Raw genomic sequence first — 58,060 nt, 5'->3', positions numbered from 1 at the left:
GCAGTAAATGGGGGAAACGGGGGCTGTAATACATGAGACGACGGGTCGGGTCGTCACATCCTCCCCAACTTAAACCAACGCTCGTCCTCGAGCGTACCCAGAGTTGTCCTAGAAGCTAACCAACAACTGAATAACTTTACCAAGCATATACCCGGGGTGATCTCACGTCACCCTATCTCATATAGGTCCGACAACTTAATATAGCCGAAATCTCACAGTCCATTTAAACCATAAACCATAGAACCACATTGCACTTTCCGAAATCATACACAATATCAGAACCTCACATCTGTACCCAGAATAAACCCGAACCAGCTGTAATAACCCATACTTGCAACCTCAGGTGAAATCATATGATATACCACATAATCCAAACACTCGAAACGATAGCCTCTATTTACAGCAGTTGCCCATAATAACCAAATACCGGTAGAAACCTTTTATTAGCTAAAGTCTTATTCCAACACTTTCATATATTGCCATCAACAAATGAAACACGCGATAAACCGTAACCATTCCTCAGATCAACCATTCATGAAGCCACTTCCCTTTGACTAATATCACAACAGATTTCCGGGCCATACCTTGATATTATCTCTCTAACAAGCTGCAATCAATTCTGTTCGTATTCATTAATGACTCTAAGGATCACCTCGAATCCAACACACCACTCTGGTGATATGATACCTCAATACAGGCCTAAGCCACAACTTGCATAATTCGCGTACCAACAAGAAACGACCTGGATATACTCAAATCATGAAAATAGCTCAAACAAAAGAGCTGTACTTCGAGCTCATCAGTATCATCACAACACAAGGCTGAGACCCCGTCTCGCATCATAGAAATAGAACACCTGAATCTACCCTGAAAGGTCATAACTCAACGCAGCCTCGCTACAATGCGCGATCCTATCCAAACACTATTACACATGGAGCACCTCAAGACACTGTGATCAAAATTCGACAGCCACACGCAATTTGGATGTTTAAAACCAAGGCAATTCATTACACCCACAGTGAAATAAACAACATACGACACGCCACCTGATAGGTCATAACCCACACTCCATTTGCCGAGCAACATCCGATTACTCTTCCCGCTCGACTTCCACTATGAATCCCCAATAGATATGCACCACGTGTGCCCATAACCAACAAATCATAACGCCTCACAGCACAGAAAAAGCAACTCATAGATCTCCCCAGATCACTAACAAGTTCAATAACGATTGAATCCACCTGTCCCTCAACAATACAACTCGAGACTAACCAAGCTAACTCAAGCTAAATACGTAGCCACATTGGCCTGCCAACGAACTCAATGCCAAGAAGCCTGAAGCTGCTCCTTCCACTACTATAACTCCTGCCAGAGCCGTACGATATGGTGCCCGGCACCAAATAAATACCGAAATCCGCCATCTCACGCGGCGACATGCCCGGCCACAAAAAAAACGCATCCGAAAAGTCACTCAATACCGGAACTGAATCAATGGTAGAAACCTCGACACTGACATCCATCACAAATGCCCCATTAAGAAAAGCAATCCTTCTCAGCCGTCTGCTGCATCTTTTGGAATATATACCACTCTGCAAGAACATAATCCAATGCACCTTGCCGCTTAACCCGTGGCATTTCCGGCCTAGTCCGTAGCACAATAGTCTAGAATAACCCAACACTGAGACAACCAGCCTACAATCCAATATCATATCCACAATTTGGCATACCAAGCAAAGAAAGATCCACTCGGACCTCTAATTCCCAATAACCGCTAGACGGTGCCGATACACACGATTTACAACAACTGCATAGCCTGAACACGAGAACTCCTAGTCTCCAACTCCATATAGCACACAAATCACTATACCTGATCCCAAATTGCGCCGTACGAATACATATCACACCTCAAGTACCCAATCACCCCACGAAAGGTATTCTAAAGTTTCCCTGTGCCATCAAACAAACTCAGATATCAACAGTCGATCCCAAATGCCGCAACACTACCGAAGTATTATCAGTTTACATCACATTTCCTTTTTACTGGAACATATACCCCCGTCGAATTACTATGGTTGGCAATACCATTTTCCTTAACCATTTGAAGATCGATTCTTAAATCACCTGCAGCTGCCCGTGCTGCTTAAGAATTTAATGACTTTCCATTATGAACAGAACCGTAACCTTACACACACAAATCCCAATCCTCCACCACATATCGCATATACCATACCACACTAGTATAACATGAGAACTCTATCTCCCTTCCTAAGCACAAACATCTACGTACTCCACTAGTCAAGAACTCTCCATCAATCCCATCAAGAAGAGAAATCATTACACATCCCATGCTTCGCATGCCCATAGGCAATTTATACGTCTCTAAACCACGGTAAAACTTATCAAGAACTCTTCCCCAATTCCATTGCACAAGCTAAACTGCCAGGACTGAATCCTTCTACCCGAACCAAACTAAGCAAGCTATAAGAACTCAAGAGCCTTGCTGCATAACACCGGTAAAAGCTCATTACCTCGAACACATACGAAGAATTAATCATATCTTTACCATACCGATTCGGTCTACTATCAAGCTATACCATCTATCTAATTCCCCTTTTTATTCATCATCCACTTGATATTTCTTCCTCGTTGTAGCATCACAATGCCTCAATCTAGGCTTACCACACGAGACTCGCACATAAGACCACACTGTCTAAGACCCATAGGCCACTGAATACTCTCTCAATTGTTTCCCAGAAATACCACACTCTCGAATGCTTTACTCTGAAGAACTTTCTGCGAGTCTAAATTCGCTTCCTTTACTTTCCAGGTACCGACACATAGGATCCCATGATCAGCATCAAAATACCACAAGTCTTGACATTTTCTATTGAAACACTGTCTTTAGTCACATGCACCACCTTAAAACACCTGAGTGTTACATGTAGATTCTTGAACACATTAAAACCATTCCCGAGAGTCATTCACTCTTATTCATCTGCAATTTACCTGATTTAACGAACAGAACCACTCGTGCTTTATTGGCCCTCCGATACCGTAATATGAGACCCTCATCCCAATACAACCAAGCAACTTCCTGCTCTATGCACCGAGCATTCTTTACCAACAACAACTCTAGACATTCCGAAATTCTCATACCCTATGGAACATAATATAACCTTTGTCGAAATATTGCTTCACTCGCCCATCCTCGACTCAATTTCTGCAACTAGAACCGATTTGCCAGCATACCTCGAGACGTAACCAACATAGCATATAACCGTGCAATCAGCTAATCAACAGCAACCTTCCCAACTTGGCTCGAAGCCATATATCAAGACACACTAACAACTCATAACACTTTTACTCTAATGATGCCACAATGTCATAGTGAGATTAAACTCAAATCATCTACAAGTTTGTGAAAACACAGATCATCTAGTACTGAAATCCTCTACAACCCTCGCATTTATCCCCACATCAACCGAGTCTACTCTCTTAAGCGATCCGAATTTTTAAATTTCAACACATACCCTTCAATTACACATGAGATCTTCTAACATACACGTAAGGACCATACCACTCAAGAACACTCCGCAGGAGATGACCCTGCTTCGCCTCAATTTAGTACTTCAGCATACCTTTCACCATCATATACGTTACTCAGTCATTAGTCTTCCTGAGTCCGAACTCATACCGCCACATGCAATGCACTTCACTTCCCAACTAGGAGGTACGATAATGTTCTTCACACGCCCATAATTCGAGCTACACATCAATCCACAATAGGAGTCGAATCACTTAACAGTTCATCTATTATCCTGCAGACTTCTTCATCACTACCAAGTCATATAATTACATCTCGCAGTACTAACATACTCATCACATGAATACCAAACTGCCATTCCGGCTAATAGGGGCAATACTGAACATATAAGTTCAAAACACTTGCTCACACAATCAGCACCTCGGTGCTCAAGCCATAGGCAAGGATCCGGCCTCAAGTCCTCCAGACTGGCCCAACATGCTCACGAAGATTACATCTCGCCCCTCGATCGAGGAAATCACAAACCATCAAGGCACATATAATACTGAGCGCTCACGTGCGCATACAGACGTGTGGAAGGAATTTCAAGAGTTATATCTCAAGCTGAATCAAGTACGCATGATAAGAATTCCAAGAATGGGAAGTTTTCCTAAAGGTTCTGCAGCCTCTCGAGGATAAATACAGACGTCTCCGTACCGACCCGCGAGACTCTACTAAACCTGCTCATGACTCGTGAGACCTAGTAACCTAGGCTCTGATACCAACTTGTCACGACCCAATTCCCATACCCGGTCGTGATGGCGCCTCTCGTGAAGACAAGGCCAGCCAACTTACCCAAATCATTTCTTTAACAGTTACTAAACATAAGTGAATAGAATAATACAACTTAACGGCCATAATAATCAGTATTTTCAACCCCACATAACCCGACCGGGGTGTCACAAGTCACGAGCATCTAAGAAGTAGGAACACAACTACAGGGCCATATATATATAAAATGAAATCTGGAATCCAAAAGATAAAGTCCGGTGCCGCGAACGCTGGCGGTCACCTTGCTCAGCTACATTAGTATTACCTTCAGTCCGCTAATCACCCGCTACCGGGTGAACAATACCTGCAACTGCACGCGAGGTGCAGGGAGTAAAGTGAGTACTTCCAACTCAGTGGTAATAAGAGTAAATAATAACTGAGAGGCAAGAAATCACGTAAGAGCACTCCATCCTGCTATATAGGACAGTACAACCCTTTTTAGAAAACAGTAAAACCGTGAAAAATCCTTTAGAAAATATCTGGCTCAGTTTAAAAACCTCTTTTGAAAATATCCTTTTCCAACAGTCAAGCATATGAATGCGTTATCAAATAGTGCAAGTCCGCACATAAGTTAGCCCCTCGGGCACAGCACTCTATTAACAAATAACACCAGGGTATCTGGTACGCAGTGCAAGAACATCATGGATGCCAATGATATGAGGGTGCTGAATGTCATGCCATGTAGTACAAACAGGGAACAATGCATGAATGCAATGACAATGCACATGACCGCTGCGGCGCGCAGCCCGATCCATTTGGGTACCCGCGCTCACTATGGGGGTTCAGACTCCGGAGGGGCTCCTACAGCCCAAGCGCAATATCATCAAGCCATCTCGTGGCGTCAATCACATTCCTGGTCAGTCATTGTTACCTGACCAATTTACATCATACAGTGTCATTGTTACCACTGTTTCAAGTCACATCATACAGTGTCATTGTTACCACTGTTCCAAGTCACTGCTGCGGCGCGCAGCCCGATCCCTGCTCAGTCCAGAAATGCACATAAGCCACTTGGGCAATATTNTCCTGCTCTATGCACCGAGCATTCTTTACCAACAACAACTCTAGACATTCCGAAATTCTCATACCCTATGGAACATAATATAACCTTTGTCGAAATTTTGCTTCACTCGCCCATCCTCGGCTCAATTTCTGCAACTAGAACCGATTCGCCAGCATACCTCGAGACGTAACCAACATAGCACATAACCGTGCAATCAGCTAATCAACAGCAACCTCCCCAACTTGGCTCGAAGCCATATATCAAGACACACTTAACAACTCATAACACTTTTACTCTAATGATGCCGCAATGTCATAGTGAGATTAAACTCAAATCATCTACAAGTTTGTGAAAACACAGATCATCTAGTACTGAAATCCTCTACAACCCTCGCATTTATCCCCACATCAACTGAGTCCACTCTCATAAGCGACCCGAATTTTTAAATTTCAACACATACCCTTCAATTACACATGAGATCTTCTAACATACACGTAAGGACCATACCACTCAAGAACACTCCGCAGGAGATGACCCCTGCTTCGCCTCAATTTAGTACTTCAGCATACCTTTCACCATCATATATGTTACTCAGTCATTAATCTTCCTGAGTCCGAACTCATACCGCCGCATGCAATGCACTTCACTTCCCAACTAGGAGGTACGACAATGTTCTTCACGCGCCCATAATTCGAGCTACACATCAATCCACAATAGGAGTCGAATCACTTAACAGTTCATCTATTATCCTGCAGACTTCTTCGCCACTACCAAGTCATATAATTACATCTCGCCCCTCGATCGGGGAATCACAAACCATCAAGGCACATATAATACTGAGCGCTCACGTGCGCATACAGACGTGTGGAAGGAATATCAAGAGTTATATCTCAAGCTGAATCAAGTACACACGATAAGAATTCCAAGAATGGGAAGTTTTCCTAAAGGTTCTGCAGCCTCTCGAGGATAAACACAGACGTCTCCGTACCGATCCGCGAGACTCTACTAAACCTGCTCATGACTCGTGAGACCTAGTAACCTAGGCTCTGATACCAACTTGTCACGACCCAATTCCCATACCCGGTCGTGATGGCGCCTCTCGTGAAGACAAGGCCAGCCAACTAACCCAAATCCTTTCACTAACAATTATTAAACATAAATGAATAGAAGATACAACTTAATGGCATTAGAAATTGTTAATTACTACCCGACCGGGGTGTCACAAGTCACGAGCATCTAAGGAAAACCATAACACAACTACAGGCCAATAAATATATACAAGTAAAATTTCTAGAAAACAAAAGACAACATCCGGTGCCGCGAACGCTGGCGGTCACCTTGCTCAGCTACAATAACAATACCTTCAATCCGCTAATAACCCGCTACCGGGTGAACGATACCTGCAACTGCACGCGAGGTGCAGGGAGTAAAGTGAGTACTTCCAAGTCACAAATCATCCCCCAAAGCTAACCGAATCACCGGAAATCACATCCGAGCCTTCTAACTCATAAGTCAACGTCAGATTGGCCTTTCCAACTTAAGCCTTCCTTAAAGAGACTAAGTGTCTCATTTTCTATCCAAACCAATTCAATTCAACTATAACTCACTCGTTGCTGATAATGAAACATGAAGAAGCAGTAAATGGGGGAAACGGGCTGTAATACATGAGACGACGGGTCGGGTCGTCACATAGAGAATATGAATTTGGTGCAGTTGCAAAATCGTTAAAACTAAAAGGTTCCTGTGCAAGTAATACAAATTAAGTCAATTAAAAATTACCAACTTGTTAAAGGAATTATAATAAAAGGTATTTTAATATTACATTCAAGTTCAACACCTGAGTAAAGCTAGAAGATGTTCTTGACCAAAAAAAATTATGTTGGGATAAGCTCGTACAAGTCATATTTTAAGAAGCATTTAATTCAAAATTATTAAAAATATTTCCTTTACTGTTGAATCTGGCAAATAAATAAAAGAAATGATGTAATTGTTAACATTATAACAACATGTGAAATATTTTAATCATGAATAGAAAAAGAAGATATTTTATACCTGATTGATATAATCCGTATTACCAAGTCGAGCTGTAGCAATAGGTGTTAATTCATAGAGTAAAATTATTCCAGCAATTTTTTTATTGTTATGTTGCTCAATTGGTGGGCCCCATATGCTGCATTGTGCAGCTTTAAAGACGAGACTTTCAACGGGCATGCCGTTGCATTAAACGATTCTGTCAGTGACCTTTAAATTTTTTATTATATTTTATTTAACACTGTTTTACCATATTTAGAATAGTAGATCTCACCCATAGAATAGTAGGATTGCCATATATAATTAATCTGCACTACCATTGAGCAAAACTGAACAAAAAGTCACTGGAGGGTATCTCATCCCAAAACAGAGGTACATGGAATCTATGTTCTAGGGTTTATGAGAACCAATATTTTCAAATATACATGTGAAAAATCACTAGTAATATTAAAAAAATATTGAGTTCTAAACTCATAATTTCGTAATTATAACCTTAAATGGAAGATACAACGAAAAAGTAATTAAGAAAGAAATAGAGAGGAGACATGCTGTATTTAAGCTTAATTCTAGGTTAATTAATTAATCCGTAGTAGCAGCTTAAAAAATTCAAAACACTGCACAAATCCAATCCGTAAGCCATTGCTGCTGCTTCTTGTATTTCTCCGAAACCCTTCCATGTCTTCTCTGCAAAGCACAAGGTCTTCCTTACACTGACACTCATAATTATAGTATGAATTAATCCACTCTACACATGGACTTGCTGGAAAAGAGACGTCCAATATCTCCGAATCTACACTACTCATGTTGTACGTGTTTCTACAAAAAAATAAAAATAAACACTTCTATTGTTTGCGCTATTAATTAACTCCGACAGAAAGGCAAAGACACCTGCGTGTATTTATAGTAGATGAATTATTAATCAGTTCAATTCCCAAGTCTACTTGATTTAGAAACAACATGTTTATTATTATGACGGTTTATCACCTACTCCTAATACAAGTTGGATTTACAAACTTTCCCCCACGCTTTTTACAAGTACATCAGAGTTCTAGGGAGAAAAAGGAGAGTCACCAATACATTACACATGATTAATATTGTTCCAAAACTCTATGTGAATGGTAATTAAACTAGCTAAAAAGTCCTAAACTACTTATTTGACATTTTCAATAGACAATTAGCTAAATCATATCCACTCATTATATAAACAAAACAATTTTTTCAAGAAGTTAATTACCAATGCGCGCAGTGCATAAAATAATATAGAATACTAGTTAGATTGAGAAGTTATTATTACAATGATCATACTGTGAATGATCTATGTCTTAACGAATTTTTGTCCATGTAGATGATATAAATTCACATTCAAATTTGGTTCTCCAATAAGATGCTCTAGAAGTTATATGTACTCTTTTTATTTGAAAGAGTAGATTTTGGATTGGTACTTTTTATTTTTAGAAGGATGTATCGTTTGAAGAAATATATTATAACAATCCAATCGGTGGTTTTAAGCATTTGCATTTTTTTTCAGTGGTTTGAGGTCGTGATTGGCTTCATATGATGTATTATGACTTGCATGCATGGTCGGCTTTAGTTTTCCAGTGGTTTGGGATTGATTTGGAAGAATAATTCTCATGAGAAGCTTTAAGTTGGGAGAGTTGACCAAGTTTGACTCGTGCGTATTTGACCTCGGATCAGAGTTTTGATGGTTTTGTTAGGTTCAGATGGTGATTTTGGACTTGGGCGTATGCCCGAACTTGCATTTGGATGTCTCTAAAGGTTTTGGACCTATTTGGCAAAAATCGACAATTTGAAGGTTTGGAAAGTTCATAGGTTTGATCGGGAGTTGACTTCGATGTTATCATGTTCGGATTATTGTTCCTGGAGTTGGAATAGGTTCGTTATACTATTTGGGACTTGTGTGCAAAGTTTTTATCTCATTCCGAGTTGATTTGATGGGAATCAGATGCTTGGTTACGTTTTTGGAAGTTCCTTAGTTTCATAGTGATTTTGATGCGTTTTGGTGTTCAAATCATGATTTTTCATATTATTTTGATGACTGAGTGCCGAGTGAGTTCGTATGAGGCTTATGTACTTGCTTTCATGATTGGACGGGGTCTCGAGGGCCTCGGGTGTGATTAAGGATGGTATTAGATTATTTCGGATGGTTTATGTGTAGCTGGTTTCATGTGCATCTATTGTATTCACAATCGTGCGCGGGATGAGATTCACGATTGCGTAGAAGGTTGTAGAGCAGCTAGCTGATCTGTTCATCGTGTTCGCAGAGAGTCTCATGTTTGCGTAAGGTGGTGGAGCTGGCTTTCGCGTTCATGCTTGGAAGTTCACGTTGGCGGAGGGTTGCTGGAGGCAGTGGCTCGTTGGCCTCCGCATTCGCAGTTTAAGCTCGCATTTTTGCTTCTTTGGTTCAGTGGTTATCACAATCGCGGGCACATACATGATCACGTAGGGCATTTTTCTGGGCAGCGCTAGTTTGTTCTTCGGTATTGCGATGGATATTCTTCGATTGCGATGGGTATCACTGGGCATATATTTAAGGACTTTATTTCGAGGGTTTGAGTCTGAGATTGGGAGTTCAGATTTGGGTGATTTTTGAAGGGATTTTTACCATTTGGATTAGGGTAAGTATTTTCGACCCGGATTTGATTATTATACATGATTCCATCTTTGATTTTGACATTTGATTGATGAATTTAAAAGAGAAATTGGGGTTTTTGGCTAAACTTTTCCAAAGTGAATAATTGGGGTTTGAACATTGATTTAGAGTCGGATTTTAATGAAACTAATATGGCTGGACTCGTATTCGAAAGGTTGATTTTGTCAGGTTCCGAGATTGGGGGTGACTTTTTGGTCGGCTTTGAGTATTTGGTTAAAGATTCGACATTTATTGTTTATGTTTATTTCTTATGGCATTATTTGATATTTTTGAGCTGCTTTTGGCTAGATTCGAGCCGTTCGAATGTCGATTCACGTAGGATGACATTTTAGAGTATTATTTTCGCTTATTTGAGGTAAGTGTCTTGCCTAACTTTATTGAGAGAATATTTCCTAATAAAATAATATTGCTTGCTACATGAGGAGGTGATGTACATGCGAGGTGACGAGCGTATATGCATGTGCTGGAGTTATCCATGCTTGGGAGTAGATTATATGATGCTTTTTACCTTGTTGGACTTTGTGGTTTCCTTGCTTAATGTTTTACTTGACTTCTATAATAGTATGATCACAATTTCAATACTAGAGACCATACTTCAGCCTACTACAATTTGATAAAATATGATGGGCCCTTTGTAAAACTATTGATGTGCTAAATTCGATCATAACTATACCTAAATCACGAATACATTGCTATGTCCATTAATCTTGGGATACTTGGGTTTCATACTTGTGTTGAAGATCATGATTTAGCTTTGTTGAGATACTTAATTAATATGGTTCTTGAAGTTTATTTAATTGTTTATTGGTGTAAGAGATTTGATTGTCATTCACGTGGTGTATTTTTCTTAACCACTCTTCTTGATATTATCCATGCTTCATACCCTGCTTGTTGTTAATGTATATATGCTTGGTGAGGAAGAGTGTAAAGCACAAAAGGTGATGTCGTGCATTGTATTTACATTATCATGTAAGGATGAGAGTAAAAGCACGAAGGTAATCTCGTGCCATTGTTTAAAAGCACGAAGGGTGATGTCGTACCATTGTTTTATATTATCAGATGAGGAAGAGAGTAAAAGCAATAACGATGATGACGTGCAATAATTTTTATATTATAATGTGAGGATGGGAGTTCATGGAACGAAAGATATTTCCGTGCATGTGAGGGCGAGAGTAATGCATTATATTATGTTATCTTTCCATTGCATATACATTTATGCCTTTATCCTGAGTTATTATAGCTGCACCTATGCTTTATATGTCGCTTGATTGTTGTTGTTACATCTCGCATTTTTCGTACGTTAAAATTTCATCTTCAATTAATTGACGTAGATTCTGGGATGAGATTATCTTGAGATTAGCATATTTATGCTATTTATAACAAGCAATAATTAAGGTCCATGAAGGATAATGGGTACACGAATTAAAAAAAAACGAGTTTCATTGAAGGTTGTCGATTTGGGATAAAATACGGGCCCGGCGATAATACCCGATATTTATGGACTAGTACCATACAAGGTACCATATGACTGTGATAATATGATGTATAAAGTATATTTAAAATAAGTAAAATTCTAAATAATTTGAGATAATTCTTAATTATGTGGGTAATTGGTTAATTATCGGGTAGGGGGATAATACCTAAATTGATTATTAATTATAGGATAAGGTTTAATAAAAACCCTCCCCCACCCTATGTGGCATCAAGCTACCACCCAGCCCAAATGACTCGTTAGTCATGTTGGGTAGGTGTCAATTTAAGGTGCTAACTAAATTACGCCTCATTCTAACATTTTCCCAGGCAAAATGACTATACCCTCGTATTGGCTCAAAGAGGAGATTTCTTAAAGAGATATTTAACTAAGTCCTTACAGCCAGAAACTAACGAATTGTTACAAATTCAGAAATTCCCTCAAGAATTTGTACACATTAAGTAGCGTGTTTAAGGCATATAGCAACGTAAAAATTCCGCAATCCAACGTAAAATTTTGTGATTCTAAAGGAGTACGGTGCAACCTTTTTCGGGAACATCATATGGATTTTTCCCACTCTAGGTATGTTAAGGCTAAGATCTTCCTTCATTTTGGCAAGATCTCGTAATTACACGAGTTTGATAACGAGGCATAAAGAAAAATTCATATCCCGATTTACGTATATTTTTCTAGTCTCGCAAGTTACGTATATTTTTCTAGTTTCGTAAGTTACAATATTTTCTTTATCGGGACTTCACATTCATTTGAGTATTTCCATCTTCCACTAAAGAGAGCGGAGAGTCTATATACATAGTATTATTAGTATTTTCATTACCATCAAGCTATAATCGATGGGCAGGCCCCTATTGCGCAACCTCTGATCAGATGGTAAGTTATACACCGAGCCTACTGTGGCGGAGCGCCTATGAGCGAGCCTAGTTGGCCGAGATACAGAGCCTAGTATGGCTGAGCGCCTATGAGCGAGCCTACTACGGCAGAGCAGTTATAAATTTATACGGAGCCTTATAGGGTCGGACAACTATTTTACTTATTATATTGAGAGAATTGAGTCTGTATCAGCAGGTAAACATATGTTCAAATTATCAGTTTAGTTTCAGCTTTCAGTATATTTCATTCGGTACATTATTTCGTACTGACGTCCCTTTCTGGGGGCGCTGCATTTCATGCGTGCAGGTTCGAACAGACAGACGGGTAGACCTTCTCAGTAGGTGTTTGCCCGAGTCCAGCCTTATTGGTAAGCTCCCCGTCTTTCGGAGTTGCCGGGTATAGCAATTTGGTATACATCTTGTGCATATATGTAGATAGGTTACGGGTAGGTCGGGGCCCTGTTCCGATTACAGTACATCTGTCAGTAGAGGCTTGTAGATATATCCTGTTAGTTAGTGCAATATGTTGGGCTTGTAGGTCCTATACGTATATTTTGTTGGCTTGTCAGTTGTAGTAATTATGACGGCCTTACCGGCCCAGCTTTATGTTGACATTTAGTCAGTGTTAGTCTCTATTCAGTTTTATATTTTGCATTGCACATTATCTTGCAATGTGGCCCATGGCCAAAGTATGACATTACATATTTTGCATTTCTCTGAACGTTTTGCTAAAAAATGCTCCACCTGTTGAAGTATCAACATTGGTTTTCAAACTATCTGCCAAACCCATGTAAAATATATGCCCCAACATCTGCCCCGGAAATACCATAATATGGACATGTAACCAGTATACCCTTGAATCTCTCCCACGTTTCTTGTAACGTCTCTGTTGGTTTCTATCTGAAGCTCAATATCTCATCAATTTGCTGAGCAGTATTGTTGGGTGGGTGAAATTTGTTCACAAATTGCTTGACTAATTCCTCCCAAATTGTGATGGAGTTTGTGGGGAGTGAATTAAGCCAAGTCTGAGCTGCTCTCGTCACTGAGAATGGAAACAACAACAGTCGTATTGCTTATGGTGTCATGTTATGTTGCCTCTATGTGGCACAGATTGACAGGAATTCTTTAGATGCTGCTGAGGATCTTCAACGTATGACCCAGAGAACAGTCCCTTGTTTTGCAACAAATGTAGCATGTTATTTGTGATTTGGAATGAATCCGCTTATATCTGAGGGACTACAATGGCAGTTGCTAAGTTGTCAGCGGTGGGTTGCGCCCAATCATACAGTGTTGCTTCTGGCACAAGAGGTACCACACCCTGATTGTTTGGGTCATTCTTGTTGTTTCTGTTGTTTAGATGATCGTCTTCCATGTCTGGTTCGATTTGCTCTGATACGTTTTGTTGTGGTTTACCTTTCTTGTTTGCACGATTCAATGCCTTGAAAACTTTCTCAGGATCCGATAATGCTTCTAACAACTCATCAGTTCTTGAGGCGTTTCTAGGCATGCACCTGTAACACCCAAGACTACAAACGTTAGAATTTCAATGATCAGTTTGAATTGAAGAAAATTGACTATATTAAGAATTTTTGCACTTTTTTTAAACTGCAATTAATAACACCGTTAATACCCCGGCAACGGCGCCAAAATTTGATAACGTCCAACTATGTCTTATAAAAAGGACAAAGCGGTCGCTACAAATATATTACGGTTAACAAGTCCGGAGTCGAATCCACAGGAAATTAACCTATCAATCACAACTATTGGACTCACAGAAATTCATAATGATTGGATGTTTATTAATAATGTTTTAAAATGCGGGGGCGTGAGGCGAGTCGTTTTACCACTAACGAGGCGAGGCGTAAGCCCTGAGACATGGGGCGTAAGTCTCACGAATCTTTAAATTTTATTAATTTCAAGTATTTTAAGATAGTATAAAATAAAAAATAATTATAAAAATTATATTAAAATCACAAAATTATAACAAATAATCTATTTTAAAATATTTATAAATTATAATTCAATTATGAATAATACGAAAAGTATGACATATATCATAATATGCAAATTAGTTACAACGTCGTTACAGCTCAAACATCAAAAGTAATGTATTCGATACGAAATCTTATATGTATCTTTTAAGGAGTAATGAATCTTGAAAGAATTTTGATATTATAATTTAATATTTTTCTTAAAATACTCCTTTTATTTAATATGCTTTGTATTTGAAAGAGAATTTATATAAAAATATAATTCACAATTTAAATATGATTCTCAAGCATCTTTCATTTTTAAGTTTTAACAAGTTCATAAAGTGACACATAATTCACCATACAACACAATGATAACTAATTATTTATAAATAGTTACTAGCTAATACCGAGCTATTACATTAATAAGTATTGTATCTCATAAACATGATAAAAATAATATTTAGAAAAATAATTATAAAAAAATTATGGACTATTATATAGTAAAGACATAACAAAAGTTAATAAATAAATACTTTTTAAATGAAAGATTTATTTAAATTAACAATCATAGCAGTTTTAGTGGATAACGTACAATATTTTTTACTTTAATTATGACATAAAATACTCCCAACTTAATGATCTATAATTAGGAAAAGAGAAATTTTGAATACTCAACGATTTATTAAGAAAATTTGAGAATTTACAAGGTTAGTTACATACAATTGCATAAGGTTCTATTAGGCGAGCCCCAATACGCTGGGCATTGGGCGTGTCCGGGGCGTAAGCCCCAATGGCCGAGGCTTAAGTATCACGGAACTAAGCCCCACACATAAGCTCAGGGGCGTTTTACGAGTGCTCCCGCCCCGGGGCGAGTCCCAATTCTGCCTTTTAAACAAAGTTATTAACTAAATATTATGTAATAAAAATGTAGTAATTAAGAACTAACTATAAACAGTTTGTGAGCAAGAACGAGAATGATCTAAGGTTCTGATTTTCCCTATTGTCGGAATCCTTTCCGCTATGTTTGCTATAAATTTGCTTAAGTCTTCTCCATCAATCATGAGCACTCTGATTGTTGTAACTCTCTCCCGAGTAATTACAACAATATACTAGACATATTCTCCCGAATTACGTTGGCTAGCTTTAAGTACATCTCACTTAGATTGCACCCAAGGTTTCATTATCTCTAATCCCACCTTTAAACCCTTCGTATTGATCCCTCATATACGTTAGGAGTGATGATGTTCAACAATTACCTAAATATGTACTATCTCCCAAGTATGCACGCTAAATAGGAATAGCTAATTGAGGGCCCTTCAATCAACATCAATAAGCATATAGTTGAACAAATAGAGATAATACTATGGCAAATCTATATTAACATAACGAGAAAATCATCCTTCAGCAGGTTCCATCAAAACCCAAGATTATGAGTTTAGTACTCATACTCATAGTACAAATATCCAAAGTAATTTGCATAATTAAATTATAGAGTAAGGATAAAGAGATGTAGAAATCAATGTTTTTGACTCCCAAGTAGTGTTTCACGAGCTATTCTTGCCTCAAGTTGCAAAATTCATTCAAAGTAGCATTTTTGGGTCTATTAATATGTTTGGTACAAGCCCTAAACGTGTAGATCAACTCCTAGTCAAACCGGGAAACAATAAAAACCTTCAAAACTCCGACTGGGCCTGGCCTTAGGCTTGACGTCGCTTGGATAACGCCAGCCTAGGCCTGGCTTTAAGCTGGCCTCACCAGGATAAAGCCAACATAGGCCTGGCTTTAAGTTGGCCTCGCCTGGATAAAGCCTGGTTTAGCTGGCTTTTGCCGGCTTCTCCTTTTCACCGTTCTCGAGCGCACTTTCGACGTTTAAGCATCCCTTTATCTCTACTTTCATTTCCAATGCACCTACACATAAAATAGCCTCCATTATGCTCAAACAAAGTGTATTTTAACATTAAAGCATGTAAAACGCAAAGAATATAATGTGCAAAAACCATGAATTTATAACGACTCGGTCGGTCGTTTTAAGAATTTACGCCCCAATCCCCTATTAACCAATTTCCCCATGTTTGTTTCTGCTATTGTCAGTTGGAGGGAGGATTTATTTGGAGTTTCAGAGAGTTTTGGGACAACTAGTCCCTAAATGAGAGCTTAAGTTTTAGAATTCGGATCGTAGTCGGAGCAGTGTGAAGACAGCCTCAGAATGGATTTCTATTGGTTCCGTTAGTTCTGTTGGGTGATTTCGGGCTTAGGGGCATATTCGGATTATATTGGAGGTCCGTAGCTAATTTAGGCTTGAAATGCCGAAAGTTGAATTTTTGAAGTTTTCGGTTCGATAATGAGATTATGATATCGGGGTCATAATGGAATTCAGCAAGTTGGAGTAGCTCCGTAGTGTTGAATGTGATGTGTGTGCAAAATTTCGGGTCATTCGGACGAGGTTTGATAGAATTTTTGATCGAAAGCGTATTTTGAAAGTTTTGAAGTTCTTAGGCTTGAATACGAAGCTAATTGGTTGATTTGATACTGTTTGAGGTGTATTGAAGATTTTTATAAGTTTGAACAATGGTATTAGACTTGTTAGTGATTTTGGTTGAGGTCATGGGGGCCTTGGGGTGATTTCGGATTGTTGACGGAAAGATTTAGAATTTGGAGTTGCAGCAGAAGTTTATGACTGCTGTTGTAAGCACGTGATTTTTGCCCTATATGAAATACTCCTACAAAATCCAAGAAAATAGATTTTTCCTTAGTTATTTACCATTTTTAAATTTTTTTATAGATTTTATTANTTAGCCAATTAGTTTAATTTCACACTTTTAGGATAATTTAGGATTTTATTTTGTAGGATTTTAATTTAAAAGAAAGAAAAATTAGAAAATAAAAGAAGGAATTGGAAAAAGGTTTGTCTTGTGAAATTGGGCCAAAATTAATGCTGAGCCCAAAGCTTATACCCAAATCTGCCCAAATCCAATAACCCACTCAAAGCCCAATCTCCCTACCCAAATACCCATTACCCTTTGCCCTAATCCCTCACATAAAAGGGGAGCTAAGGCACAAAAATAGATCAGACATTATCAGATCCTTTACCCTTGAAAAACGGCGCAAGAAAACTCTCTTCCGCCTCTCGAATTTTTCTCTCAAAAAACCAAAAAAAAATCGAGCACCCAAACCCCTGAAGCCATCGTCATTCCTTTCTCCTCCCTTGCACACTCTCGTCTTACGCTCCATGATCAAAGCGCACACACACATGAGAATATAAATTGGAAATTGAGAAGCACTTGGGAAGGAGTTGAGAACTCAAACAAGCAGCTAAAAAAATAATAAAAATTTTCAATTCTCAACAGCTGAAAACATGAGCAGCAGTCATACATCTATGAAATCTGAAAAATCACTGAATTTTCGAAATGAGAGACGAGTTTCAAATCTGGAAGAATTTCCGGTTTAGCTTCAAGCTGTCAGATTTCCAAAGCCGATTTTTCTACCATCTTTATCAACTTTGTGGTTTCCGTTGCTATCGAGATTGCTGGTTGAGCTTCAAATTGGCCGATTGCAGCTTTATTCGTCTTCTTTCTTCTGATTTTAACTCCTTGAGAAGCTGGGTATGTCCTCTGTAAATAACCTTCAGATCTGTTTTGATATGGAATTTGACATGTTTTCTAGCCATTGTGATTGTTAGTCTCTTTCAATAGCTGGTTCATATTTTGGGAATGGATCGATTTTCAATTTGTTCGGGTCTTGTACGGCCGCAGTGTCATATGAGGAGTTTTGTGCTTGACTGTTGAATATTGTTCCTAACTAAGTGTCGTTCCTGCCTATTCTGGGCCTAACTTCAACGTGAGGAACATTTAAAATGGGTCTGTTTAGTCTTATTAAAGTTTTAGGTAAGATAGGTTCATTATTCTTGCTTTGATAATTGTTTGAAATCAAAGAGCCTAAACTAAAGGTGTCATAAAGCTTGTTCACTCAATTTTTTATTATTTAAAAAAAAATTCAATCTAGTCTTATGTTTCAATCTTAAGTGTTGGAGCGTTCCTTCTTATAAAATTAGTGAAAACCTTCAGAATTGATGTATTGTTCCATATTTTTGTGAGTTTACACCTAAGAATGATGATTATCTATTAATTGTAAGCAAGTCTGTAATTTACTTTGCTAATTAGCACTGTTTGGAATGTGAATCTGTTTGAATTATGGATATTGGGTCAGTGTCACAAAGATCTAGCAGATTGTTTGAATTAGTTTTATTTGCGTTGATCCAAAAAGAATTTCCATAACCTTTGGCCTTTGCAATAATCTCAAAGTAGAAAGGAAAAATTATGAACATCCGTAGCTCGCTTTAAGTTGAGTGCAATCCTTTGAAATAATTCGAGGTGTGCCGCGCCGAACAAAACCTCAAAATGCATGGCCCTCGCTTAATTAATATTTTAATCCTTAGAAATCGAGGCATGCCATTTAGTTGAATTTCCATGGCCCTCGCGAAGTAAAAATGCGTAGTTGCTTTAGGCGCGTCTTTTAATAATATTATCTTCCTAAACTCGGGTGTGCATTTCATGTGACCCAAATAGAAATCCTAAAACGTTGAATAAAATGTGTTTCGGATTGCGGGTGCATTTCATATGACGCGATCCAAAGACATGTTTTGGATGACGTTCAATTTTTCTTAAAATTAATTAAAAGCGGTAAATAATTTAAAATTGCACTATAGGTTGAACATGTATTAAAATCAGATAATAGGCCATTGTAATAGTTTAAGCGACCGTGCTAGAACCACGGAATTCGGGGGTTCCTAACACCTTCCCCCAGGTTAACAGAATTCCTTATTCAGAATTTCTGGTTCGCAGACTTCACAAGGAAAGTCGAAATTTTCCTCGATTTGGGATTCAAAATAAACCGGTGACTTGGGACACCAAATAAACCATCCCAAGTGGCGACTCTGATAAATAAACAATCCCATTTCGAATAATATCACTTAAATTGAAAAAACTCCCTTATACACTATCCTTCGGGGTAGGTGTGTAAAAAGGAGGTGTGACAGCTCTGGCGACTCTGCTGGGGATTAGAACCCAGAATTTCGGTTCAGGGTTCAAGAATTCGAGCTTAAAATAACTGTTATATTTGGCTTTATCTGATTTTCCTAACATGTTTCATGCTAACTGTGCTAAATGCTTTATCGCTTTGGTATTTGCTGAATTGTATATATAAATTGCTGCAAAACCCTTCCTCTCTCTGAGTCTTCTACATCATGGAGAAGGGTGCACTTCGTGTGACTTCTCTTCTGTTTAGAGTCTTTGCCCATTTAGAACGAGGTTCGAATAAGTTGCTAAGCCGGTGGAGCTTCTGTATCCCCGGTACGCTGCCTCCCCCTCGGCTCGAGTTGTCCGCTCGGGTAAGCCAGGTCTAGAACAATAAACCTAGGGCTAAACCTAGTATAACAAAGCCTTATGCCGGATCCCTAGTAGGAACGTTTGTTTGCATCATGTGCATTTGACTTAGGGGACTCAACACAGAGGTTGGGTCCGTCTAGGACAGGTGACCTGAATTGAAAAGACCATCCTGATGCATCTTACTTGCTACTTGTGCATTTATTTGCTCGGATTTGCATGTTGACCGGCTTGTAAATAATGGGAGAGAGTTAAAAAGAGAATAGTAGTGTTAGGGTTAAGTGAGGGTAACCACCTTTTTTGAAAAAACCAATGTCCAAATAGTACTGAAACTCTGCCGGATTTTTGAGAAAAAGAAAAGAAAGATTTTTGTTTTCAAAAATAGTTGGTTTTGTCAAATCTGCCCGAACTACGCCAGTTTGATTCTCACTGGATGTGGGATACGTAGGCAACCCCCATCGGGTCCAACTTTCCTTTTTCAAAAATAGCCCAAGAAACAACAAAAATTTTAATTTTGGCCACAAATAAGTCAGGTGATGCCATTCTTGCTTAAAATAAGCCAAATGTCCCCAAAAGGGCGCCGGAAGGCTGTTTTTGCAAGAACAACCACCTGGGGTCATTTTCAACGGTTAGCGGGCACAGCCTTAAAATCTTCTTTCCTGAAGGCTGAAAGACCGTATCCGCAAAGCCGGAGTTTTGTTCTTGAAATAAAAATTAATGAAAAATCAAAAATTCCCAAAAATGGTTTCTTTACTTTTCGCTATTTTTCAAGAACTACGCTTGGTCTGATTCATGCGGGGTCATGATACGTAGGCAATCTCCATAAGATTCGATCGTAACCCTAAGAGAAAAGAAAAAGGGAGGGAAGAAAATAAAAGAAAAACAAGAGAGGAAAAGAAACAAAAAAGAGAGAAAATAAGAACACCGAGAGAAAGAAGCCATGGCAAAAGCAAAGGCAAGAAAGAAAGAAAAGAGGGAGAGAAAAGAAAAATGAGAGAAAGGGGAAAAAGGAAAGAAAAGCAAGGAAAGGAGAGTGGAAATCAAAGGAAGAAAATAGGAAAAGAATAAGGAAAAGCCGGGATGACGCATGCAACCGTTGCAAAACATGTAGAAACCCATTTAACTGTATAGGTGCATCACACCCCAACATGCGATTACCTATCTGTTATTTGTCTCAAACTAACCGTTTGCTGCTGTCACATTCAGTTCAGGTTTTATAGAAACGGTGGTTGGTTTTTTGGTAAACTGGCATCACATCAGTATTTTACCAGATCAAAGGGGAGTGTAGAAATATCTTCGGAAATGACCTTGCCAGCGGTTCCCATCCCAGAGGATAGCCCAATCTTGGGCATCCCGGCCTCAGAGTCTGCAGCAGCTGAGGAAAACAGGATCCTACGTCTCCGGGTCATGGAGATGTGGGATGCATGGACTAATGGAAGGGAGCCTCCAAGTGCTATTCCCGGCTTTCCCGAACTGTTCCCTAGATCAGGTGGTACTTCTAATATTCCCATCAGTCACCCGAATACCCCATTGGGACAGCCCACCATATCGGCTCATTTTGTGGGAACACCTTCTGAGGTTCGCCCCCAGGTGTTCACACCCGAAGTAGCCTCCAATATCTTTACCGCTCCACCATGCTCCACCACAACATAGCCTTCACTCCCAAGACCCACTTTTGATCCGTCAGCCTTCACATTCCAAAATCCTATTTTTCAAGTGGAGCCTCCTCAGTACCCCACCTACACTTATTACCAACCACCTCAATATGAGTTCACAACGGGACAGGAAAAGACTCCCAAAGCTCCCGAACAGGATGAAATGGCAAAAAAGATGAGAAGCCTGGAGCAGAGCCTCAAAAACATGCAGGGCCTGAGTGGGCAGAAGAGTGTGTCATATACTGATCTATGCATGTTCCCTCACGTGCATTTGCCAATGGGATTGAAGACGTCGAAGTTTGAGAAATACGACGGGCATGGGGATCCCATTGCTCACCTTAAGAAATACTGCAATCAATTGCGCGGGGCTGGAGGAAAAGAAGAATTGCTCATGGCTTACTTTGGGGAAAGTTTGGTGGGTATCGCCTCTGAGTGGTATATGGATCAGGACATCTCTCGATGGCACATCTGGGATGACCTCGCAGAGACTTTGTTCGACAGTTCCAGTATAATATAGACATTGCTCCAGACCGGAACTCGTTGGCAAATCTGAAAAAGAAGTCCTTGGAGAGTTTTCGAGAATATGCAATCAAATGGCGTGAGCAAGCATCGAGAGTAAAACCTCCAATGGACGAGGTTGAAATGGTCACGGTGTTTCTTTAAGCCCAGGAAGCTGATTATTTCCAGAATATGATGTCAGCTATGGGCAAACCGTTCACAGAAGCTATTAAGATTGGTGAAATGGTGGAGAATGGACTAAAAACAGGCAGAATTTTGAGCCAATCAGCCATTAGAGCAACCTCCCAAGCCATTCAAGGCGGGTCTGGAGGAATGGCCAAGGGTAAGAAGAAAGAAGAAAAATCCATGGCGGCATCAGGTGCAAGAAGACATCGCGCTCCTAGACCCATGTTTTCAGAAAGAACCCCTCAATATTACTACCCTCATCAAGACATGGCCTATGCTACTCAACCGTATCCGGTCATGAATGCTCAACCTTTTGTACGACCGCAGCAACATGCCAATAGAAACCAAGCTCTATTTCCCAGAAATCAACCTCCTCACCAAAACCACTACAATCCCCGTCCTCCACAGAATAACTTTCCTCCCCGTGAGCCACCCAGGAGGAAAACTTTTACTCTAATTGGTGAATCTTAATCTAATCTATTTCCAAAACTTGTCCAATTGGGTCTACTGCAGCCAGTTCCTCAAACGAGGCAAAACCCAGCATCGCCCGCTTACAAAGCCGGTGTCAGATGTGCCTATCATTCAGGAGTAGAAGGGCACGATACAGATGATTGTTGGACCTTGAAAAGAGCGGTGGAGAACTTAATAGAGCAAGGAAAGATAGTGCCGAGGGATGAGGATGTCCCAAACGTGACCAACAATCCACTGCCAGCCCACAATAACGAGCCAGTAATTGGGATGATTTGCGAAGATAAAGAATTTGATCCGGCACTAAAGGCCATAATTGCCATTGCTGATGCGGAAAGAAAGCCAAAGGTTGCCCCGAAGCAAGATAAAGGGGAAAAGAAGAGCAAAGTCACCAAGTCAGAACCAGAAAAGAAAGTTGAAACAAAAACAGAGGCAATGCCTCCCAAAGATGGGGTTCTTTATGTTCCACGAGGCCGCAAAGAAACACAGCTGACTTTGAGCCCTCCAAAGAGATTTGAATTAAAAAAGGGAGCCCAGATGTACGTACCCAAGGGAGCCTATGTGGTGCGGGGGACAATCAAACCATCAAGGCTGAGTGAGCCTGTGGTAATTGGACGCGCACCACAGAAGCTTATGACGAATCCTGCTGCAGTGCCATGGAATTACCATCAGACGGTGGTTACGTATAAGGGCAAAGAGATCTTGGGGGAGCTTCAAGAAAATCACCCCGTTGAGAAATACTCCAACGTAGAAGAAGTGAACAACGCCACCAGAAGGCGTTTCCCATCTAAGAAACCTGTAAGTGCCGAGGAAGCGGAAGCTTTCTTTCAGAAAATGAAGATGGCAGACTATGAAGTGGTTGATCAATTGCGAAAGTATCCTGAACAGGTGTCTTTGCTGTCATTATTGATGAAATCCCCTGAAAACCAAAAGGTTTTAATGAAGACCCTGAATGAAGCATACGTGCCAGCTTAAACTTCGATGGAATAGTTGGAAAGAATGGCAGAAAGAGTTTTCGCTCTCAATCAGATTTCGTTCAGCAAAAACGATTTGCCTCTAGAAGTGGCCGCTCACAACAAAGCCTTGCACTTAACTGTCAATTGTGAGGGATACTATGTGAAGAGGGTCATGGTAGACGGAGGTTCTGGGGTAGACATTTGCCCACTCTCCACACTACAGCGTATGGAAATCGGGACTGAAAGGATTCGTCCCAATAATGTCTGTGTGCGAGCCTTTGACGGTATCAAAAGAGACACCATTGGAGAAATTGACTTGATCTTGACTATTGTCCCGGTGGACTTCGAGGTGACTTTTCAAGTGCTAGACATGGACACCTCCTATAATTTTCTTCTGGGAAGGCCTTGGATCCATGCTGCATGAGCTGTACCCTCTACCCTCCATCAAATGGTGAAATTTGAACATGAGGACCAGGAGATTGTGGTCCATGGAGAGGATGAACAGTCAATCTATTGGGACCCATCGGTCCTATGCCTAGAAGCGAGGGAAGGCAGTGAACACATAGTCTACCAAGCATTCGAAGTTGTGGTGCGGATCAGCATGAAGAAGGAAACCCTTGCCCTCAACCCTTCCTATCTAATGCCTCGATTATGGTGGCCAAGGAAATGATCAGACATGGCTTCAAGCCAGGAAAGGGACTAGGAAAAGCTTTGCAAGGAATATCTGAGCTAGTGACTCTGCCTACAACTGAAAAGTTCTTTGGGATAGGTTTCCTGCCTACCCCAGACGATATAAAGTGGGCAGATGAGAGAAAGAATGAGGGATGGGTCTTGCCACAGCCACTGCCACATTTATATGAAACCTTTGTCAAGCCTAAGTACAGTGAAGAGGAAGATGATGAGGCCTTTACGGCCGAAGAAATTGAGGAAATATGTGGGGCAATGAGGAAAATACTTTACGAAACCCACATGGTTCAGCCGGGAGAGGGCACTAGCACCGTTGAGGTGTTATACATGGGACCAAGCGCCAAGCTTCAAAACTGGAAGGCTACGCCATTTCCAATCAGGCGGGAGTCCCGGTAGACCTGCCCTGCTACTCTTTCCGCATCCCGAGTTATTCTAGGGTGTAACTCGGATGTTTCCTTTAGTTTCCTGTCTTTAAATTTCCAAATGTAAACCCTGTTATCTTCCAATTCCAAGAAATGAAATCACTATTTCATCGTTCATTTTTCTTTATTCTTTCTAATTTTCGCTATTTTTCTCTTTTATGTCTTCTTTTCAGTTCTAATAATGCAGCTTTAAATAACATGACATGCTTGCGGACTTCATGTCCAGATCCCAAAATGCTATCAGACTTCGAAATAATGAATTAAGAGTCGAAATGCAAAGAAGGTAACTTTGAGGAAATAAAACAAAGAATTGGAACAACTGAAGGAAAATTGGTTCACGGGTTGGAAAGGTCCATACATTACAACAAGAGTACTGCCAAAAGAGTGCGTTATACTCGAGGCACATCGGTAGTAGCAACCCCATACCTTTTGGTCTACGGAACTGAGGCTGTAATACCCGCAGAGGTAGAAATCCCTTCTCTCCGGATCATCGTTGAGGCAGAGATTGAGGACAGTGAGTGGGTCAAGACTCGTCTGGAACAGTTGGCCTTAATTGATCAAAAGCGGATGGCTGCGGTCTGTCACGGGCAGTTGTACCAACAAAGAATGGCCCGTGCTTATAACAAGAAGGTGCGGCCCAGGAATTTTGAAGTGGGACAACTTGTGTTAAGGCACATTCTTCCTCATCACCAGGAAGCCAAAGGAAAATTTGCTCCTAATTGGAAGGGTCCCTACATCATCAGAAAGATATTGCCGAGAGGAGCATTGTATTTGGGTGATACCGAAGGAAATGATTCCGAAGCAGCTGTGAATGCAGATGCAGTAAAAAGTACTATGTCTAGGCTTTCTGCGGTGATGACTTTGTTCAATTGAGATGACGAAGGCTTTCATTCCCGCTATCCAAACACAATCAATCTTTCGCAAACCCTTTGAGCCGGTTACCCTTCCTTGATTACCCTCTTTGGAACCCGAAAGTACTATTGAAACCAAAAAGAAAAAAAAAGAAAAGGAAAAAAAAGAAAAAAAAGAGAAAAAAAGGAGGAAAAAATGAAAAAATGAAAAAAAATGAAAAATGATGAATAAAAAGAAGAAAGAAGAAAAACAAAACAAAAACAACCAAAACAAATGTTTCCCTGAACTACGTCTGACTTGATTCCGAAAGGATACGTAGGCAGCCTCTCTCTGGGGTTCAGTCACACCAAAACAAAAATCCCAAATCCCCCAAAAAGTGAAACTGGGGCAGATGATATAATGGTTCGGCCATGAGCCTACCAAAACGGTTCCAAAGTTGTAATTCCGTCCAAAATTCTTTTTACCCAAAAACCTTGTCCAAGTCCTTCCGATCAATTGGCAAAGGCGTGGGAGTTGAAAAACATCAGTGTTGGAATCTGATGCAATCAAACTGAGAGAAATAAAATGAGAGTCTTATCGGTGAAAACCTACGGGCACCATAAGGCGACGGTAAGTTAGAGAAATTAAAAATGAGAGAGTCCGCTTAGTGAAAACTCGTAAAGAGCACTATCGGGCGATAGTGAGAAGAGAAATGAGAGAGGTCGATTGGCGAAAACCCGCCAAGGGCGTTGTCGGCCGAACAGAAGACATCTCCCACCACTGAAAGAGTCTTGGCAAGGTTCCCTGATTTTGAAATATGGATCAATGAGTTTACGAGAAGTTGGGAAAGTTTGTGCGGGTCAGGCATCAAGACCAAGAAGCATGTCATGTCTATTTGAAGCCTGCAGGCACCCCAGATAAGTCCTTCTTTTCTCCTCGAAAGGGACGCTTCTCTTTAAATTCATCTTCTTGCCTTTTGTTCACTCTTCCTTGAATCCCTTTCGGTCTAACTCTAATTCCGAAACTAGTACAAAGAAAGGGTAGCAGGACTGGTTTTACAGGGCTCTGCCTAGTAAAGGCTAAGGAAAGTACCCAGCCTCAGCGGGTGTATCAAGCCAATCTCGACCGACCATGATTGTTGATGCTTTCAAAGCAAAGATATTAAAAAGGAAAGGAAGTCAAAGACAAAGGTCAAAAGAGCAGAATAAGGTGAAAAGGTCACAGCCCCACGCGGGCGAGTTGTCATGAAATCTTGAAAGTTGAGCCCTTCGGTTTGAGAGATTAATCTTCAAAACCAGCAAGCAGCAGAGGTTCTCGACAGAATCTAGGTCGGGATCAAGCAATCAAGCCCATAAAACCAACCACCATTTCAAACTAACAATTGTTCTTAGTTTGAAAATTGAAACGAGTGCAATCCAGGTAACCGCGCAAAAGCAGGTGCAACCAAAAGAAAAGAAACGCGCAAGTGCTGAAACAGCTTTGCAGCAAATAATCAATGCAAAAGGGAAGTTCCCCCAAGTTCTTTCCTGCATCTTATCGAAAAATGAAAAAAAAAGAGAGAAAAGAGATGACAAAAGAAGAAAATCCCAAAAGATGATAGCTTAGAATTCCCAATATCAACCTGGTATCCTGTTAGCCAACATTAGGGCTCAAATTCCTAAGTTGAGCTTTATACCCCTTAGCCAACATTAGGGCTCCAATCCTCAGGTTGCGCCTTTTAGACATAGGGCCTCCATTCCCTAGTCGCCTTTTGCCAACATTAGGGCTCCAATCCCTGAGTTGAGCTTTTTACCCCTTAGCCAACATTAGGGATCCAATCCCTGAGTTGCGCCTTTTAGACATAGGGCCTCCATTCCCTAGTCGCCTTTTGCTCACCATTAGGGCTCCAATCCCTTAGTTGAGTTTTTTTTACCTTTTAGCCAACATTAGGGCTTCAATCCCTGAGTTGCGCCTTTTTAGACATAGGGCCTCCATTCCCTAGTCGCTTTTTCACCAACATTAGGGCTCCAATCCCTGAGTTGACATAGATATAGGGCTCCATCCCCTGATTTTTTCCCATTCTAGATAGACGCAATCCTTATTTTATTGCTTTAAAAAAAAAGAAATTGTTCAAACTTTTATTACAAATAACTCACGAAATTTTCCTAGCGAAAACTGGGGCAAAGAAATTTCACTCATTTGTTTGTTTTGGTGTCTGAGCAGGTTTGACCTCGAGGCATAGGATTCGAGATGACCAAAAGAATGAGTTTCGGTCCAGACTAAAGAAAAGAAGAAAAGAACAAAAAGAAGTGAACTTAGAGTGCTGAAGCGGAGAAAGACGCAGACTGCCCTAGATATGATTGAAGTCACAAGCTTCGCATGTCCCGCCTTGATCCCAAGCTAAAGAAAGAACCAGCACCTACAGTTGACGAGCATCAAGATTCAGATCGGAGTCCACAGCAAGAACCAGCTAAGACTCAAGATCAAGTTTCAAGAGATTTATAGATAGGAATCTTGTAACTCGTAGCTGATAGGATTAGCTAGCTTAGCTTTTTATTTTCCATTTTGGTGTAATAAGGAGCTCAGCAAGCAGAAACAGCAGCAACAGCAGTGAAATCACGGCTTCCCGGTAGTCCCAACTACCGAAACTTCCAGAACTACACTGACCTGATTCCTTTATAGCCAAGGATATGTAGGCAACCTTTGAAGCAAGGTTCGGTCAGGCTCTTTTTAAAAATGCTTCTCATGGAGTTTCAAACGGGCAAAAATCCCTCATATTGCTCACTTTATCTTTGCCCGAAAACTCTTCATGTTTCCGAGCAAAGAGGGGCAGCTGTAAGCACGTGATTTTTGCCCTATATGAAATACTCCTACAAAATCCAAGAAAATAGATTTTTCCTTAGTTATTTTCCATTTTTAAATTTTTTTATAGATTTTATTAATTGTTTGCATTTTTCTTGCATGTTTAAGTTTTATTTAAATCATGAAAATACCAAAAATATTACGCATGGCATTTAAGCTTTATTTTTACATTTTTAGAATTAACCAATAGTTACTTGTTTTATAAAAATGAAAATCACAAAAAAATGCTTTATTTTTACACTCTTTCCTTTATTGATTTTTTCTCTTTTAGTTTAGGATTAAGTAGCTTTTATAATTTTTATAATTTGCCAATTAGTTTAATTTCACACTTTTGGATAATTTAGGATTTTTATTTTTGTAGGATTTTTAATTAAAAGAAAAGAAAAATTAGAAAATAAAAGAAGGAATTGGAAAAGGTTTGTCTTGTGAAATTGGGCCAAAATTAATGCTGAGCCCAAAGCTTATACCCAAATCTGCCCAAACCCAATAACCCACTCAAAGCCCAATCTCCCTACCCAAATACCCATTACCCTTTGCCCTAATCCCTCACATAAAAGGGGAGCTAAGGCACAAAAATAGATCAGACATTATCAGATCCTTTACCCCTTGAAAAACGGCGCAAGAAAACTCTCTTCTGCCTCTCGAATTTTTCTCTCAAAAAACCAAAAAAAATCGAGCACCCAAACCCCTGAAGCCATCATCATTCCTTTCTCCTCCCTTGCACACTCTCGTCTTACGCTCCATGATCAAAGCGCGCACACACATGAGAATATAAATTGGAAATTGAGAAGCACTTGGGAAGGAGTTGAGAACTCAAACAAGCAGCTAAAAAAATAATAAAAATTTTCAATTCTCAACAGCTGAAAACATGAGCAGCAGTCATACATCCATGAAATCTGAAAAATCACTGAATTTTCGAAATGAGAGACGAGTTCCAAATCTGGAAGAATTTCCGGTTTAGCTTCAAGCTGTCAGATTTCCAAAGCCGATTTTTCTACCATCTTTATCAACTTTGTGGTTTCCGTTGCAGTCGAGATTGCTGGTTGAGCTTCAAATTGGCCGATTGCAGCTTTATTCGTCTTCTTTCTTCTGATTTTAACTCCTTGAGAAGCTTGGTATGTCCTCTGTAAACAACCTTCAGATCTGTTTTGATATGGAATTTGACATGTTTTCTAGCCATTGTGATTGTTAGTCTCTTTCAATAGCTGGTTCATATTTTGGGAATGGATCGATTTTCAATTTGTTCGGGTCTTGTACGGCCGCAGTGTCATATGAGGAGTTTTGTGCTTGACTATTGAATATTGTTCCTAACTAAGTGTCTTTCCTGCCTATTCTGGGCCTAACTTTAACGTGAGGAACATTTAAAATGGGTCTGTTTAGTCTTATTAAAGTTTTAGGTAAGATAGGTTCATTATTCTTGCTTTGATAATTGTTTGAAATCAAAGAGCCTAAACTAAAGGTGTCATAAAGCTTGTTCACTCAATTTTTTATTATTTTAAAATAAATTCAATCTAGTCTTATGTTTCAATCTTAAGTGTTGGAGCGTTCCTTCTTATAAAATTAGTGAAAACCTTCAAAATTGATGTACTGTTCCATATTTTTGTGAGTTTACACCTAAGAATGATGATTATCTATTAATTGTAAGCAAGTCTGTAATTTACTTTGCTAATTAGCACTGTTTGGAATGTGAATCTGTTTGAATTATGGATATTGGGTCGGTGTCACAAAGATCTAGCAGATTGTTTGAATTAGTTTTATCTGCGTTGATCCAAAAAGAATTTCCATAACCTTTGGCCTTTGCAATAATCTCAAAGTAGAAAGGAAAAATTATGAACATCTGTAGCTCGCTTTAAGTTGAGTGCAATCATTTGAAATAATTCGAGGTGTGCCGCGCCGAACAAAACCTCAAAATGCATGGCCCTCGCTTAATTAATATTTTAATCCTTAAAAATCGAGGCGTGTCATTTAGTTGAATTTCCATGGCCCTCGCGAAGTTAAAAATGCGTAGTTGCTTTAGGCGCGTCTTTTAATAATATTATCTTCCTAAACTCGGGTGTGAATTTCATGTGACCCAAATCCAAATCCTAAAACGTTGAATAAAATGTGTTTCGGATTGCGGGTGTATTTCATGTGACGCGATCCAAAGACATGTTTTAGACGACGTTCAATTTTCCTTAAAATTAATTAAAAGCGGTAAATAATTTAAAATTGCACTATAGGTTGAACATGTATTAAAATCAGATAATAGGCCAATTGTAATAGTTTAAGCGACCGTGCTAGAACCACGGAATCCGGGGGTGCCTAACACCTTCCCCCGGGTTAACAGAATTCCTTATTCAGAATTTCTGGTTCGCAGACTTCACAAGGTAAGTCGAAATTTTCCTCTATTTGGGATTCAAAATAAACCGGTGACTTGGGACACCAAATAAACCATCCCAAGTGGCGACTCTGATAAATAAACAATCTCATTTCGAATAATGTCACTTAAATTGGAAAAACTCCCTTATACACTATCCTTCGGGTAGGTGTGTAAAAAGGAGGTGTGACAGCTGTCGTAACCGCATCTGCGGTTTAGAGGCCGCAGGTGCAACTCCCGTAGATGCGGAATCAAGCCGCAGAAGCGGCCAAGAGGAAGAAGTGCTGAAACCGCAGAAGCGTAAGTTGTATCGCACCTGCGTGACCGCAAATGCGGATTGTGGGTCGCATGTGCGACGAAGAGGATTTAAGTGGAAACCATAGAAGCAGTTCCCTTGACAGCAGAAGCGGCATCGCAGATGCGGAGGTTGGACCGCATATGCAGATTTGCTGGGAATAAAAATTAGAATTTCGAGGGTTTAGTTTCATAAGTTAGAAAATTGATTTGGGGCTCGGGAGAGGGTAATTTTTGGAGGAATTTGTAGAGGAAATCAATGGGTAATGATTCCTAATCCCTTCTAGTTGTATTCCTATAATCTAATCTTAGTTTTGTCATTTAATTTCGGATTGGCGATGAAAATTAGGGAAACATTTGAAGAAAGTTCTTAGACCTAGATTTCGAGTTTTGATTGGGAATTTGACATTGGATTTGGATAATTTTGGTATGCATGAACTCGTAAGAGTATGAGGATTCTGAAAATATAAATGTTACTTGATTCGGAGAAGTGGGCCCGAGGGGCGTTTTGGTTATTTTACCTAATTTTGCGTATTAGCTTAGAATTAATTAGTGGAATCCCTTACTTGAAGTGTTATTTACATTATGAAATTGATTTGATTAGATTTGGGACATTTGGACTCGAGTATTCGTGGCAAGAGCGTGGTTTCAGATTGATTTTGAGCCGGTTTGAGGTAAGTGGCTTGCCTAACCTTGTGTGGGGGAACTCCCATTAGGATTTTGTATTGTTAAAATTTGAAATTCCTTGTATGTGAGGTGATGAGTGCGTACTTGTGCTAATTGTTTAAAATCCTTTTTCATTAAATAACTTTAATTGCGTTTCCTTTCATGTTTATACTACTTGAAATTTAAGCCTCCTGTTAGCCTAGGAAAGCATGTCTTATTGACTTAATTGCTTTATTTGCTCAAACTACCTTAATTGTATTATGTGTAGCATGCTAGGTTAGAATTACCTGTTTTATCTCGGTATGAAGTTGAATTTAATTGAGTATTTTTCGTGTTGTTGCTGTGTGTTTACTTTGGGACTACGGGACGGTATCCCGGGAGATCCCCCGCACGTATATTGATTTGGACTGAAGTGTGGGATACAGAGAGATCCCCAGCATGACATTGAGAATACTAAGAGATCCTTGGGATACCGAGAGATCCCCATCATATATATTGAGGATACCAAGAGATCCTCGGGATACCAAGAGATCCCTAGCACATATTGAGGATACTAGGAGATCCTCGGGATACCAAGAGATCCCTAGCGTATATTGAGGATACCAAGAGATCCTCGGGATACTAAGAGATCCCCGGTTATTACCTCTGTGATGAGCGGTATTCCATTGCGATTATTTTGTCTCTATTTTAGTGGTTGTTATCCTTATTATCCTGAGTTATTTCTTACTGTTAGCATTTAATTATATTGTTGTATCCTATACTGTTTTACCTTGTTCTTCATCTAAACTCAGTAAGTCCCTGACTTTCCTCGTCACTACCCCACCGAAGTTAGGCTTGGCACATATGAGTACTGCTGTGGTGTACTCATGCCTTATCTGCGCATATTTTTTATGTTCGGATCCAGGTACTTCCACTCAGTCTTATCACACTTGAGGCGAGACGCTTCGTAGAGACTTCGAGGTATATCTGCGGCGTCCGCAGACCGAAGAGTCCCTTTCTATTCTCAGTACTAGTATAGCACTTCTGTATTTTTCCTTGTTGATAGACATTTTTGGAGTTAGAGATTTATATGTGATCTCTTAGCTTGTGATTCATGGGGTTCCAGATTTTGGGAGTGTTAGGTTGAGATTCTTGTACTGTTATATTCCAGGCGGCATCTTAAACACCGTTTCATTTTATTATCTCAATTTTTAATTATGTTCATTCCGCAATTGTTTCTTTTTTCGTATTTGTTAGGCTTACCTAGTCGTAGAGACTAGGTCCCGTCACGATAGTTCACGGAGGGAGAACTGGGGTCGTGACAAGTTGGTATCAGAGCTCTAGGTTCATAGGAGTCATGAATCACAAGTCGGTTTATTAGAGTCTCGCGGATCGGTATAGAGACGTCTGTACTTATCAGCGAGAGGCTATGTAACTATTAGGAAAATTCCACTTTATTTGATTTCCTTGTCGTGCGAGATTTTGATATCACAATTCTAAATTTATGTCTTCTATTCTCTCACAGATGGTGAGGACACGTGCTACCCGAGATGATCAGACAATCGCGCCCCCTACTGCAGCCGCCAGAGGCCGGGGCCGGGGTAGAGGTCGAGTATGAGCATGCGGTGCAGCCAGAGCACCCGCGCGAGCTGCCACCGAGGAGCCACCAGCAGTTCCAATCAGAGCCCAGGCACCTGATATGCCTACTTCTACTACTACTCCAGCACTTCAGAAGACTTTGGCACAGTTCATGAGCATGTACACCACTTTGGCTCAGGTAGGGTTGCTTCCCCTTGCTGCAGCTACATCCCAGGCCGGGGGAGGAGTACAGACTCCCGCCGCCCGCACTCATGAGCATAGAGTGCATGTGGATCAATTCCTAGAGATTATTCATGTACAACCTGCAGTCCAAGATCAGCCGGAGGACAGGGCAGTGCCATCCGAGGATGAGCAGCGGAGGCTTGAGAGGTTCAAGAAGTGCAAGCCTCCTGTATTCAGTGGTCTAGCATCAGATGATGCTTTGGGATTTCTAGATGAGTGCTACCGTATTCTCCATACCATAGGTATATCAAGATCGAGCGGGGTTTCCTTCACTACTTTCCAGCTTCGAGGATCCGCCTATGAGTGGTGGCGTACTTATGAGTTAACAGTCCGAATGAGGCAGCATCCCTGACTTGGACTGAGTTTTCAGATATGTTCCTGAGAGAGTATGTTCCTCAGAGCCTCAGGGATGCATGGCGCGCAGAGTTTGAGCATTTGCGTCAGGGTGCTATGACTGTCTCGGAGTATGCTGTTTGTTACACTAGCTTGGCTAGACATGCCCCAGCCTTGGTTTCTACTGTTCGCGAGAGGGTTCGCCGGTTTATTGAGGGGCTTGTTCCTCACATCAGGTCTAGAATGGCTCGTGAGTTGGAGATGGATATTTCTTATCAGCAGGTGGTGAGCATTGCTAGGAGGATTGGGGGTATACATGCTAGGGAGAGAGGAGAGGGAGGCCAAGAGGTCTCGAGAGTCGGGCCATTATTCTGGTACCCGTGCCCCAGCTGCAGGTTGTCATGGTAGGGGTTATATGAGTCGCCCAGTTCATTCAGCTCTTCCAGCAACCAGTGGTATTCCGGCTCTTCCTAGGCCTCAGGAGCCTTATTATGCAACTTCAGTGTCTAGTGCGCCTTCTGCGCGGGGTGCTTTTAGAGGTCAGTCCAGCAGACCTGGCCCGAGCCAGTCACAACCTCCACGTCCTCCTAGAGCTTGTTTTGAGTGTGGTGACACACGCCATGTGGTGAGGGATTGCCCTAGACTTGGGAGGAGTGCGCCTCCACTGACTTCTCAGCCACAGCGCGGCCTGCAGAGTTCTCAAGCTATGGTTACAGCTCCAGTTGCTACCCCACCTGCTGAGCCAGCTAGATGTGGAGGTCAGTTCAGTCCAGTTGGACAAGGATCTATCTTATGTTGAGGAGCCAATGGCAATATTGGACAGGCAGGTTAGAAAGCTGAGGTCAAAGAACATTGCATCAGTGAAGGTTCAGTAGCGGGGTCAGCCGGTCGAAGAGGCGACCTGGGAGACCGAGCAGGATATACGCAGCCGTTACCCTCATCTTTTACTACCTCAGGTATGTATCCATGCTCGATCGAGGATGAACAAATGTTTAAGTGTAGGAGGATGTAATGACCCGGCCGGTCATTTTAAGAATTTACGCCTCGATCCCCTATTAACTGCTTTTCCAGTGTTTGTTTCTACTGTTGTGAGTTGCCGGGAGGATTTATTTGGAGTTTCAGAGAGTTTTGGGACAATAAATCCCTAAATGAGAGCTTAAGTTTTACAATTTGGATCATAGTCGAAGCAGTGTGAAGACGGCCTCGAAATGGATTTCTGTTGGTTCCGTTAGCTCCGTTGGGTAATTTCGAGCTTAGGGGCGTGTTCGGAATGTGTTTTGGAGGTCCGTAGCTAATTTAGGCTTGAAATGCCGTAAGTTGAAATTTTGAAGTTTCCGGTTCGATAGTGAGATTTTGATATCGGGGTCGGAATGGAATTTCGAAAGTTGGAGTAGCTCCGTAGTGTTGAATGTGATGTGTGTGCAACATTTCGGGTCATACGGATGAGATTTGAAAGACTTTTTGATCGAAAGCGTATTTTGAGAGTTTTGAAGTTCTTAGGCTAGAATCCGATGCTAATTGGTTGATTTGATACTTTTTGAGGTGTTTTGAAGATTCGTATAAGTTTGAACAATGGTTTAGACTTGTATGTGCTTTTGGTTGAGGTCCCGGGTCCTCGGGGTGACTTCGGATGGTTGACATAAAGATTTGGAATTTGGAGTTACAGTTAAAGTTTATGAGTGCTGTCATAACAGCATCTGCGATTGAGAGGCCGCAGGTGCGACTCCCGCAGATACGGAATCAAGCCGCAAAAGCGGACAAGAGGAAGAAGTGCTAAAACCGCAGAAGCGGAAGGTGTACCGCACCTGCGTGACCGCAGATGCGGATTCTGGGTCGCAGGTGCGGCGAAGAGGATTTAAGTGGAAACTGCAGAAGCGGTTCCCTTGACCGCAAAAGCAGTATCGCAGATGTGGAGGTTGGACCGCAGATGCGGATTTGCTAGGCAGAAAAATCAGAATTTCGAGGGTTTAGTTTCAAAAGTTAGAAAATTGATTGGGAGCTCGGGAGATGGCAATTAGGATTTTGAAGAGGAAATCAGTGGGTAACGATTCCTAGTCCCTTTCTAGTTGTATTCCTATAATCTAATCTTAGTTTTGTCATTCAATTTCGGATTGGAGATGAAAATTGGGGAAAATTTTGAAGAAAGTTCTTAGACTTAGATTTCGAGTTTTGATTGGGAATTTGACATGGATTTGGATAATTTTTGTATGCATGAATGATGTTTGGCTATAATTCCATATTTTTAGTGCATTACTTACTTTACATTTTGATGTTTTAATGCTAAATTGTATTATATTTATGCTTAATTGAGTTTGAGCTTTAATCGCTAGTGTTTTGCACTAAATATGTATTTTATGCCTTGTAGGAGTGATTCCGAGCTATGTAGATATTATAGAATAAATTCAAGTGATTTGGAGCTTTGAAGTCTGAGTAAAAGCCCAAGGAATTAAGCCAGGATCGTGTTTGGAGGTCGTGTACCAAGTCCGGATGTTAAAAGAGGACGAAATAAGTTCACTCTGAGAAAATTACACTGCCGCGCCGCATGGGGGGCCGCAAGGCGCAGCGCAGCAGTGTAAAATGCTGCCTGATGCGAAAAGTTGAGGCTGCTGATAATTTCCACTAGTGCGCCGCATGGTGCGGCGCGGCTGTACAAAATTTACAGAGCCAGAGTCCTATTTCGCGCGGGAGAAGGTATTTTCGTCTGGGCCCGACCCTACTTGGTATAAATACATGTAAAACGCTATTTTTGGGGGGGGGGGGGGATACTTTTGAACACATCTTAGACCTAGGGACACACTTTAGACGTGGAGGAACACACCACGCTTTGGAGGAGGACGTTTTTTAGAGGAAAACACAAGCATAGAGCCGCCGTGGAGGCCGAGTTTCATCTTTTCTTCCACCAACTTAGTCTTTTTATGTTTCTTTGTATGATTTGTTGTTTTGCTACCATGTCTATGTGGAGCTAAACTTCACGTTCTAGGGTTGTGGTTCTTTCATGACTATTGTTATTCGGATATTGATTTTGATTTCTTAGTTTATAATATTGGTTTATTTATTCAATCCTGCACTTAATTATTTGATTGCTTGATCACCAATTGAATACTATCTACGAATCTAGAGTTGAACTCGAAAGTGGGAATTCTAGATTGCATATAGGATTGAGTAGAGCAGGTTCTTGAACCTGGGCATCGGGGAACGGATTCGCAATTAGGATAGACATATACCTAATTGCCTTGCTTGGTTGAAATACAGGAATTATAAATGCGTTCTTGTTGATTCTAATTCCATAGACATATAGGCGTTAGGCTAGCTTGAATAGGCGATTAAGAACTCGACAGATTCTTATGAGCAATATTAACCCGGTCAACCAATAAACCAAATAAATTAATTAGTCAATTCAATTGAAGAATACAATAGGAATGTTAGATAGCCCATAACCCTATATCGTTTTCATTACATTGATATCATAAAAATCTGCTCTTTCTCTGTTCAAAGTTCATTATTTATTTTTATTTATTTTAATTAGTTTAGAATCAAATACTTCTGGGTTTAATTCTTGTATAGATAATTAGGATAGTCTAATTTAGTTAATAGTTAATCACAAGTCCTCGTGGGTTCGACATCCGACTTTTAGTCACTTTATTACTTGACGACCGCGTATACTTGCGTGTGAGTTTGGCCGTAACAATGAACTCGTGAGAGTATGAGGATTTTGAAAATATAAATGTTACCCGATTTCGAGACGTGGGCCCGAGGGGAGTTTTGGTCATTTTACCTAATTTTGCGTATTAGCTTAGAATTAATTAGTGGAATCAATTACCTAAAGTGTTATTTACATTATGAAATTGATTTGAATAGATGTGTGCCATTTGGAGTCGAGTACTCGTGGCAAAAGCGTAGTTTCAGGTTGATTTTGAGCCGGTTCGAGGTAAGTGGCTTGCCTAACCTTGTATGGGGGAACTCCCCTTAGGATTTGGTATTGTTGATATTTGAAATGCCTTGTACGTGAGGTGACGAGTGTGTACTTGTGCTAATTGTTGAAAATCCTGATTTCATTAAATAACTTTAATTGCGTTTCCTTTCATGCTTATACTACTTGAAATTTAAGCCTGCTGTTAGCCTAGAAAAGCATGTTTAATTGACTTAATTGCTTTATTTGCTCAAACTACCTTAATTGTATTATGTGTAGCATGCAAGGTTAGAATTACATGTTTTATCTCGGTATGAAGTTGAATTTAATTGAGTATTCTTCGTGTTGCTGCTGTGTGTTTACTTTGGGACTACGGGAAGGTATCCCGGAAGATCCCCTGTACATATACTGATTTGGACTGAAGTGCGGGATATCAAGAGATCCCCAACACGTACTGAGGATACTAATAGATCCTTCGGATACCGAGAGATCCCCAGCATATATATTGAGGATACCAAGAGATCCCTAACACATATTGAGGATACTAGGAGATCCTCGGGATACCAAGATATCCCTAGCGTATATTGAGGATACCAAGATATACTCGGAATACTGAGAGATCCCCGATTGTTACCTCTATGATGAGTGGTATTCCTTTGCGATTATTTTGCCTCTGTTTCAATGGTTGTTATCCTTAATATCATGTGTTATTTCTTACTGTTAGCATTTAATTATATTGTCGTATCCTATACTATTTTACCTTGTTCTTCATCTAAACTGAGTAGGGCCCTGACTTTCCTCGTCACTACCCGACGGAGGTTAGGCTTGGCACTTACTTAGTGATGCGAGGAGCTTCCTAGAGACTTTGAGGTATATCTGCCGCGTCCGCAGACCGAAGAGTCCCTTTATATTCTCAGTACTAGTATAGCCCTTCTGTGTTTTTCATTGTTGATAAACATTTATGGAGTTAGAGCTTTATATGTGATCTCTTAGCTTGTGATTCATGGGGTTTCGAATTTTGCAAGTGTTAGGTTGAGATTCTTGTACTGTTATATACCAGGCGGCATCTTCAACACTGTTTCATTTTATTATCTTAGTTTTTAATTATGTTCGTTCCGCAATTGTTTCTTTTTCCGCATTTGTTAGGCTTACCTAGTCGTAGAGACTAGGTGCCATCACGATAGTTCACGGAGGACGAACTGGGGTCGTGACAGAATTATAGCCACACGTCACAGTATACCATTATAATCTTCCATTTTGTGCATGTTGATAGTTTGTAAAATGTTTCCATCCTGGGATTACATTTAGCATCACCTTTCTTGCATTATGTTCTTTGACTCTAGTTTCAACTATAGTTGCTAACTTTATTTTCTGGCTACCGATATATTTTTTTTAACTCTTTTTGTTTGTATCTCTTATTTACACCTCTTATATTCCAGAAGAGCCACTTCATTAGCAAGTCATGTGACCCGTACCCTTATCAGGTGGTAGGGTGTTAGCAATCTAACTTCCTCTTTGTGGTGGCTCAAAGGCATTTTTCACTGATATAGTTGACAGCCATTGGCTGTTGTATAGGTGTTTGAAAATTGCCTTGCTTCTCTTGTGCATAAGTACCTTCAGTTGTCATCAGATTTCCTCTGCCCATGTGGACCTTCTTTGCTCTGCTGAGGGAGAGTGTCTTGTGTCTGTTGTTGAGCTTGGTCTCCTGGTTGATTGGTCTAATTGTCTCCTCCATTCAAAGGGCTTTTGCATCTCCATTCCATTGTGACCTTCTTAGGCTCTCTTCTCCTCATAGGTTGCTTCTCTTGCTAATTGTTTGGTCGTTGCTCTATGCAACATTTGTGCCCACCACTTGGCATTTCTGCCGATACTCAGGTTTCCGTTCATATCTGATTAGTTGTGTGAATTGCCTCCTATTAAGATCCATAACCACTAACTCTAGAGGAAACTCTTTAGTGATGTTTACTTCTATCAGCGTCCTCGCAAAAGACACTCTAGTTTTCTTCGCAGTTTTCACGACCCACAATCCACTAAGGGTCGTGATAGTGCCAGACACTACTGTCAGGCAAGCCAACACCATATTACTAGTAACTTCTCGTTTTAATATTCTCGAATCATTTCTTCTAAACATTTAAAAAATGGATTATAAACTTCACTGGATAAATGAAGATATCTTTACAAAATTTATTTACTGAATAATCCCGAAATCGTCCTAGAACCCGGTGTCACAAGTGCATGAGCAATTACTAGGAATTCTAATAAAGTACAATAGCTTTCCGGAATACAAACTTGGACAGAAAGTAAATATAATACAACGAAAGAGACTCTACTGGCTGCGCGTCGTCTCGAGAGATACAACTCACCTAAGTCTATGTATCATCCGTGCTGCTACGCCCATCAGGCCACTAGAGGTACATGTGCCTGTGCAACAAAAATGTACAGCAAGTGTAGCATGAGTACAAAAACAACGTGTACTTAATAAGTATCACGTCTAATCTCGAAGAAGTAGAGACGAGAGGTCGATTTCGACACTTACTAATGGTCCAATAATATCATCACAGTAAAGAAGTGAATAAGTATGAAACAAGGTGAATATATGAAATAATCATGTATAAAACACAATAATACCATCCCCCTTTTTCATAATTTTACCCCAAGTTTTCATCTAATAAGTTTCCCTCCGTGATCTTAGCATATATGTACAATTATAGTAGTTTCCGTCAAGGAAATTATCAGGATTTAATTCAGAAAAAAATCCCTCATATACACCGGCTTCTAGCCAAGTGTTACGCACGATTCCAGGAGTATAATACATAGGTATATATATATAGGTAATGTCAAGGCTTACGACCCGATCTAACATAAAAGTAAATTGTGCATTGGCGAGGTTCGAACAACATAAACCATATATGCATCTATTAACCTGCTGTGGTGATCGGCCCGCTCCTATGAGAATAGTAGAAGTAAATACCCTGCTCGCGAATCATACGTGCGACGCGGTCAAATATAGATTTGAGGAATTTTCCGGCTTGCGAATCATACATGCGACGCAGTCAAATATAAATTTATTAACAAATCAAAATCCTTTTCTTGATCCTTTTAAAAAATAAAGACAATTCAACGTGAAGCTTTTAAGGTAATTTTCCCCGCTCGCGAAACATACATGTGACACGATTACACATAGATTCCTTAAGTTATTATAAGATCCCCCAATTCTTTTTGAAAGTACTAAGTTTAGCGGTAACACTTAAATTCTTGAATTCCTCAATTTAAAATACCTTTCAACATAATTATTACGCAACTTCAATCTTATTTCTTCTCAAGGTATCAATAACATCGATCAGCAACAACATCAACAAAACATGATGTAACCTAGGAATACCCGGACATACGCATAATAGTAGCTATGCACGGACTCTCGTCACCTAGTGCGTACGTAGCCCCCACAAATAGAAGCACATATCCAATTAATTCACTTATGGAGATAATTTCCTCATACAAGGTTAGAAAGGAGACTCACCTCGCTCCGGAGTTCTATAACCGGCATTCCACGCCCTTCCGAAGACACAGATCGATGCATAACGCTTCAAAACTAGCCAATAATTATGCAAATCCATTAATACATGCTCAATTACTCATAACAATTTCCAACCCCGATCGAAAAGTTGACAAAATCGCCCTCAAGCCCACGTGCCCAGATTCCGAAATTTTTCGAAGATAATGTTTTCCCACAACCTCACGACCTCGAATATATAATGTACTCTCAATTTCATCTCCAAAATCGTGGTCAAAATCCAAGAATACCAAATTTCTAGGTTTTCTTCAAAATCCCAACTTTCTACTAATTTCCATGTTAAAACATATACATAATCGATGTATTTAACTTAAATGTATAAACCACTTACCTCATGCTTGGTGGTGAAAATGGCAGCTCAAAGTTGCTCCAAAACCGGCACCCATGAAAGAAATGGAGTAGAAACGAGCCAAATCCCCCATTTAAAGAACCTCACTGCCTCCAGCATTTCCACACCAGCGGTCACTTGACCGTTTCTGCAGTTCCGCAAGTGCGGCCCTACTACCTCTTCTGCGGTTTCTCACCAGGCTGCACTTTCCGCTTCTGCGCCTCACCTACTGCAGGTGCGGTACCGCTTCTGCAGCTATATGACCGCATCTGCGGTCTCTTCACTTCTATTCCAACACCGCATCTGCGTCCCTCATGGCCGCTTCTGTGGCTCCGCACCTGCGGCCCAAGCCTCGCAGGTGCGGTTACACCAGAAGGCAGCTATTTTGCTTCTTCTTCAAATTCCAAAATTGATCCGTTAACCATCTGGAATCCACCCGAGGCCCCCAAGACCCCGTCCAGTCATACCAACCAATCAAAAAACATAATGCGGATCTGCTCGAGGCCTCAAATCACATCAAACAACGCTTAAACCATGAATAACCCTCCAATCCATGCTTAATGAACTTTAGTATTTCAAAATTCAACATTCGATGCCGAATCCTATCAAATCTCGTTTGACCTCAAATTTTGCACACAAGTCATATTCGATATTACGGACCTACTCCGGCTTTCGGAATCGAAATCCGACCCCAATGTAAAAAAGTCCACTTTCGTTCAAACTTCTCAAAAACCTTCAAATTTCTAACTTTAGCCAAATGACTCCAAAATGACATACGGACCTCCAAATCCACTTCCGATTGCGCTCCCAATACCAGAATCACCATATAGAGCTATTCCCAGACTCGGAATCCCAAACAGACATCGATAACACTAGAATGAACTTCAACCTAAACTTATGAAATTCTTCCAAAATACTAGCTTGCACAATAGGCGCCGAAACGCTCTTGGGTCATCCAAAACCCGATGCAGACATACGCCTAAGTCCAAAATCATCATACGAACCTGTTGGAACCTTCATATGATGATTCCAAGGCCGTTTACTCGAAAATCTAATCTTAGTCAATTCTGCCAACTTAAAGCTTTCAAAATGAGATTTTTCTTTTCGAATCAACCCTAAACTTCTCGAATTCAATTCCGACCACGCGTACAAGTCATAATACCTGAAATGAAGCTGCTCATGGCCTCAAACCGCCTAATGAAGTTCTAGAGCTCAAAATGACCGGTCGGATCGTTACAGCAATACACTCATCTGCATAGGTAGGATTCCCAATTGCACTAGCCATTCTACATAAAGAGTCATGACCCCAACAATTCATTGGCAACTTGGGGAATTGGACCCACAGAGGAATCTCTGTAGGAAACTCCTCATTGAAATCAAAATCTGGTATCCAAGGCTTCAAAATAATAGGTCTATTGTTGATCGTATATGGCGTAGAGTAATAGATTTCCTACATGTCTGCTTCATTCTGGAATTTAATGATGTAATAGCCCTCCTCATGTAGGTATAACTCAGGTTCAACAACATTTGCCCAATTCATCCCAATATATCTCTTTATAGTGTTGTAACCTGGTGGTTCCCCAATGATATAAGCTATCACAACATTTCTCCACTTCTTCGTCTCTAAATCAATTTCAGCTTTGTCTAATTGTACTACAATTTGGCCATCAATAATTTGTAGAGGTATGTAGGATAACGACATACCATTCTCAACTGCTCTGTTCCTCTGAAATAGGTTTGTCCACGGTTTGGGCTTCGCCGCACTTGCCTCATCAGGCTTAGGATTCTCCACAATCACTATTCCATTAGCAGCATGCACAGGATTTCACTGTTTCATTGCTAGAAAGTATTTTTCCTTACTTTCATGTTGGATTTGGTACTCATCAGGTATGTTAGCTTCAGTTGCTGTTGGAGCAGTGTTCAGATCTAGCCTCTGATGATCCCGCTTCACAGCTCATCATCCCCATTGCAATTCCAGTTTCAACCACTTGTTTATTAGAAGGTGTGCCCAATTGGTCCTTCTCCTTTTCATCAGCTTGGATTCGAGCACCCACAGAGCCACCAAAGATAGCTATGGGGTTCTTCTTGGGCCTACCACACCCTCGTCCTCGTCCCTGTCCTCTTCCGTTCGCCATGGATGAGCACTGTCAGCACACGTTACTATCATGCGCCGAGAGCATGTGCGAAGAGAAAGAAAGTTTTCTTTTCTTATGCCAGTATATTATTTTATTTTCATGTTGTAGCAAGAGTACTTTTTTTCTCAACCAACAACGAATATTTTCTTTTTAGTTATGGAGCGAATTTCAACATCATTTTTGCGTAAAAAAGTAAGCATCACATTAGTTCCTTTGGGTTTGTGTGAATTTTTAGAAGAATGATTAAATTCTTGAAGAAAATAGAGTCCTGAAAATGTTGGGTACTGGGGGGAGGGGGACAGGGGGCGGCAAGGAAACATGGGGGGGGGGGGGAAGGTGAGTACAGTAGCATAAAAAATATTTTCCGGAAAAATATTTCCACTCATCAACCAAACAATGAAAAAAAAGTGATAAAACCACTTATTTTTCTTGAAAACATTTTCCTTCGTACCAAAGGCACCCCAAGTATATAACATAAATCCTTTCACTATTAATTGTTAATCAAGCTTGTTAGTGAAGTTTCTGTATAATTAAACAGGTAGGGGTCATTTGGTATGAGATATAAAAAGACATAGTGCTGGTATAAAAATTTAATACCACCTTAATACTTTGGTTGGTTAGCAAATCTGGTATAAGTTATCCGGGGATTAAAATTAGTATTGGGATAACTTTTACCTTGTAGAAGGTGGGGTAATTAGTGTCCGGATAACTTATAGCTTCTTCTTAAAAATTATGCAATTATTATTTTTAATACAACATATTAAACAGTGGATAAAATTATATTTTTTTGAAATAAGCGTTTGTTCATAAAATTTCCAATTTTCGCCTGAAGATGCATTTTGAAAATTTTCGACAATTTGGAAAACTACAAAAAACCACTTTTCAAAATTTTCACTCAAATCACTTACAAACTTCAAGAACAACCCAAACTGAAATTTATGTCCAAATACAACTCTAAATTTCAAATATCATTTTCACTTCAAAAAAAATTTCACAATTTTTTCAATTTTCCAATTTTCCAATTCTTATGTCCAAACGCCTACTTAGTACTTTTGGAAGTTGGTCTTTGAAATTCACGAGAAGACCCTACCCTCTGATTCCGTCAAAATAAGATTCCAATGGAGTAGTATTTATATTTTCCAATTCAGTAAACCAAACTTCGAAACTCACGTTCAAATTCCTCTCTCTTTGCTATCATCATAATTCATAATTTCAGAAATTTGATTTTATCAGCTCCATATTTCGTTGTTTTTTCACCATGACAAGTGAAGAACTTCTAATTATCGATCCTTTAGACCTCCAATTTCCATGTGAGTTTCTTCCTTTATGTATCTTTTAATTTTAATACTCGTATGATTCAGTTTCTTTTCTGGAAAAAAAGGAATCAGTTTTATATTATGTTCTCCTAGGGTTTTGATTATTCTCTTTTTCTTTGCTGCTTTTGTTATTTCGAAGTCGAACTCAAGAAGTCAATTTCGAGCTCTTTTGAACTGATCAATAAGACTGATAATCACGTTGCTTTCAAGGTATATATATTCTTACTTAACCTCTATTATACTGACGTTCATGTGCGGAATTGTGCCCCTTTCTGTTTTCATTTCTGGTGCTTTCGTTGTTTTTGAAGAGAGAGATTGTCGTAGGTTGATTGTCGGCATCAGGGGCGGATTTAGAGGGGCGGAAGGGATTTTCCGACCCCCTTCGCTCGAAAATTACGCTGTACAAATAAGGCAAACTTTGTTTTGTGCCTCTATATATTATATTTTGAATCCCCTTGCCACATCACAAAAGCATAACTTAGTGGTTAACGGGTTCAAAACCTTTGCGAGGTTGCTGGTACAATTCCCACTGGCCATAGTTCCTTTTAGTGTTTTTACTTTTTCTTTTTTGAACTCCTTAACGGAAATTCTGCCCCCGCCACTGGTGAGCGTAATTTATAGTCTGACTATAATTAGTTTTTAGGAAGTACTGAATAGAGCGGGATGCAATAGAGAATTGTATAGTCGAGGAATGAGTGCCGAGAAATCATATAGCCGAGTCCTACTAGTTTGGGCCGGAGATAGAAAATTTTACTTGCTCCGGTATTTGCACCAAACTATTAAATACATGATAGTTTTTTTAATTAATTTCCAAACCCAAAGAGGTTTTTAGAAGGTTAAAAAGTCCCTTGAGTGCCTCAAGGCTATGTCATAATAGATCCGAACACTTGCTCTGATCGACTTCCAGATCATATTTGCTCTAGTAAATAACTAAAGAAAATAGATAGATGGGAGATAGAAAAATAGAAGAGAAAGTAGGGTTGATTATATCAATATGTATCTCACTTTAATTGTTACTTCTAAAGGTTTTACTTGGTTTGGTGCAAACATTAGGTGCGGTAAGTTTTACCTATTTTGTTTTTGATGAGCAGGAAAGCTGAAGTCCTAATCTTCACTCAATTCTGAATTTTTTAATATGATTTATGAGGAAGATATTCCTTGATAAAGGAAATGGTCATTTAAATGTTAGTGTTATAAATTTGTAATATTCTGGCTGAGGGGGATTTAATACTATTTTGAAAAGGCTAAATTATGTACTCTTTATCGGCTTTTATTAGGTAAAGACAACCAATCCCAGGAAGTATACTGTCAGGCCGAACAGTGGAATTGTTCTCCCACGATCAAGATCCAACGTTACAGGTGCTTTTCTAGATCTCTGTGATGGGTCTTTTAGATTTGATGGATGTCATCTGATGTTATTTTTGGTTTACTTTTGTTGATAATTGGATTTAGTTACGATGCAACCGCAAACAGAGTTGCCTCCGGATATGCAATGCAAAGACAAGTTTCTTGTACAGAGTGTGATTACGAACCCTGGGTCTACCCCGAAAGATATTAACCCGGACATGGTATTTTAGCTTATAGATTCTTTTTGTTTCTTTGTAGTCGACTTTATACATTCAAATCTTATTCTTTTCTTTTTCTGAAGTTCAACAAGTCCGGAGGAAATCATGTTGAGGAATGCAAACTAAAAGTTGTTTATGTTTCACCACCAAGAAAGCCATCACCAGTCCCTGAAGATTCTGAGGAAGGGACTTCACCAGGAGCTTCTGAAACTGTAAGATGACAATCTAAATTAGTTTTCCACTCTCTGTTTTTGCATCTTTTGTATTCAATTAGAATACACCATTTACTTCTAATTCATCTGTTCATCATGGTAGGGACATACATTAGTTGCAAATGATTTAATTTTTGCTTATCACAGGATTTACAAGAACATGTTGAGTCTCAGGATAACTCCACTAAGGTATGTTATGAGGGTCATTTAAAGCATTGACGTTCGGAAACTGTTAAGTCATTAGACATAGCTTCTGGGAGAAATATACTTCATCTGAGCTGTAAATGTAGATTACCTTCTGGACTCAACGGGGTTAATTGATGGCCTCAACCAGTGAAGATGAGATTGGAGACACCTTAAGAGAACTCTTAGAATCACTAGAAAGCTTAATGAACCTTATTAGCCTATTAATCTTGGTGACAAGGAGAAGAATCAATTCTTTCATATCAGATTTTGCTTTTTCTGTTCGAAAAATTTGATTAGCTCCTTTGAGATTATTCTGGATTTGGTTCCCCTATATGTTGATGCTTTGTAACCTACACTGTTAGGAAGCTGATTTGGATCCTCAACTTCATCACTTTTGTTGTTGTCCAGTTAATCTGTTTATTAGATGTGAGGACACTATAGTAACCCGTGGAATGCAAGAACAGTTTTTAGGAAACAAACAGAAAACCTGGAAAGAAGGTTTATCGAGAAACCCAGTATTATTACCCATTAATTCACCTTCATAATGTGACAAGTTGAATTGTATTTTCCTTCTATTTCAATCTCTTAATCCAACCTTCAGATTCCAACAATTAATGCTAACCAACATTTCGTTTGAAATCGATTGTCTGCTGCTTCTGTTGGTAGTCAGCAACTCCACACTCTTCTTGTCTTGTCCTCTTTCTTTGGACAAATGGTGCAACCTACCAGTTTGGATTCTCTTGTTTGTTGTGTAAAAAGTGACACCTGAACCTGACCAAAAAGAAATTATGTTTGTTCTTTTCACCAACTTCCCCAACTTGCTCAGATTGAGGCATAGTAGTTTTTGTTGTTCTTTTCATCAATATTTTTTGATCCCAGAAATTGTTTAGTTAGGTAATGAATTAGCTCAAGTTTGCATAAACAGATATAGGTGAAAAACAAGTTGAAGAAACCAACACTAGTTTGTAATTATGGAATATTTCTTTAGTATTTCAGGATTATCTCTCCTGAGAAGGAGATGAATGTGATAGTTATTACATTCGCAAACACATAAAAAACAAGTTAAGGGAGAGAACTTAAACAGAAGAATGGTTGAAAATAAATTATATATGCCTATGTGCTTGTTTTTCTTCCAGAAACAAGTAATGCCTCATCATTTATCTTTGGATTTGGGAAGTGATTGTCAAAGAATTTTGTTCTTTCCACATATCATATCTTATCGAAAAAAGAATTTTGTTTTTCCAGCATGCTAGTATCAAACTTATTGTCCTCTCACATTTAGATGTGTCATATTCTCTTTTTGATAAGCAATTCATATCTTGGAATCACTGCAGGCCAGAGAACTAATTTTGAGGTTGATGCAAGAGAGAGATTCCATTATTCAACAAAATTCCAAGCTCAACCGAGAACTGGTATATGATTTTTCTGCGTGCTTGGTCAATGGTTCTTGAGTAAATTGATGTTTCCTTTTGCTGTCTGCTAGTTTATGCTTGTTTTATCCCTTTAAGGATGGCTCTTCAGATAATTTATGTGCATGGTAGATCAGAAGTCATTAATCCCCAGATATAGCACTAATAAAGTCCGTCAGTGCACTAGCACTAACCAAATAATTTGAGTAAGTCTTGAAAGGCGTGTTTAGAGAAAATGTGGTAGTTATTGGAGATGAGAAATCTTATCTTCACGATGTAGAACGAGTTGGTTTTAAGAATTTTTTTTTTCAATCAGAAGCAAATAGTTCGTAGACTATTAAGTTTTGGTGTGATAACCATGCTTGGTGATTTGGCCTAAGTTGGGAACTTCATAGCAAACTTGGGCATTTATCTGGATTTGCTATAACACTTGTTTGAATTTAGTTTGTGTGCGCAAAGAAAAATTTCCATACAGCTGTGTTGACATTTTGTCAAGGATGATTTTATCATTTGGGTGCTATTTGAAACCATTGTCCAGGAGCTTCTGAGGCATGGACGTCAAGAGCATCGTACTGGAGTTCCACTTTCGTACATCTTGGTGGTTGGCTTGCTTGGCATCCTTTTGGGGTACATTGTCAGAAACTTTTGATGACCTCAGGTCTGAGAATAAAGTCTCTTTCTGGTTGTGGCGGGCAGGTGTGGGGAGATTTTGAATACTTACTTTCTACGCAAAATTTTGTACATTATTTGAATCTGAATTGCTCGGTAATTCTGAATATTGTGCCAAAGGATTGTTTGGATATTTTCAAAGTTGTAGGATGATAAAACTATAGTCGTGTTCCCAACTATGCATTTATGAGGGAAATCAGAAGGAAAAGAAGAAAGAAAACCACATTGAACTGGAACCCCTGGTCTTAGCTCACTGGCCTCGCTGGCCCAAGGGCAGCTCTAGGGTAAGGGTAAGGCAAGTGAAGTTCTTGCCTTAGGCCCCCAAATATTCAAGGCCCAAAAAATATAAAGTGTATATATATATATATATATATATATATATATATATATATATATATATATTGATAAAATATTTTAAATTCTAATATTTATTTAAATTTGGTAGATGTAGGATTGAATGAGTTAGTAGGATAGAACTTTTCTCTTACTAAATTAAATAAATCTTCTCATCAAGTCTATTTTTCTTTCTTTCGTTTTTCATATTTTTTGCTATTTTACTTTCTAGTTTCAAATCAAATTTTCTAAATTAGCTATTCCTTTTTGTCACATTTTATAGATCTTGATATATGTAATCAAGTTCTTTTGTGTCTCTTTTTTTAACTAAGAAATCCCGGAGACAAGTATTGTAAGGTTCAAAACACAATCAATAATAGGCTCAATCCTTTTACCATTTTTATTTAATGCTATATTTTTTATAGGGAGTTCAATACCATATGACTTATGCCTAACCCACATATTATATATTGTTCTCTCACCACTTTTTTTGTCTCCATATTATATGAATATTGTGAAAGAAATTCAGGATCTTTTAATATATTTTAGTTTTAAGCCACCAGTTCCGTTGAGTCGTCCTCATTAATGATCAACAATTATTTATAGACAATTGCCCATGAACGTGTTATTCAACAACTTCATTCACATTTGGTAACTAAATAATACATTTATTGATTGTTGTCTTATCTTAATTGAGCCTCGATAAAATTTGATTGAGAATAGCATGAGGATGGACATGTGACTCGATTAGGAGACTAGTAAAACTTTAATTTAGGCCCCCAAAATTTTCTAATAATAGATTTTATGATTTTATTTCAAGTTAGACAATATTAATGTTTGCAAAAAAAAAAAAAAAAATACAATAAACCTTGGACAAAAGAAAGAAAGAAAGACTATCTACTCTTTAACACAAAATATTTTAGAACTTTGAATTAAATTACTTAGATATTCATATTAGTAATATATTTTTTACAACAAAAGCAAAGGTAAAATATTGAAAATACATGGCTTACATCCAATTTATTTAAGTTACTTCTTACTACTATAAATAATAATACTACCATGTGAAGTTAAAAATTTCATCATTTAAGCATGTTATGCTATAAATAACAAGTATGAAAAAATGGCAACACTATCTTTTTTTTTTGGTATATGTGTGTGTATATATACTAATAAAAAAGTATATGGTCTCTTATTAAATTTCGCTTTAGGCCACAAAATTTATGGAGCCGCCATTGCTCGATGCATTGAACTACCATGTAGATGTTTTTAGTTTCGAAGCAAGTATGATTTTGGTTAAATAGCTAGCGAATTTTGACTCTAAAAATATTCAGACTGCCAAAGACAGGTATCCGTTTATGCGGATCTGAAGACCATGATACTCAAAGTTGATCCACGAGATACTCCATCAGAATAGTTACTGTTAGTATTTCAAGAAAATGAATGGATTGATGAAGAAAACTGAATCCAAAATGTTCATTGTGGATTGACTAGTTGTGGTTGATTCAAGTTTGGTTTCCCACAGTGATGGGTTTATTTCATTAGTTCAACTGAAATTCAGCTCGATTGGAGTTGCCCAGTCTCCACTAATATACGGGTGCATTAGCTCCATGTACAGTACCATTTAATTACTATGATGGAACTTCCTTTCTTCTTCTTCTTTTCTTCACAAAGTTAACAGGGGACGAAAGGAACTCAACTTGGAACTTCACTCTGAAGTTTGAATGATGGCTTATTGACCAAGGCGCTATGTCTGGGAAGCTATTCGAAACTGAAAGAGAAAAGTATTTGGCATCCCCCTAACTAAATAAAACTCAAGATATATTCCACATCTTTTACAACCCATTTGCTTCTCCGATCTCTCAGAGAAGCTCTTTGATACACTTTTGAAGCCATAAAGCTATGGATGTGTATTACAAATCTAGCTTAACTAGTAACACAAATACTTCAAATTAGATGTGGTTCACTATTCCTTTGTTTTCTTTTCCTGAATAGAGAAAATAATTAAACACCAGGAACAAGAACATGATTGTCAATGAAGGAAAATATTTTATTATAAATCTCTGATTGATCTTTACAATTCTTTATTTCCTCCACACATAAAATAAGCTATCAATACCTCTATTTATAATAGTATGAAACCTATTTCAACTAGAAACAAGAAAGCCTATTCCTATATTAATTGAAAATCCTATTTAGACATGAATTAAATAAACCAAATCCTAAATAACTAAGGTTTTCTACTACAACTTTGAATTAATTTTCCAACATTCTCTCGTAATTCAAAGTTGTATACGTCTGACTTGTTCGTTGTGTTGTTATGTTAGAGCACTCCTCTCCAACTTTCACTTTTGATGAAGCACATGTCTTCATCCCTCAATTTTTGTTGAAGCACCTGTCTCCAACTCACGTTGATGCACTTTGTCACAAACCGTTGTTTAACGACCCGATCGGTCGTTTTGAGCTTTTGCACTTTTCTCATCGGTTCTCAGGCATGGATTGTCCCGTATGAGGTATTATGATTTATGTAAATCGCTGGTTTTGTTTTTCAGGGTAATCGAAACGAATTGGAAGAACAATTCTCAGTTTGAAGCTTGAAATTTGAAAAAGCTGACCAAGATTTGACTTGTTATTATATGATCTCGGATCAAAATTTTTATGATTATAGTTAGCTCCATTAGGTGATTTGGACATAGGAGTGTGATCGGAATGCATTTTGAAAGTCCGTGGAAGGTTTAGGCTTGAATTGGCGAAATTGAGATTTTGGCATTTTTCGGTTGATATGTGAGATTTTGATACAGGGGGCGAAATGGAATTCCGGAAGTTGCAGTAGCTTCATTGTGTCATTTGTGACATGTGTACAATTAGGTCATTCGGATGTGGTTTGATTGGGATTTTGATCAAAAGCGGAATTTGGAAGTTCTTGGAATTCTTAGGCTTGAATCCGATGTGATTTTGGTGTGTTGATGTTGTTTTGAGCAGTTTTGAGCATTCCGAAGATTGGAACAAGTTTGAATGATGTTATGGGATATGTTGGCATGTTTGGTTGAGGTCCCGAGGGCCTCGGGTGAGTTTCGGGTGGTCAATCGGACCATTCCATGTTGTTTGGAGTTGCAGGTTTTGAGTTTCAGCTGTTGCAGAAAATTCTCCTTCGCGATCGCGTAGGGCTGTGATGAGGGCAGGTCAGGTTGTTCTTCGCGATCGCGTAGCATGAGTTGCGATCGCGTGAGTTGGGCGAGTGGTGCATCGCGTTCGCGTGGATTTATTCGCGTTCGCGTGGCCCTCACCGCGTTCGCGTAGAGTAAATTTGAGGGCCTGGTAGATTGTGCTTCGCGATCGCGAAAGAAGTCCCACGATCATGATGAAGGATTACAGGCCTGGGGCAGAATGTTTAAAAAGTGAGTTCGCGATTTTTGGTCTATTTTCTCCATTGTTGAGCAATTTTTGGAGCTTTTGAGAAAGATTGAATAGGGAATCGAAGGGAAACACTTGGAGGTAAGATTGTTGAACTCAATACTCGATACTATGTTGATTCTTACTTGTTTAATCATGAAATATGTGGAACTTAAAGCCTAGAATTGGGAAATTAAGGCTTGCCTTTGGAGAGTGTAAATTGGGAAGTTGAAGGGGCAATTGAGGTCCGATTTTGATGTTCTTGGTAGTATGGACTCGTGAGAGGACGATGATTCTATTGATGTAACTTTTATCGGATTCCGAGATGTGGGCCCGGGTTTGAACAATTTCGGATTTTTTTATGTAAATTGGATATTTTCGAGTGAGCTTCGTTTCCTTAGCATATTCTAATGGTTATGTACTGATTGTGGCTAGATTTGGAGCATCCAGAAGTCAATTTGTGCGGGCAAAGGCATCGCGGGCTAGAGTTTGGACCAGATCGAGGTAAGTAATGATTGTAAATACTGTCCTGAGGGTTTGAAACCCTGGATTACACATCGTCGCGTTACTTTGAGGTGACGCACACGCTAGATGACGAGCGTGGAGTTGTACACCATTGGGGATTGTGACTTGGTCCGTCCCGTACGACTGTTAAGTCGCGTTTTAATTTGAGATCTTATGATATTCCATGTTTTAGAGACTTATATTATATTTTGGGATGTATCCCATGCTTGGGGCCTTGTGCCGACCTGCTGAGACCCTTAGGGGCTCATTCACTATTTTTCCTCACTTTATTTGTTTTGAAAGCATATCCTCTGTCATGTTTCACCTGTTTATTGTTTAAATCTGGTTTTATCACTTTATTTCATAAAAATGTGAAAACTATTTGGGCTGAGTTCCCTGTTTTACTGATGGTCCGAGTGATCGTGAGGTTGATGACTGAGATAGACCGAGGGTCTGATTGTGAGGTTGATGAATTAGATAGACCGAGAGTCTGATTGTGAAGTTAATGACTGAGAGAGGCCGAGGGCCCAGTTGTGAGGATTATATGTATATGGATCGGGCTGCATGCCACAACGATATGTTGGATCGGGCTACACGCTGCAGTGATATAGCGCTTGGGCTGTAGGAGCCCCTCCGCAGTCTGCACACCCCCAGTGAGCGCACTCGACTATATTTATGGATCGTGCTGCGCGCCGCAGCGGTTACTATAAGGTACCTATTGAGTGTGAGTGCTGATTGATAAGAGTTGAGTCACGAGTGACTGAGAGGCTTGCCCGAGGGGCGATAGATATATACCTGCATATGAGTGATTGCTTTGTCTGAGGGGCCTGATTATGAACTTATTGATTTTCACTCCTCTATAAAGTGAGTTTCTATCGAATATGTTGATTTAATGACTGCTTTCACTCATCTTTATGCTGAGCCTCTTCAGACATGTTAAATAAATGTTTTTAAACAACTTTCATTTGAACTGGGGTTTATGAGATGTTCAGAATTTAATCACTGATTTGACTTTTGTTATTTCCACTGAGATTTTTATGTTATAAGGTGTGTATGATTCCTGTTTTGCCCGAGGGGCGATTTACGAACTATGCTTTGCCCGAAGGGCCGGTTATGATTTTCATCTCTTTTATTATAAATGGTATAGAACCCCTACTGAAACTGTTGGAAGGTATTTTCAAATGATTTTACCAAAAGCTGGATTTTAAATGAGACGATTGACTCATATTCTGATTTGAAAGTCTGTTGTGCTTATTGAGTTTATCATAAATGTGGATCCATGGTTTCCTACTGCTCAGTCTTTATTTACTCTTATTACTTACTGGGTTGGAGTACTCACATTACTCCCTGCACCTCGTGTGCAGATTCAGGTATTTTAGAACCCGATAACGGGTGTTGATTGCTCAGACGCGGAGTCATCAGAGTTAGCAAGGTGGCTGCACGACGTTCGCAGCATTGCTTCCTTCCTCTCATTTCCATTATTGTACTTAGTATTTTTTGACTGTTTTTGTTGTATTCAGACCTTGGTAGATGCTCATGGCTAGTGACACCCCAATGTCGGGCTTGTATGTTATTTCCGCACTGTTTATTTAGACTTATATTACGAAACAGTTGTTTAATTAAAGGCTTGAAAATGACTCTTAATGATTAAATAGTCAATATGGGTGTTGTGGAGGCTGACCTTGTCTTCACGAAAGACGCCATCATGACCGGGCCGGTTTGGGGTCGTGACACGTTGATGCACTTTGTTACCAACCGTTGATGCACTTTGTCACCAACACCGTTGATGCACTTTGTCACCAACTCTCAATTTTGTTGAAGCAATTCTCTCCAACTCATGTTGATGCACTTTGTCACCAACCGTTGATGCACTTTGTCATCAACACCCAATTTTGTTGAAGCCCCTGTCTCCAACTCACGTTGATGCACTTTGTCATCAACACCGTTGATGCACTTTGTCACCAACTCTCAATTTTGTTGAAGCACCTGTCTCCAACTCACGTTGATGCTCTTTGTCACCAACACCCAATTTTGTTGAAGCACCAGTCTTAAACTCCCAACTTTTTTAAACCTCTCTCCAACTTTTCGAGAAGAGTTTCTTCGTCTTGTGCCATATTTGTTGCACCTCTTTAAACTTATTTTTTTTCTTGAATTTGTCATGAAACTTTTCATCGAATAACCTAATTTTGTCGACAACTATCTATGATTTTACCAACATATTTTTTGGCCAGACGGGCGACACCCATTGGCTAGCGCCGCCCCCCGGCAGCGGAAGCTACTTAATTCTCTCCCAAGAACGTAGAAGCTCTAATACCAATATTGATGAATATAAAATATTTACTTATTATATATTATTAATATTCTACTTTAAATAATATACTTATATTATATTTCGTATTTTGCCTCTTTCTAACTATTTTTGCAGAAAAAAAAGATTATATATAACAGAAGGAAAAGACAAAATGCTCGATGAAAGTCTGCTACGGCAAGCACAAGAATTGAAATGGAAAACGGAAGCCTATAATTGAAGCTTAGACGTGTCCAAGCTCACTCCTCGGACACATCCAAGCTCATTCTTCAGACGTGTCCAAGCTCACTCCTCGAACACATCCAAGCTCACTCCTCAGACATGTCCAAGCTCACTCCTCAGACACATTTAATCATTTAATGCTTACAAGATTTATCTATAAAGAGAATGCAATTTGGCATCAGAAGGAGGAGGAAGGAGAAGATCTACTTTTATCCAACACTACAAGAAAAAGCCTTATTTAAGACCAACTTTTAGGGACGAGCTAATAATCCCGTCGCTAATAATATATGTATTGGGAGGAGATTATATTGCGGTCCTTACTGTTAGCGACGGGATTTATGGTGTCCTCAAGAGTCCACTTGCAAGAGTCCACTTGGGAGATTTATGGTGTCCCAAGTCACCGGTTTGAATCCCGAATCGAGGAAAAGGTTTGACTCTGTTTAACAGTCGCGAACCAGAAGTCCGGGTAAGGAATTCTGTTAACCCGGGAGAAGGGGTTAGGCACTCCCGAGTTCCGTGGTTCTAGCACGGTCGCTCAACTGCTATATTTGGCTAAAGTCTGATTTTAATACATGCTATCCTATTGCAATTTTAGAATTGTTTAACCGCTTTTAATTAGTTTTTATGAAAGTGAACATCGTTTAAGAGCGTGTTTTTGGATCACATCACATGAAATGCACCCGGATCCTCGACACCTCTTATTCAACATTTTGGGATTTGGATTTGGGTCGCATGAAATGCACACCCGTAGTTAAGAAGGTAAAATTATTAAATAACGCACCTAAAAGCAACTAACGCGTTTGCAACTTTGCAAGGGCCATGCAAATTCGCTAAATGGCACGCCTCGATTCTAATTTCAAAGGATGTGCATTCAACTAAAACGATCTACGGATGTTCATATTTAAAAGATTTAACTGGAACGCTTGTACTTACTGTGCAGCAGCAACAATTTAATCCCAGCACCTCGAAAGTCAATTCTACAGGTGATCGACCAACCGCAGCAACACCAAAAATTGGGCAGTCCCAAGCTGTGACAACCAGTACTTCTGTAACAACATCTCAAGGCAAGATATTCCAGTGGATACTGTAATCCAATATGCAAGAAATCTAAAGCTAGTATGCTGCAGGAGCAAGCTATTCAAAACAACTCAACTGGTGATCGACAAGCAGCAGAAAATATCAAAGTGAGGCAGCAACAAATGGTCGTAACAACTCCAGCTATTAAAGTTCTGAGAACTTCAATTCCTTTTGAGAACCAAAAAAATTGCCAAATTCCCAACTGAAACCTTTTCCTTAATCACCCTATGTCCCACTTTATTACAATCCTCAATTCAACTCACCATTAATCTAATAGGCATGTTGGTTCGTTAAGAAACTTGACGTCAATAAGCATTTAATATTCTAATGCAAAACAGAAGCATCACACGCACATTGTGAATGCCATAACAGATGCATCAAGGATGGTGACTACAGAACATGAACAAAATTTATTTTGGATGAAGCTAAATGCTAGCCAGCATGCATACTAGTTTAAGATGTTCAAATAACCCGATACAACAGACTAATGCAACCAGATGCTAAGATATGTAGCCGTGAACTAGATGATTCACATTTAAAAAAAACAACGCTTCCAATTCTCTACCTGCCAATGCAAGCAATTTGTTTCAGTATGTTATGCATACAAGAGAATGGATCGCAACAGTCCCAAAGGTAATTTGAAATCTGGAGGGAACAAATGATGCACAGCTGCTACAGAAATTGAAATATCGCAGAACCAGTGAAGGAAAATTCTCAATTCAGCGAAATTAACTTAGCCCACACATTTCAGAACAATAGCTTGAATGCGAGTCGCTACTGCTGCCATCGACTAAAAGGCATTCAATAACAGTCCCCAAAACATTTGATCGAAACTAAAATCGTATCCTCAACAATCAGTTTCTGTTCGAACTCAGATTTCATGGTTACAAACTCACCAAATAGGCAGACAACACAATAGCCCTACTGATAACATCCCTTGGCTGAAATGATAGAGAATGGAGAGGACCCAATTTACAAACGAATTCTTTTCGCAGATTATGTCAAGCATTTCCTTAGAAAAAGCACATAATGGGGAAGACACTGTTGATTTGCTAAAACCGAGTACGGACTTACAGTGGATCTAGTTTGAAAATAGAAGGTGAACTAATGAACTTTCTTACACAAATATCAACAAGCAAAACACATACGAACTTG

At 39.5% G+C, this 58,060-nt stretch overlaps 1 protein-coding gene across 2 annotated transcripts; it reads left to right on the top strand.

The window, feature by feature from the left end:
• The first annotated feature begins 44,775 nt into the window (after window positions 1-44,775).
• Window positions 44,776-49,229, top strand: LOC109219440 (vesicle-associated protein 1-2-like). 2 transcript variants are annotated; one of them, XM_019383899.1, is made up of 8 exons: window positions 44,777-45,021; window positions 45,167-45,237; window positions 46,305-46,386; window positions 46,480-46,595; window positions 46,676-46,804; window positions 46,952-46,993; window positions 48,325-48,402; window positions 48,938-49,229. In XM_019383899.1, exons 1-8 carry the CDS (start codon window positions 44,970-44,972, stop codon window positions 49,046-49,048), a joined length of 681 nt encoding a protein of 226 aa, XP_019239444.1. In that variant the 5' UTR covers window positions 44,777-44,969; the 3' UTR covers window positions 49,049-49,229. The 2 variants fall into 2 exon arrangements, with proteins under 2 accessions (XP_019239445.1, XP_019239444.1); XM_019383900.1 differs by lacking the exon at window positions 46,952-46,993 and having other exon boundaries at window positions 44,776-45,021.
• The last annotated feature ends 8,831 nt before the right edge of the window (window positions 49,230-58,060 follow it).

This window comes from Nicotiana attenuata, unplaced genomic scaffold (assembly GCF_001879085.1).
Source record: "Nicotiana attenuata strain UT unplaced genomic scaffold, NIATTr2, whole genome shotgun sequence".
NCBI lineage: Eukaryota > Viridiplantae > Streptophyta > Magnoliopsida > Solanales > Solanaceae > Nicotiana > Nicotiana attenuata.
Note: the sequence above shows the minus strand (reverse complement) of the source record. Positions and strands in the feature narration are given on the sequence as shown.

Bases quoted from the DNA above. Each gene is read 5' to 3' on its own strand.
- LOC109219440 (XM_019383899.1), top strand. From the start codon at position 44,970: ATGACAAGTGAAGAACTTCTAATTATCGATCCTTTAGACCTCCAATTT. The intron at 45,238-46,304 runs GTATATATATTC...GGCTTTTATTAG, and splicing joins ATAATCACGTTGCTTTCAAG to GTAAAGACAACCAATCCCAG. The intron at 46,994-48,324 runs GTATGTTATGAG...GAATCACTGCAG, and splicing joins CTCAGGATAACTCCACTAAG to GCCAGAGAACTAATTTTGAG.